The 70,606-nt window shown below is 48.7% G+C and overlaps 3 protein-coding genes and 1 long non-coding RNA gene across 6 annotated transcripts; 2 read left to right on the top strand and 2 right to left on the bottom strand.

Moving 5' to 3' along the window:
• Positions 1–4,165: 4,165 nt before the first annotated feature.
• Positions 4,166–19,716, top strand: LOC310659075 (uncharacterized protein). 2 transcript variants are annotated; one of them, XM_083402052.1, is made up of 2 exons: positions 4,166–4,321; positions 17,520–19,716. In XM_083402052.1, the coding sequence occupies exon 2, from the start codon at positions 17,762–17,764 to the stop codon at positions 19,709–19,711; it is 1,950 nt and encodes a 649-aa protein (XP_083258178.1). In that variant the 5' UTR covers positions 4,166–4,321; positions 17,520–17,761; the 3' UTR covers positions 19,712–19,716. The 2 variants fall into 2 exon arrangements, with proteins under 2 accessions (XP_083258178.1, XP_083258177.1); XM_083402051.1 differs by lacking the exon at positions 4,166–4,321 and adding an exon at positions 11,429–11,540.
• On the top strand, positions 7,710–43,251 carry LOC310659085 (uncharacterized protein). The gene is made up of 4 exons (XM_083402075.1): positions 7,710–8,304; positions 39,688–39,828; positions 40,340–42,003; positions 42,083–43,251. The coding sequence occupies exons 3-4, from the start codon at positions 40,491–40,493 to the stop codon at positions 42,448–42,450; spliced, it is 1,881 nt and encodes a 626-aa protein (XP_083258201.1). The 5' UTR covers positions 7,710–8,304; positions 39,688–39,828; positions 40,340–40,490; the 3' UTR covers positions 42,451–43,251.
• On the bottom strand, positions 19,814–42,937 carry LOC310659266. The gene is made up of 2 exons (XR_014502686.1): positions 42,900–42,937; positions 19,814–20,543 (listed from the first exon to the last, which is right to left on the bottom strand). It is a non-coding gene; the product is annotated as an uncharacterized lncRNA (long non-coding RNA).
• LOC310659084 (uncharacterized protein) lies at positions 25,611–34,383 on the bottom strand. 2 transcript variants are annotated; one of them, XM_083402073.1, is made up of 6 exons: positions 34,272–34,383; positions 30,571–31,075; positions 30,299–30,380; positions 29,968–30,050; positions 29,097–29,223; positions 25,611–28,027 (listed from the first exon to the last, which is right to left on the bottom strand). In XM_083402073.1, exons 2-6 carry the CDS (start codon positions 30,982–30,984, stop codon positions 26,853–26,855), a joined length of 1,881 nt encoding a protein of 626 aa, XP_083258199.1. In that variant the 5' UTR covers positions 30,985–31,075; positions 34,272–34,383; the 3' UTR covers positions 25,611–26,852. The 2 variants fall into 2 exon arrangements, with proteins under 2 accessions (XP_083258199.1, XP_083258200.1); XM_083402074.1 differs by lacking the exon at positions 29,968–30,050 and having other exon boundaries at positions 29,097–29,183.
• Positions 43,252–70,606: the final 27,355 nt, after the last annotated feature.

Below are 70,606 nucleotides of genomic sequence, written 5' to 3' on the forward strand. Positions count from 1 at the left end.
AAGGTTGCTGACCCCTGTGCTAGAGGAATAGGGGCAGTGACCCCTATACTCAAAGGCAACAGCCAGGAAGGAATTCCTCCCCACGCTTGCCACATGCAGCTGGGCTCACTTGCCAGAGCCACCTCGAGGGCCTGACTACATTTCCCATTTATGTATATGGGAAAGGGGGGCGGGTTCTCTGTTATGTTTGTGTGATTGTTATTAAGAAAATGTATGCTCCCCAAAGTGTAAAGCCTTGGCTCTAGCGTGGTCGTGTTGATACAAAATCGTACTGTGTAATGCTTTGAATGTGCTACTGAAATAGCTGGAACTAAGCGAAACTGTTGCTGTCATGGCAGACCCAATATAGACCATCCCACACTGCCATCCACTGGCTCCACAGTGAAAAACACACCCATTCATGACTAAGGAACATTTATTGAATAAGCCATTCTTCAAACAAAGTAACAACCATTCACAAATAAAGACTGACTTCTCCCGGTCCCAGTCGGATACAAAGCTGGGAACATCTTAGCACAACATTCTAATTATCGCTTCCAGTCCTGTTGCCTCCAGTGTGTCCATTCCTGCAACATCACAAAAGGGACAGCCATTAACAGAATGGGTTCAGCCCAGACACCGGCACCAGGTACTTTGCAAACACATGAATAACAAACATGTCACTATCACCCTCCACTTCAAAAAGGATCCTTAGCTGTAACCTCACGCTGTGGCACCTCCTCTCTGACGTCCTCCGTGACAGATCTACGAGGGTGGGAAAAGGTGGGGTGGACAACCTTTGTGACATTTATAAACGTATGGTCTTTCTTTTGTTCAGAGCTCCCCCCTTCCTCCCGTGAGAGTGGTTTCAGACGCTGCAGAAGGTCTATTAATAAAAGATCAGGGAGGACGCGGGTGGCACTGTGGTCTATGTGTGAAATTTCAGGGAGACAGGAGAGGATATATTGTTTAATAATATCCTATCTAACTTGCACTAGGAAGTTCTATAACTTAGCAGAGTTTTGCATTCCCATTTTAAACTCCCAGTCACCAGTCTAGCTGCCACATTCTGGATTAATTGCATTTTCTGGGTCACCTTCAAATATAGCCGCACGTAGAGCACATGGCAGTAGTCCAAGCGGGAGATAACCAGAGCATGCACCACTCTGGAGAGACAGTCTGCAGGCAGGGAGGGTCTCAGCCTGTGTACCAGATGGAGCTGGTAGACAGCCGCACTGGACACAGAATTGACCTACGCCTCCATGGACAGCAGTGAGTCCAAAATGACTCCCAGGCTGCGCACCTGGTCCTTCAGGGGCACAGTTACCCCATTCAGGACCAGGGAATCCGCCACACCATCCCGCCCCGGTCCCCCAAGAACAGTTCTTCTGTCTTGTCAGTATTGAACCTCAATCTGTTAGCTGTCATCCATCCTCCAACCACTTCCAGACACACACAGGACCTTCACCGCCGTCACTGGTTCTGATTTGAAAGAGAGGTAGAGCTGGGTATCATCCACATATTGATGAACACCCAGCCCAGATCCCCTGTTGATCTCTCTCAGCGGCTTCATGTAGATGTTAAAAAGCATGGGGAAGAGGACAGAACCCTGAGGCACCCCACAAGTGAGAGCCCAGGGGTCTGAACACTCATCCCCCAACACCACTTTCTGAACACGGCCCAGGAGGAAGAGTGGAACCACTGTATGACAGTGCCCCCAGCTCCCAGCCACTAGACGGTCCAGAAGGATGTTATGGTCGATGGTATCAAAAGCTGCTGAGAGATCCAGCAGAACTAGGAAACAGCTCTCACTTTGTCCCTAGACCTCCAGAGACTCCTTTTGCATTTAGAAGTGCTATTAAATGTTGCTTTCAGTGCACAAAATTTTATTCATTCAGCATAGGCATTTCTTGCCCTGCATCACTATCAAAAGCTATACTGGCCATCTCAAAATTCAAAAATTAAAAACTATACAAAATTTCAAAAAATCTCAAAATACAAAACAGATCTCCACTGCCTTAGGTCACTGTGAACTCTGAGGGACTGGGGGGAGGGTGCTTAATCCCCACTACACTGTGGAACAAAGGACCATGTGCTTACCAGGAAGTATGTTCAGAAAAATACTTTTTTGCTTAGGATCTCAATCTTTTGCAATCCTTCAAAAATACGCAATGCTGGGGCCAATAACCCTTTGTGGGAATGTTCAGAGAGGCAGGAGAGGATATCTTGTTTAATATACTTCCTAACTTGCGCTAGCAAGTTCTATAACTTAGCAGAGTTTTGCAATCCCCTTTTAAACACACTGTGGTTAGCTTGTTGCAAGCTTGTTTAAGCTTCTCAATATAAGATTCCTGGTAATTTCCCTTATATCCCTCTTAAAAAGAATAGACACAACATAATCTTGTGTAAAGTATATAAAAGAAGTTTACTCACACATTCAGTTCACAGATGGATCCCTGAAGGCAGACTTAGTTACAAAGTATATACACGTGGATCTACCCCTATATGAGGGGTTAATTCCAGTGACTGCAGACTGTCAGTCACTGCAGCTCACATGGCAAAAGCAAGATGGAGAAAGAGAGAGGGGGTGCTGCGTGCCCTGTGTTTTTGTTACCTGCACAGGTAAGGTCACGCCCACCTCCAGTCACATGCTAAAGGAAGTTTGTCTCAGTCAGGAGAAAACAGGAGAAATTGCCTCCATTTCTTCCCCTTCTGTTTGCCATGAGGTGATGGGCCCAGTGGCCATGATCTTCGTTTTTTTGATGTTGAGCTTCAGACCATATTTTGCGCTCTCCTCTTTCACCCTCATTAAAAGGTTCTTTAATTCCTCCTCACTTTCTACCATCAAGGTTGTGTCATCTGCATATCTGAGGTTGCTGATTTTTCTTCCGGCAATCTTAATTCCGGTTTGGGATTAATCCAGCCCAGCCTTTCACATGATGAATTCTGCATATAAGTTAAATAAGCAGGGAGACAATATACAGCCCAAAGAACCATAATAGTATTTACCCATCCCCCCCCCAGCTGCAAGGCTTTCATGGGCTTCTCCTTTGAAAGCATCAGGATTCAACCCACCATCTCGATGGATTTCTGTCTGGGGCATGTGCTGCCCTTGATCACCTCCTGACCAGTGGCGTAGTGTGGGTTGTCAGCACCCAGGGCAAGGCAAGTAATTTGCGCCCCCTAACCCGTGGATTTGCGCCCCCTAACCCTAACCCCCAGATGTTGCGGCCGGCCCCCCCTGCACACCCCACGCTACGCCACTGCTCCTGACTGCTAAGGGATTATGGAGTCAGGGGGAGCCCTGGATCCCCCAATTTCAGAGGAGTCATTAGGCATTGGAACCCAGGAAATCCGTCAAACCGGGGTGCTGTGGGGTTCCCGGGGAGAGAGTCGGGCCTTGAAAGGGTTACGGGCGCGAGGGGTGCCTGGACAGAGACCCCACCCCCGTCCCTCCCCATCTCGTCTTGGAGTGGCCCTCCGGATGGAAAGATGGGGCGCGCATGGCAAGGGTTGGGCCGGGCCCAGGGGGCCTCTGGGTGCAGGGGAGACTCCGGGAGAGAGGCAGGGGGTCAAGGAAGTGGGGGGGAGCCCGGGGGAGGAGGGAGCATCCCAGAATCATTGGGGGAGGGAGAGCTAGGAAGACCAGTCTTTGGAGGGGGGCGTCTCCATCGTGGCTTCCTTGAGGAATCTCCAGAGGGGCCGCCTTGGCTTCTCCCTCCCGCCCAGGAATGGGCTACCCCTTCAAGGCGACCAGAGAGGGATCCCTGCAAAGTGGGAGTCCAGTCCCCCCACCTCTTCCTTTCTGCAAGCTCCATCCTCTTCCCACCCCATAAGCCCCTGCCCTGTCCAGACACAGCAATTCTGTCCAGTCCAACCATTGGTCCCCCTGGAGAGGAGAGGAAATCCCGAGAGGAAGAGAGGAGGGGAGAGGCCTTCTCAGAAGCAGCTCTTGGTTTCCGCAATCCCCCCACCCAGGAAGCAGCCAGAAACCTTTTCTTCTCTCTCAGGCTTCCATCTTTATTGTCTTTTCCACTGCCTGGTTCATTGAGGATGAGGATAATGTACACCTGTCATCAGAAACAGGGGTGCAGAGTCCATGGAATGGCTCTCAGGGCTGATATAGAAGTTGCACCTCAAAAGCATTTCTATTCCTCTTATTCTTTAAGGCAGTGTCAGAGAGACTGACAAGCTGAGATACAATCGATCATCATTCGATGACAGCGACTGCATGAATCTTCACAGTCACAGGACCCATTTTCATGATATACAGTGTTTGTGGCTGGAGGCTCTATACACAGGGTGTGCCTATACAGGCCAAAGACTGCCAGTATTAGCACAGGTGAGGTGTGTGACCTTCCCAAATTTACAGACTGTATGTGAATGAGAGTTTGTGGGTGGGATCATCCGTGAGGGAGTCTTCCCAGACCCGCTGAAAGAGGCGGTTATTAAACCGCTTCTTAAAAAACCATCTTTAGATGCGGCCACGATGGCCAACTATCGCCCAGTCTCAAATCTTCCATTCTTGGGCAAGGTGATTGAGTGAGTGGTGGCTGAACAACTCCAGGCGCGCCTGGAAGAAGCGGACCATTTGGATCCCTTCCAGTCGGGATTCAGGCCTCATCATGGGACTGAAACTGCCTTGGTTGCACTGGTTGATGATCTCCGGCGGGCTAGGGACAAAGGTGAGAGCTGTTTCCCAGTTGTGCTGGATCTCTCAGCGGCGTTTGATACCATCGACCATAACATCCTTCTGGACCGTCTTGAGGGGCTGGGAGCTTGGGGTACTGTCATACAGTGGTTCCGCTCCTTCCTCCTGGGCCGTGTTCAGAAAGTTGTGGTGGGGGATGAGTGTTCAGACCCCTGGGCTCTCACTTGTGGGGTGCCTCAGGGTTCTGTCCTCTCCCCCATGCTTTTTAACATCTATATGCAGCCGCTGGGAGACATCATCAGGAGGTTTGGGCTGGGTGTTCATCAGTATGCGGATGATACCCAGCTCTACCTCTCTTTCAAATCAGAACCAGTGAAGGCGGTGACGGTCCTGTGTGAGTGTCTGGAGGCGGTTGGAGGATGGATGGTGGCAAACAGATTGAGATTGAATCCTGACAAGACAGAAGTACTGTTTCTGGGGGACAGGAGGCGGGCAGGTGTGGAGGATTCCCTGGTCCTGAATGGGGTAACTGTGCCCCTGAAGGACCAGGTGCGCAGCCTGGGAGTCATTTTGGACTCACAGCTGTCCATGGAGGCACAGGTTAAATCCGTGTCCAGGGCAGCTGTGTACCAGCTCCATCTGGTACGTAGGCTGAGACCCTATCTGCCCGCAGACTGCCTTGCCAGAGTGGTGCATGCTCTGGTTATCTCCCGCTTGGACTACTGCAATGCGCTCTACATGGGGCTACCTTTGAAGGTGAGCCGGAAACTAACAACTAATCCAGAATGCAGCGGCCAGACTGGTGACTGGGAGCAGCCGCCGAGACCATATAACACCGGTCTTGAAAGACCTACATTGGCTCCCAGTACGTTTCCGAGTACAATTCAAAGTGTTGGTGCTGACCTTTAAAGCCCTAAACGGCCTCGGTCCAGTATACCTGAAGGAGCGTCTCCACCCCCATCGCTGTACCCGGACACTGAGGTCCAGCACCGAGAGCCTTCTGGCGGTTCCCTCACTGCGAGAAGCCAAGTTACAGGGAACCAGGCAGAGGGCCTTCTCGGTAGTGGCGCCCTCCCTGTGGAACGCCCTCCCACCAGAACAACAACTACCAGACTTTTAGAAGACATCTGAAGGCAGCCCTGTTTAGGGAAGCTTTTAATGTTTGATGTATCACAGTATTTTAATATTCTTTTGGAAGCCGCCCAGAGTGGCTGGGGAAACCCAGCCAGATGGGCGGGGTATAAATAATAAATTATTATTATTATTATTATTATTATTATTATTATTATTATTATGACATTCTCCACCAAAGGAACTGCTGCTCCCCTAATACCCCATGACATCTAGATTCAGGTAGGTAGCCGTGTTGGTCTGACACACTTGAAATACAAGATAGTCCAGTAGCACCTTAGAGACCAGCTAAGATTGTTCTAGGTATAAGCTTTCCTGTGCATGCACACTTCTTCAGATACACTGAAACAGATGTCACCAGACCCTTGTATATCGTGGGAGGGTGGTGTGGGGTTTTCCTCAGAAGGGTACTCCTACTACCATCTCCTACTTTGCTTAGTCATTTAGTCGTGTCCGACTCTTCATGACCCCATGGACCAGAGCACGCTAGGGACTTCTGTCTTCCACTGCCTCCTGCAGTTCAGGCAAACTCATGCTGGTAGCTTCGAGAACACTGTCCAACCATCTCGTCCTCTGTCATCCCCTTCTCCTCGTGCCCTCCATCTTTCCCAACATCAGGCTCTTTTCCAGGGAGTCTTCTCTTCTCATGACCATCTCCTACTACCCTTCGCTATTTGAAGAAGTGTTCATGCACACGAAAGCTTATACCTAGAACATACTTAGTTGGTCCCTAAAGTGCTACTGGACTATTTTTTTACTTTTTTATTTTAACTGTGTCAGACCAACGCAGTTATCTACAATTAAATACAGTTATCTCCTTGCCTTGAATATCCTCCTTTTCAGAGCCAGATTAGGATAGTCCTCTATCAGAAGACAAGCAGGATCAGGAAGCACATCATTATTATAAAGAACAATTGGGTTGTTTAATTAGAAGAAGTTTAAGGAATATTTGGGAAAAAATTTTTAATATTTAAATCTTAGAATAGCTTTGGAAGTGGATATAGGCTGTAGGGTTAGAAGTAGAAGATAGTGTATTTTAAAATAGTATTATTTGTAAGTGATAAAATGTGAAGATATTTTAAGTGTGATTTTTAAAAAAAGATGGTTAGAAATGATTATATATGTAAACTGCTAAAGGTGAAGTAAAATGAAAACCAGATAGGTGGGACTTGGGGAAACCCACTTAACAATGTTTAGGAAAAGAAGGATATGACAAGAATTTGTTTGTATTTCTGTTTGTGTTTTGTATTTGTGTTATAAAATGAATATTTTTTTTTTTTTTTTGGAAAAAACCGATATGGCAACACACCACAGATAACAATGTGTGCTTCTGGGATGCCCATTTGCCTGGATATGCTGAGTTCTTGACTTCCCTCCCAGGCGACAGGCATCTGTAACCTGAAGCATCTGTAACCCGAGGTCAGATCTGGCTTGGTCAGCTGCCTCTGTGGAAGTCTATTGTCGCCCCTTGGTCACACCCTGGGTGGGACGTGTACGTGCTCTCATGCTCAGGGGATTATGGCAGGAGGCCCTGTTCTCACTGCCTATTTGACTATCCGCTTCCAGGGTCATGGAGGAGGGTGAAGCCTAAATTTACTTTTTCTTAAGAGTTAAAATGGCTTTGGAACAGGAAGAATCGGTTAAAGTATGGATTTTATATGAATTTACAAAGCTAGGTATCATTCCCTGAGCTGTCAAGCTTAAAGGGTACATTCAGATACAATCTGTGTAACATTCTAGCAACTTTAGGCAATCGAAACCAAAATGGCTACATTTAATATACTTTTATATGCCTGTTGTCTTTGTCCATGGAGTTTTCTTGGCAGGGATACTGAAGTGGCTTGCTGGTTCCTGCTCCAGGTGGATCTCAAGAGGAGACTCTTGAGAGTCCCATGGACTGCAAGAGCAAACCTCTCCATTCTTAAGAAAATCACTCGCAGCGGGTCCCTCCGGTCAGCAAAAGAAGGAGAATCCAGCCAAGTTAAAGAAGCAAACGGCGGTCACTTGACCTGATCTTTATTTGCTGCAACAAGGTTCAAACACACCAAGAGTAGGAACCCTGAGAAGATGGTTGCATCGATTTTTAAGACCTCTCCCCATTTCCCACAATACATTTTTCAACAGCATATTTGCTGCATCACAGATTTGTCACCAAGTAGGAGTCTTTGGCATTCAGAAACATGAGCCCGTCACCCACCCCTGTCAAGAACCCCAGTTTCCCACTCCTTTTAACTACCCTCTTCCCCTAAGAACCATAATAGTATTCAGACATCCCCCTAGCTGCAAGGCTTTCCTGGGCTTTGAAAGTATCAGGATCCTTCTCCTCCTCCAGTCCGGCTTCTGTTCCGGGAATAAGGGGTGTGAGCCCCCTCCCAAACTGCCTGCTTCTCCCGGAAGTGGCTCTTCTACGCCGGATTGCTGCTCTGCGCCGTAGCTCTAGGGGCGCGCCCTTTTGGAAAGGGGAGCAGGGGCGGCAGGGTACAACCCCCCCAAACATCGATGCTGCAGGAAAGGAAATGAGAATCGGGAGAGAGGACAAAGAGGTAAAGGTGTCGCGGGGGAGGGAAGAAAAGGACCCAGAGACCCCCGCCAGCTCCCCAAAGCGCCTTCCGTGGGCCCCACCGGCAGGGCCTGGATCCCTGAACGTGTGCTCCGAAGGGGGCTTTCCTCGGCAGGGGAGGACATGGGGCGCCAACCCACGGGGTCCCACGAGGAATCCCTGGCCCCGTTTCCCCCGCGCAGGCATCCCTGGGGCCCTGTGCGCTCCGCGCGGAGAGAGGCAGACCATGAAAGGGTTAACGGGCGGGAGAGACGCCTAGATAGAGACCCCCCTGTCCCTCCCCATCTCGTCTTGGGGGGCCCCTCCGGATGGAGAGATGGGTCGCTCTGGGTGCAGGGGAGACTCCGGGAGAGAGGGAGGAGGCTGACGGTGGGGGGAGCCCGGGGGAGGAGGGAGGGGAGCATCCCCGGGACAAGGAAGCGCAGCATGGGGGGGGGGGGGAGGAAGACCAGTCTTTGGGGAGAGGTCTCCATCTTGGCACCTACGAGGAATCTCCAGAGGGGCCGCATTGGCTTCTCCCTGCCGCCCAGGAATGGGCCACTCCTTCAAGGCCGACCAGAGAGGGGCAGTCCCCCCTCCCCTACCTTCCTGCAAACTCCATCCTCTTCCCACCCCACAAGCCCCTGCCCTGTCCAGACACAGCGCTTCTGCCCAGTCCAGCCATTGGTCCCCTGGAGAGGAGAGGAAATCCCGAGAGGAAGAGGGGAGGGGACAGGCCTTCTCAGAAGTGGCTCCGCAATCCCACCCAGGAAGCAGCCAGAAACCTTTTCCTCTCTCTCAGGCTTCCATCTTTAAGTGTCTTTTCCACCGCCTGCTTCATTGAGGATGAGGATAATGTACACCTATCATCAGAAACGGGTGCAGAGTCCATGAAATGGCTCTCTGGGCTGATATAGAAGTTGCACCTCAAAAGCATTTCTGTTCCTCTTATTCTTTGTAGGCAATGTCAGAGTGAATGACAAGCTGAGATACAATCCTTCAGCATCCGATGACAGTGACTGCATGAATCTTCACATTCAAAGGACCAATTTTCATGATAGACAGTGCCTGTGGCTGGAGGCTCTACATACCGGGTGTTCCTGTGCAGGCCAAAGACTCCCAGTATTAGCACTGGTGAGGTGTGTGACCCCTCCCCTCAATTTACAGACTGTGTGTGAATGAGAGTTTGTGGGTGGGATTATAGTTTACAACAACCTTTTTTTAAATCATTTTTTCAACACAAACAGCAACCACAAAAAACAGACAACAAAAACCACAATAACACTAATAACGCACTTTAACAATTCAGATTTGAGTACTGATTTACGTATAACTACACCTTTTTAACAATATTTCCCCACCTCTCCTCCCCCTACTTCACACCACTTTCCGCCTCATATCTTAAGTAATCCTTCCAGATTTCTTCATATTTATCCTTTCTTATGGACGCAGGTGGCACTGTGTGTTAAACCACAGAGCCTAGGACTGGCTTCTATGGAAACATTTTTGGGGTCCCCCCCAGCCTGGCTCCACTCTGCCAGGGCAGCTGCATTTTGTTTCGCTGCAGGTGAGCCGGCCCCGTGCAACGGGGGCTCTTAAAGGAACTTCGAGGGGGGGAGCAGAGGGCCTGCAGCTTCCTCGCACTTGCCAAAGACTGACAGTATTAGCACAGGTGAGCTGTGCAACCTTCCCAAATTTACAGACTGCATGTGAATGAGAGTTTGTGGGTGGGATTATAGTTTACACTGGGAGCCAGTGTGGTGTAGTGGTTAAGAGCCATAGACTTGTAATCTAGGGAACCAGGTTCGCTTCCCTGCTCCTCCACATGTAGCTGCTGGGTGACCATGGGCCAGTCACACTTCTCTGAAGTCTCTCAGCCCCACTCACCTCACAGAGTGTTGTGGGGGAGGAAGGGAAAGGAGAATGCTAGCCGCTTTGAGACTCCTTCGGGTAGTGATAAAGCAGAATATCAAATCCAAACTCCTCCTCCTCTTCTTCTTCTTCTTCTTCTTCTTCTTCTTCTTCTTCTTCTTCTTCTGTGATTTTCTCCACCCGTAACATTTCGTGACCTGATATTGCAGTACAAAATAACTACAAAAAATACAAGATAATAAGAATGATTGCAATATTTATACCCCACCCATCTGGTTGAGTTTCCCCAGCCGCTCTGGGCAGTTTAAAGTACATAAAAAAGACAGTAAAACATCAAACATTAAAAACATCCCAATGCAGCTGTCTTCTAAATGTCAGAGAGTTGCCCATTTCCTTGCCCTCTGAAGGGAGGGCATTCCATAGGGCGGGAGGCCCTCTGCCTGGTTCCCTGGAACTTCACTTCTGGCAGCAATGGAACCAGGAGAAGACTCTCGGAGGAGGACCTCCCTGTCCGGACTGAGCGATGGGGGTGGAGACGCTCCTTCAGGTTTACAGCGCTGAGGCTGTTTATGGCTTTAGATTGCAGATCTTGCTCCTCCATAACGATCTCCAGAGCAAGGTTGAGATAGAATTAGCAGAGTAGCAAAAAATGCTCAGAGGCAGCAAAAAAAAAAATTCAGCTGAGAAATCTATTACAGTTGTACCTCTGGTTGCGAACGGGATCCGTTCCGGAGGCCAGTTCGCAACATGAGCAGAACGCAACCCACTTCTGTGCATGCGTGGGTCGCGATTCGCTGCTTCTGCGAATGCGTGTGACGTCATTTTGCACAAAATGACGTCAAAACCTGGAAGTAACTGGGATGCCACGGGACACAACCTGAAAATGCACAACCTGAAGCAAATATAACATGAGGTATGACTGTACTGAAGACAAATAAGCATAACAGGATCCAAAAAATAGCAAAAATGTAACTCACAGTAAAACCCTGACTTAGCATGCCAAAACAGCACTCAAGTAAGAAACAGACAAACAGATTAGAGTAATAACAGGATATGAAGTGGGACCAGGCTCATTTCAATACTGTAATTTATATATAATTCAATGTCAGAGAAACTCTGGGACTAGATAACAAGCCTCCAGGTAGACGTGCCCCACCTGCCCTTCACTTTCCTCTGTAGCATAGGCAGAATCTGCCTTCTGGACTGTGGGATTCACGCTTGTTCTCCTCTTCTCCATCCACCAGGGCAGCAGAATTCCCCAGCCCCCAAGGATTTGAGACCCATCAGCTTTCCTCACCTGGTTTAGCCGGCCGGTTGAAGCCGTTGCTTGAACCCCTGTTGCATGCTGACAGCTTCTGGAAGCCACAGGTGAGAGTTGACTGCAGGGCCAATGGTAGATAGATTAGCCCGTAAGGTGCATGACATATTCTCCACCAAAGGAACTACTCCTCCCCTAATACCCCATGACATCTAGATTCAGGTAGGTAGCCGTGTTGGTCCGACACAGTTGAAATACAAAATTAAAAAATAGTCCAGTAGCATCTCAGAGACCAAGTAAGTTTGTTCTAGGTATAAGCTTTTGTGTGCATGCACACTTCTTCAGATACACTGACACAGATGTCACCAGACCTTTGTATATCGTGGGAGGGTGGGGTGGGGTTTTTCTCAGAAGGGTACTCCTACTACCATCTCCCACTACCCATCACTATATGAAGAAGCATGCAAGCACATGAAAGCTTATACCTAGAACAAACTTAGTTGGTCCCTAAGGTGCTACTGGACTATTTTTTAATTTTTTATTTCAGCTGCGTCAGACCAACACAGCTACCTACCATTAAATACAGTTATCTCCTTGCCTTGAATATTCTGCTTTTCAGTGCCAGATTAGGGTAGTCCTGTGTCAGAAGACAGGCACGAGATCAGGCAGAACATCATTATTATAAGGAGCAATGGGGGTGGGTGTTTCTGTCTGGGATTCCCATTTGCCATCTGCTTTCCTTGTGCTTCTCCTGCGCTCTCCATGCAATGTGAGGCATGTAGACAGAGGTCCATCTCCAAGAACAGGAGCTTCCCTGAGCACCCATTCAGCTGACCCCAAGCACCAAGCCTTGTCACTAGTTCTCAGACTGACCCAGACCACAGTCCCTGGACGAAATGTAGACCTGGGTCTCCCAAAATGGTCCACATGGACCCCCTGAGACCATTGGGACTGTGAAGGTGACTCATGAAGATCTAGAGGTGGAAACAGGGCTGGATGGAGGATTATGATGCAGAGGATGGGAATTGTCCAAAGGAATGATGAACCAGAGAAAGAGAAGGTCTTTTCATGGACAGAGAGTAGCTGCCTTTCCTGTGAGGAAAGAATTGATTTGAAAAGGCTATATTCCAAGATCATGCTGTGCTGTTAATGATGATTGAGGATTATGAAAGGTTTCTGCTGCATTACCTTCATTTGATGACATTGCTTTTTCATTTGCTGTGCGTAAAAGGGTGGGGTGGGTGTTTGGGTGCGGGAATTTGTTTAATTTAATTTAATTGTGGTGTGTTTGTAACATTCTCTTTTTTGTTTTTTTGTTTTGCTTGTTTTGTTTTTGTTTGTTTGTTTTTTGTATAGGTTTTAATTTGATTTTAAGAGGAGGGGTCAGGGCTGCCTGGGAGTGGGTCCCACCAAACAAAATGGCTGGGGCAGGTTCCACGGGGGGGATGTACTGGGACAACCAATCTCAGTGATCACGGGTAGGAGGAGGAGTTACGCTAAGACCAGACCACGTCATTACTGAGGAAGCGGGCTTAGTCATTGTTTGAGGACTATCCCTGCCTCCAGGTCTGGTCCTGACCGAACGGATACTGGAATCAGCAAGGGATACTCACACAACCTGAAGGTGCTGCTGTGCAATGCCAGGTCAATGATCCATAAAACCATTGTGATCCATGACTTGATCGTGGATGGAGGACTTGACCTGGCATGTGTAACAGAGACTTGGTTGGATAAAGCAGATGGGCCTGTCCTTGCTACTGCTTGTCCACCAGGTTTCTCTTACACACAGTAACCCAGGCCTTGTGGGCGGGGAGGGGGGTTTGCAGTGATTTTTAGGAAGTCATTAGTTTGCACCAGGCGCACCCAGTTTTCTAAGTGCATGTTCTGGAAGTTGGGCAATAGGGGAAGTACAGGATTCCTTTTGGTGTACTGACCTCCCCGCTGCACCAAGGATTCCCTGCCCAAGCTGCTTCAGGTCATGGCGGATGTTCTCCTGCAGACACCTAGTTTGGTTCTCCTAGCGGATTTTAACATCCATGCCGACACGACCTTACAAGGGGCCGCTCTGGACTTCGTGGAAAGCATGGCCTCCATGGGGCTGTCCTTGAATACGTCTGGCCCAACTCATAGCCACAGACATAGAATCATAGAATCATAGAGTTGGAAGAGACCACAAGGGCCATCGAGTCCAACCCCCTGCCAAGCAGGAAACACCATCAGAGCACTCCTGACATATGGTTGTCAAGGCTCTGCTTAAAGACCTCCAAAGAAGGAAACTCCACCACACTCCTTGGCAGCAAATTCCACTGTCGAACAGCTCTTACTGTCAGGAAGTTCTTCCTAATGTTTAGGTGGAATCTTCTTTCTTGTAGTTTGGATCCATTGCTCCGTGTCCGCTTCTCTGGAGCAGCAAAAAACAACCTTTCTCTCTCCTCCATGTGACATCCCTTCATATATTTGAACATGGCTATCATATCACCCCTTAACCTCCTCTTCTCCAGGCTAAACATGCCCAGCTCCCTTCGCCGTTCCTCATAAGGCATCGTTTCCAGGCCTTTGACCATTTTGGTTGCCCTCCTCTGGACACGTTCCAGTTTGTCAGTGTCCTTCTTGAACTGTGGTGCCCAGAACTGGACACAGTACTCCAGGTGAGGTCTGACCAGAGCAGAATACAGTGGCACTATTACTTCCCTTGATCTAGATGCTATACTCCTATTGATGCAGCCCAGAATTGCATTGGCTTTTTTAGCTGCCGCGTCACTCTGTTGGCTCATGTCAAGTTTGTGGTCAACCAAGACTCCTAGATCCTTTTCACATGTACTGCTCTCAAGCCAGGTGTCACCCATCTTGTATTTGTGCCTCTCATTTTTTTTGCCCAAGTGCAATACTTTACATTTCTCCCTGTTAAAATTCATCTTGTTTGTTTTGGCCCAGTTCTCTAATCTGTCAAGGTCGTTTTGAAGTGTGATCCTGTCCTCTGGGGTGTTAGCCACCCCTCCCAGTTTGGTGTCATCTGCAAATTTGATCAGGATGCCCTTGAGTCCATCCTCCAAGTCGTTGATAAAGATGTTGAATAAGACCGGGCCCAAGACAGAACCCTGTGGCACCCCACTAGTCACTCTTCTCGAGGATGAAGAGGAACCATTGATGAGCACCCTTTGGGTCCGGTCAGTCAGCCAGTTACAAATAGCATAGTCAAGACCGCATTTTACCAGCTTCTTTACAAGAATATCATGGGGCACCTTGTCAAATGCCTTGCTGAAATCAAGGTAGGCTACATCCACTGCGTTCCCTTCATCTACCAGGCTTGTAATTCTGTCATAAAACATACCTTGGACCTGGTGTTTACCTCTATGGATGTTGGTGATCTGATACTAAGTAAAACTGAAACCAAAGAAGTGCCATTGTCAGATCACTTCCTGGTGCAACTGGACTTCTCCGCGACCCTTCCCCTCTGCAGGGAGGTGGGACCGATTTGGATGGTCCGCTCCCACCACTTAATGGATCCAAATGGTTTCCAGAGAGTGGTAGGGGATGGTTTATCCCATGTTGATGGCCTTTCAGCTGATTCCCTGGTGGCCCGCTGTAATGTGGAGTTAACCAGGGCTATTGACGCGGGTGGCGCTGTGGGTAAAACCTCAGTGTATAGGACTTGCCGATCGAAAGGTCGGCGGTTCGAATCCATGCGGCGGGGTGCGCTCCCATTGCTCGGTCCCAGCGCTTGCCAACCTAGCAGTTCGAAAGCACCCCCGGGTGCAAGTAGATAAATAGGGACCGCTTACTGGCGGGAAGGTAAACGGCATTTCCGTGTGCTGCACTGGCTCGCCAGATGCGGCTTTGTCACGCTTGCCATGTGACCCGGGAGTGTCTCCGGACAGCGCTGGCCCCTGGCCTCTTAAGTGAGATGGGCGCACAACCCTAGAGTCGGACACGACTGGCCCGTATGGGTAGGGGTACCTTTACTTTTACCTTTTATTGACCGTTTGGCTCCGACGCACCCTCTTCGATTGCATGGAGCCCGAACAGCCCCGTGGTTTTCCATGTATCTGAGGGCAATGGAACAATCGTTGAGACGGCTAGAGCACTGGTGGCAAATGACCCATTCTGAAGCTGACCGGACACGCGTTAGAGCTGAATGTTGAGCCTACCAAGTGGCGGTAGCGACGGCGAAGGCTACTTTCTTCACCGCCTCTATTGCATCTGCAGAAAACAGCAGCAGGAGACTTTTTCAGGTGGTTCGCAATTTAGCAGAACCACCTGCTCCATCAGGGCTCAGTACGGGCCACATGATCTCCTGCAATGATTTTGCAAAGTTTTTGCAGATAAAGTCGCTCAGATTCGAGAAGAGGTAGACTCCACCATGGCATCAGGGCCAGGGCAGGAGAGTGCTAGAGTCCTGTCTAGTCAAGTTGTGTGGGATTAATTCCAACCTGTTATCCCCGAGGATGTGGACAGGCTGCTTGGACGAGTGAAACCAACCACTTGATCCTTGCCCATCCTGGCTTATAAAAGCTAGCTGGGAAGGGCTGGGCGATAGGCTTCGTGGGGTGGTGAACGCTTCCTTCCATGAGGGAGCCTTCCCAGACCCTCTGAAAGAGGCGGTTATTAAACCGCTTCTTAAAAAAACATTTTTAGATGCGGCCACGATGCCCAACTATCACCGAGGCTCAAATCTTCCATTCTTGGGCAAGGTGATTGAGCGAGTGGTTGCTGAACAACTCCAGGCATGCCTGGAAGAAGCGGACCATTTGGATCCCTTCCAGTTGGGATTCAGGCCTCATCATGGGACTGAAACTGCCTTGGTCAGGCTGGTCGATGATCTCTGGTGGGCTAGGGACAAAGGTGAGAGCTGTTTCCTAGTTCTGCTGGATCTCTCACCGGCGTTTGATACCATTGAGCATAACATCCTTCTGGACCGTCTTGAGGGGCTGGGAGCTGGGGGCACTGTCATACAGTGGTTCCGCTCCTTCCTCCTGGGCCGTGTTCAGAAAGTGGTGGAGGGGATGAGTGTTCAGACCCCTAGGCTCTCACTTGTGGGGTGCCTCAGGGTTCTGTCCTCTCCCCCATGCTTTTCAACATCTACATGAAGTCGCTGGGAGAGATCATCAGGGGGTTTGGGCTGGATGTTCATCCGTATGCGGATAATACACAGCTCTTTCAAATCAGAACCAGTGAAGGTCCTGCGTGAGTGTCTGGAGGCGGTTGGAGGATGGATGGCGGCTAACAGACTGAGGTTGAATCCTGACAAGATAGAAGTACTGCTTTTGGGGGACAGGAGACGGGTAGGTGTGGAGGATTCCCTAGTCCTGAATGGGGTAACTGTGCCCCTGAAGGACCAGGTGCCTGCAGACTGCCTTGCCAGAGTGGTGCATGCTCTGGTTATCTCCCACTTGGACTAGTGCAATGCGCTATACGTGGGACTACCTTTGAAGGTGACCGGGAAACTACAACTAATTCAGAATGCAGCAGCTAGACTGGGGACTGGGAGCGGCCGCCGAGACCACATAACACTGGTCCTGAAAGACCTACATTGGCTCCCAGTACGTTTCCGAGCACAATTCAAAGTGTTGGTGCTAACCTTTAAAGCCCTAAATGGCCTCTGTCCAGTATATCTGAAAGAGCATTTCCACCCCCATCGTTCTACCTGGACAATAAGGTCCAGCACCGAGGGCCTTCTGACGGTTCCCTCACTGCGAGAAGCCAAGTTACAGGGAACAAGGCAGAGGGCCTTCTTGGTGGTGGTGCCCTCCCTGTGGAATGCCCTCCCACCAGATGTCAAAGAGATAAACAACTACCAGACTTTTAGAAGACATCTGAAGGCAGCCCTGTTTAGGGAAGCTTTTAATGTCTGATATATTACAGTATTTTAATGTTTTTCTGGAAGCTGCCCAGAGTGGCTGTGGAAACCCAGTCAGATGGGCAGGGTATAAATAACAAATTACTATTATTATTATTATTATTATTATTTCCTAAAAATTGGGAATATGGGTAGGAAGCGGGGGAATGTAGGAGATGTTGAAATAAGAGAAGGGGCTAATGGTGTTTGATTTGTTCTTTTCCCTTTGTCCTCTTCCTTGGAATCCAAAAAGGACTTCCTCTCTGCCCACTCTGAAGAAGGTGATACAGAAGAACGTCAGAATTCCAGGGGACGGGGAACCTTTCATTTCATTAGGAATAGACACTGAAATGTGTGAAATGTGGAATATGCTTCACTGAATGAGCACACATAGCTCATATCAACAAAGTCACAGGAGAGAAACCTTTTAAAGATTTGAAGTGTGGAAAGGGTTTCACTGATAGTAAAAAACCTAGAACACATCAGCAGACCCCCATGGGTAAGAAAGGATTCAAATGCAGGGAGTGTGGGAAGAGCTTCAGACAGAATGGAAACCTTAAATTACACCAACGGACTCACACAGGGGAGAAACCATATGAATGTATGGACTGTGGGAATAAATTCAGTCAGAGGGCACACCTTAAGTTACATGCACAGACACACAAAGAGGAGAAACCTTTTAAATGTATGGAGTGTGGAAAGAGTTTCCGTCGAAGAGATACACTTAGAATACATCAACGGACTCACACAGGGGAGAAACTATTTACATGTACGGAATGTGGGATGGCCTTCAGTCAGATTGGAAACCTCAATAATCATCAACAGACACATTCAGGGGAGAAACCTTTTAAATGTATGGAGTGTGGAAAGAGTTTCCGTCGAAGAGATACACTTAGAATACATCAACAAACTCACACAGGGGAGAAACCTTTTAAATGTGTGGACTGTGGAAAGAGCTTCAGTTCGAATGCAGGCCTTAGATCACATCAACGGACTCACACAGGGGAGAAACCATATGAATGTATGGAGTGTGGAAAGAGCTTCAGTTACGATGCAGGCCTTAGATCACATCAACGGACTCACACAGGGGAGAAACCATATGAATGTATGGAGTGTGGAAAGACCTTCAGTCGGATTGGAAACCTTAGAATACATCAACGTACACATACAGGGGAGAAACCGTTTAAATGCATGGCTTGTGGAAAGAGCTTTAGTGATAGTGGAAGCCTTAGAATACATCAACGGACGCATACAGGGGAGAAACCATTTAAATGCATGGCTTGTGGAAAGAGCTTTAGTGATAGTGGAAGCCTTAGAAAACATCAACATATTCACACAGGAGAGAAACCATTTAAATGTATTGAGTGTGGAAAGAGCTTCAGTTTCAGTTCAAACCTTAGACAACATCAACTGACTCACACAGGGGAGAAACCATTTAAATGCATGGAGTGTGGAAAGAGCTTTAGTCAAAATGCGCACCTAACTTTACACCATCAAACTCACACAGGTGAAAAACCATTTAGATGTATGGAGTGTGGAAAGAGCTTCATTCAGAATGGAAACCTTAGAATACATCAACGGACTCATACAGGGGAGAAACCATATACATGTATGGAGTGTGGAAAGAGCTTCAGTCACGATGCAGGCCTTAGATCACATCAACGGACTCACACAGGGGAGAAACCATTTAAATGCATGGTGTGTGGAACAAGCTTTAGTTATGGTGGAAGCCTTAGATCACATCAACGGACTCACACAGGAGAGAAACCATTTAAATGTATGGAGTGTGGAAAGAGCTTTAGTTACGATGCAGGCCTTAGACAACATCAACGGACTCACACAGGAGAGAAACCATTTAAATGTATGGAGTGTGGAAAGAGCTTCAGTTTCAATTCAAACCTTAGACAGCATCAACTGACTCACACAGGGGAGAAACCATTTAAATGCATGGAGTGTGGAAAGAATTTTAGTGATAGTGGAAGCCTTAGAGCACATCAACGAACTCACACAGGTGAGAAACCATTTAGATGTATGGAGTGTGGAAAAAGCTTCATTCAGATTGGAAACCTTAGAATACACCAACGGACTCATACAGGGGAGAAACCATTTAAATGTATGGAGTGCGGAAAGAGCTTCATTCGGATTGGACACCTTAGAATACATCAACGGACTCATACAGGGGAGAAACCATATACATGTATGGAGTGTGGAAAGAACTTCAGTCAGAGTGCACACCTTAGACAACATCAACGGACTCACACTGGAGAGAAACCATTTAAATGTATGGAGTGTGGAGAGAGCTTCAGTTATAGTGGAAACCTGAGAGTACATCAACAGACTCACATCGGTAAGAAACGATTTAAATGTATGGAGTCCGGAAAGAGCTTTAGTGATAATAGAAATCTTAGCAAACATCAGCAGACACACAGGAGAGAAACCATTTAAAGGTATGGATTGTAGAAGCAGCTTCAGTCAGAGTGGAACCCTAGATTTATGTCAACAAACTTACACAAAAGACAAACCATATAAATGTCAGGGAAGTAGACAGAGGTTCAGTCCTAGTGGAAGTCCTACATCTACAGACTCATGGACAGGAAGAACTTTAACAGTTGACACCCTACAAACCCATCAACCCTCAAAGAGGAGAAGCTGTTTAAAGGAAAGGATTGCAGAAATGCTTTAGTTATAATGGATTGTTTAAGGAACATCTAAGAGCCAGTGTGGTGTAGTGGTTAAGAGTGCTAGACTCATAATCTGGGGAACCGTGTTTGCGTCTCCGCTCCTCCACATGCAGCTGCTGGGTGGCCTTGGGCCAGTCACACTTCTTTGAATTCTCTCAGCACCACTCACCCCACAGAGTGTTTGCTGTGGGGGAGGAAGGGAAAAGAGAATGTTAGCCGCTTTGAGACTCTTTTGGGTAGTGATAAAGCGGGATATCAAATCTAAACTCTTCTTCTCAGAGAGGAGAACCCATTTAGATGTATGGAGTGAGGAATGTGTTCCTTTCAGAGTTTACTCTTCTTCACAGCAATGAACTCAGCAGAAAATCCATCTTCAAAGCATGTCATATATTTGTTCTGGTGTTTATGTGTAAAACTGTATAGTAATGAAATAATGAAGGTAATGTCCCACAATAATGAGTATAATTTTAGATGTAAGGTACCTTTTGATAGTGAGGGGGAGAGGGTGAATCTGTATTTCTGGTGGTGAGTGAGGATTAGGGCTAGGCATATATTGATCTCATCCTATACCAGTTTCTAGACTACATTGTGATAACCTTTGGAAAACAATGGATATGGCAATACACCACGAATCACAGTGTGTGTTTCTGGGATGCACATTTGCCTCAAAGCAGCCGGCAGAAAGCTTTGCTTCATGAAGGGCTTCTGGTTGATCACTCGCCATCACAGTCGGAGATCTCTTTATCGGAGGAGACCTCTGTATATCAAAGGCAGGGGAAACTGCTCCAGCACAGCAGACCCCCAGGAAAAACCTCAAATCGAGCATTTTGAGGATGTGGAATCCGTCAGGTGTCAAAAGTGGGCTCCCCCCCCCCCCCCGGTAAGTTCTGTTTCTGAGCTCCGAGAGCGAGGGGGTTGGAGCTGCGACGCATCACACAAAACGCTTCCTTTGATTATACAAAGCTGTGAGACTGTGAGGCATTAGCGGTCAATTCTTCCAACATCAAAAGCATTTAAGGACTGGATTGTGAGTACCTTTTACGTTTGGATTATATATATGGCTAACTAAAGACCTGACCCCAAGAGTCACTAAATCTGAGATTTGCCCAAGGACTTGTTCCGATCATAATGCTGTGTTGACAGTTAAAATTGTCTCTACAGGGTACTTTTAGATGGCAGACGAATGATGCTTTACTGAGAAATGAATTGATTGTAAATAAAGCTCAAAAGACCCTAAAGGACTATTTTGAATTGAACCTGAATCAAGACAAGAAGTTGAAGAGCCAATTGCCCAAATGAAAATAGGCAAAGCACTGGGACCTGATGGTTTAACTTCCAAGTATTATAAAATATTTAAGGATTGGCTCACACAACCATTGATGGATGTTTGTAACAAAATATTAAAGGGGGACAAAGCACCCAAGTCCTGGAAAGAGGCCTTCATCACTCTGATACCCAAACCAGATACAGATAGAGCTCAAGTAAGGAATCAGCGACCAATTTCCTTGTTGAATGTGGATTATAAAATATTTGCAAATATTTTGGCTACAAGATTGAAGAAGGTTTTGAATAAGCACATATATAAAGATCAATCAGTTTTTTTACCTGAGAGGCATATGAAAGATAATATTAGGAATGTACTGGATAATATTAGGAATGTACTGGATAATATTAGGAATGTACTGGAAAGATTAGAGGCAAAAAAGAATCCTAAAGCAATGTTAATGTTTAGTGATGCAGAGAAAGCCTTTGATAATGTTTCTTGGAGTTTTATGAAACAGAACTTGTGTAATATGGGGATCGGTCAACAAAATTTAAAATGGCATTAATGCAATTTACTTTGAGCAGAAAGCAAAAATTATAATTAACAATGTGGTCTCAGAAGAAATTAGGATTGAGAAGGGAACCAGGCAAGGGTGCCCACTTCCCCCCCCCCCCTGCTTTCTATTTCTGTCCTAGAGGTGCTGTTTAATATGATAAGGAATGATGAGGAAGTTAAAGGCATAGTAGTGGGAACTAAACAATATAAGTTAAAAGCCTTTGCTGATGATTTGGTATTGACTTTACAGGACCCTGAGATCAGTGCAATCAAAGCACTGGAGATAATTCAACAGTTCGGACAAGTTGCAGGTTTCAAATTGAATAAGAATAAAACCAAAGTTTTAGGGGGGTAAATAACGATACATGAAAAACTTAACTTAGAGGAACCCACAGGGCTGAAGTTTGTGAAAAAGGTGAAATATCTGGGTGTAAATATGACTGCAAAAAAATTGCATTTGTACAAAGACAACTATGAAAAGTTATGGAAAGATATCAAAAGAGATTTGGATATTTGGACAAGGTTGAAACTATATTTGCTGGGCCGAATTTCTGCGATAAAGATGAATGTATTGCCTAAGTTGTTATTTTTGTTCCAAGTACTCCCGATCATTGATAAGTTGAATTGTTTTAAGGAATGGCAAAAGGTATTATGTAAATTTATCTGGCAGGGGAAAAAACCCAGAATTAAGTTTAAATCATTAACAGATGTAAAAGAGAGAGGGGGTTTCTCCCTGCCAGATTTAAGGATTTAGTTTGAAGCTGCAGCCTTTTGCTGGCTGAAACAATGGTTTTTATTGGAAGATACAGATGTTTTGGATTTAGAAGGTTTTGACAATGTATTTGGTTGGCATGCATATTTATGGTATGACAAGATAAAAGCTCACAAAGAAAATCTTTGTATGATGTTTGGATAAGATGCAGGGATTTGTTAGAAAGGAAAACACCCAGGGGGATATCTCCATTGGAAGCTAAAACTCAAAAATGTTGAATATGAAAGCTACGTGGTTGAAGTATAATGATATTTTGATGGAAGTAGGGGACCAATTTATATTAAAATCTTATGATCCATTGAAAGAAAAATTAGATGATTGGTTCCAGTACATCCAAATAAATGAAATATTTAAAATGGATAAGAAAATCAGTTTTCAAACAGAGAAATCCAAACTGGAAACGGAATTATTAGATACAAAAACAAAAAACCTATCTAAGATGTATAATTTATTGCTGGAATGGCACACGAAAAATGAGCAAGTGAAATCTGTAATGATTGAATGGGCCAGGGATGTGGGGCACAATATCATGATGGTGGATTGGGAGAAATTGTGGGGAAAAGAATTGGAAGAAACAAGATTTACCAACTGTCTAAGAAGGGTAGATGAAGATGCTGGAATATATGGAACTTGCCGAACTGACTGGGAGACTCCGAGACGAGAGAGAAGAGACGGTGGAAGAAGATTGGAAGAAGCTTAAGGAATATTTGAAAAAATATGTTAATATTTAAATCTTAGAATAGCTTTGGAAGTGGATATAGGCTGTAGGGTTAGAAGTAGAAGATAGTGTATTTTAAAATAATATTATTTGTAAGCGATAAAATGTGAAGTTAATTTAAGTGTGATTTTAAAAAAAAGATGGTTAGAAACGATGATATATGTAAACTGCTAAAGATGAAGTAAAATGAAAATCAGATAGGTGGGACTTGGGGAAGCCCATTTAACAATGTTTAGAAAAATAAGGATAAGAGAATAATCTGTTTGTGTTGTTTGTTTTTCTGTTTGTGTTCTTTATTTGTGTTATAAAATGAATAAAGTTTTTTGAAAAAAAGAAGAAAGCTTTGCTTCGTGAAGCCCCTGCAGATGTTGAGTTGTTGACTTCCCTCCCAGACAACAGGAAGCGAAAGACACACCTCCATTGCTCTGCGTCGTTCCAGCCTCTTTCCTCCCTTGCTCCCTTCTGCCGGTGTGTGTGCCTGACTTAGATAGCCTGTGTGCTGTATTTTTCTACGGCTGAAACTGGATTTGCTCTCAGGAGCTAAGTTTTGTGCCTCACTTGGGACTCAGGGCGAACTGTATGCTCTGAAAGCTCAGTAAACTATTACTGAAGAAGTCCTGCTGCCTCTGTGTGTGTTTTTGACCTCAGCGTGGGACTTGCTCTACACATGGCCCCTACCCTGCTGCTACTTGGCTGGAGTTGCTCTACTCAAGCATGCAAGACGGTTTTTGCACCAAACTCTGTCACCCCCATCACCTCATGACCTCCAAGCACTGCTTCTTCCCCAGAATTTCATCCCTGCCTCCTAAGCATTCTGAAAAAAACTTGAAATGCTGTAATTTAATGTAAGAGTTTGCCCCAAGCCTAATTGCAAGAGGGGGGAGGAGGGGCTACAGGTACCAGGGAAGTCTCCTGGGGGGCCCATCTTCACTCTTGAACCCCATGGGGCAACCCCAGAGCTCCTGCTTATTCTGGGGTTTGGGGAAGATAGCACTTTTCCATAGTTTTTATTCAGTCATGCTGGTAGGGAGTTTTCCTACCAGAGGACCACAGTTCATATTACTATCATACTGATTGCACTGTTGTTTCTGCTTTTGCTGTCATAGAGTGGGTGGGTGCGGGGGGGGAGGCACCAGCTGGGAGACCCCCATGGGAAGAAGGCTCAGAGCCTGGGGGCTGGTGGTGGGATGGCGATGAGCAGAAAGAGGGAGAAAAGGGAGCAGAAAGGGAGGGGAGGTGTGGCAAGCTGAGGAGGAAACAGGCTTTGGTGAGCAGGAAGAGTCTGGGGCAGAGAGCAGTTCAGCCTCAGAGGGAGGAGAGGAGGGGGCCAGGAGACCCAGAGGAGGCCGGCTGCTGAAGCATCCAGGGAGACTCCCCCTCCTGCTGTGAACAGCTCCGTTCTCCCCTGGTCTCTTAGAGCACACAGAGAAACCTGGTTCAGACCCCATGAGCCTGTACATGATATTAACAGGTGTGTTTTTTTTGTCCCAACATGCATCACTTTAATCTCATTGACAATGAACTGTATTTTCTGCCCATTCACCCACTTTGAAGAAGTCCTTTTGGAGCTCCTTGCAATCTCTCTTTCTTGGAAAAACCCTGGACAATTTACTGCCATCAGCAAACTTTGCTACCTCCTAAGTCTATATCATTTATGAACAGGTTGAAAAGCCACAGGTCCCAATACTGATCTTGAGGGGACTCTGCTTTCTGCTCCTACCCATTCAGAGAACTGTCCGTTTACTCTCTTGGTGTTTCAGAAGGAGGGCTGCCTCCAACAGAGGGGCACATTTATTCTAGGGACACGTTTCCGGGGTCCCCACGGTGCCCCCCAGCCTGGCTCATTTCGGCCAGGGCAGCTGTGTTTTGTTTTGCTGCAGATGAGCCTGCCCCCTGCAACTTGGGGTCTTAAAGGAACTTTGATGGGGGCAGAGGGGTAGCAGCTTCCCCACACTTGTGAAGGAGCCATGGGGGGGGGGGGAGGCAGGTGTAATGGGGGGGAGAGTAGTGTGGAGGAATGAGCGAGACAGAGCTTCTGGAGCCTGTACTGCCCCCCCCTGCCTGCTCCCTGAAACTTTCCTGAGCCTCTCCCCTTTTCATTTCAATGACTGGGGGTCCCGCACAGCCCTCAGGGCACCTCAGTATCTTGGGGGGAGGGAGTTTTTTGTCTGCTGAGGGCAGGGACACAATCCTGTCTCATTGCGGGGTCTAAGGCTTTTAGGTAAGAGGCTCAGGTGGAAAAGCACTGAGAAGGAAAAAATCCTGGGGTGCTGATTTCCTCCGCTGCCCAGCTCCCCAGGGGGCCACACCCCACGGTCCCTCCGGGGTCAGCAAAGAAGGAGAATCCAGGCAAGTTAAAGGAGCAAAACAGGGGTCAGAAGACCTGATCTTTATTTGCTGCAACAAGGTTCATCCACACAAAGAGTAGGAACCCCGAGAATATGGTTGTATTTATATTTTAGATCTTCTTGTGATTCATGTGGAAATTGTTCAATTTTTCAATCCCAGCATTCCAAACTAACCCTATCACCGTCTAGCATTTCCTAAAATTTGCTCTTCTACTGTAATTACCATTAATATATTAATGTCATTGATACATGTGTACACAACTTTAAATACAAACACCAAGACATTGCACTGAAACTTTCAGTAAATGCGCAAGCATGCACTTTCCAAGAGTCTCATTCGAGTAGAGTGCTTAAGACTTTTGGACTAGGACCTGGGAGACCTGGGTTCAAATCTCCACTCAGTCATGAAGCTCACTGGGTGATGGCTTCACAGCCCAACCTACCTCACAGGGTTGTTGTCAGGATGAAACGATGAGGGGGAGAACGACTTAACACCTCACTGAGCTTCTTGAAGAAACAGGTGGTATATAAAGGCATCCAATAATTTCACTAAGAAGAAAGGTAAGATTCTGTACTTAGGGAAGAAGAATTTGCTGCACAAATATAAGATGGGGGATACCAGTAGTACATGTGGAAAAGCCAGTAGTACATGTGGAAAGGGGGTCTTAGACTAACATGAGTCAACAGTATGATGCAGCAGCAAAAAAAGGCTGTTATTCTAGGTTGCGTCCAAAGAAGTCAAGTGTCCAGATCAAGAGAAGTAACAGCCCCAATTTCTTCTGCCTTGTTCAGACCACACCTGGAGTCCTGTGTCCAGTTCTGGGTGCCCCAATTTAAGAAGGATTTTGACAAGCTGGAAGGTGTGCAGAGGGGGGTGACCAAGACAATTAAGAGTTGGGAAACCAAGCCTTCTGAGGAACAGGAAGGACTGTCACATGGAAGATTGAACAAGCTTGTTTTCACCAGCTCTGGAGGCTGGGACCCAAACCAATGGCTTCAAATGAGAGATGCCCTTGGAAGGTTGTGGACTCTCCTTCCTTGGAGGTTTGTAAGGAGTTGTTTGAAGGCAATATGTCCTGGATGCTTTAGTTGAGACGACCTGCAGATCTAAAATTCTATGATTCTCCCCTGTATGAATTCTTTGATGGGCCATGAGCTTGGTCCTTTTACTGAAGCTCTTTTCACATTCCAAGCACTGATACGGTTTCTCACCACTGTGAATTATTTGATGGGAAGGGAGACCAGAGCTCACAGTGAAGCTCTTCCCACGTTGGGAGCACTGATATGGTTTCTCACCACTGTGAATTCTTGGGTGTGCCACGAGATTGGCACGGTGACTAAAGGTCTTTCCACATTCCAAGCACTGATATGGTTTTCCGCCTGTGTGAATTCTTTGGTGGGAAGTGAGATCGGCTCTCTGGAGGAAACTCTTTCCACAATCCAATCATTGATAGGGTTTCTCCCCCGTATGAATGCTTTGATGGGTAGCGAGATGGGCGCTTTTACAGAAGCTCTTTCCACGTTCCAAGCACTGTGAATTCTTTGGTGGGAAGTGAGATTGGCTCTATGGCAGTAACTCTTTCCACATTCTGAGCACTGAAAGGGTTTCTCACCACTGTGAATTCTTTGATGGGAAGTGAGATTTTGCTTCCGACTGAAGCTCTTCCCACATTCCAAGCACTGATAGGGTTTCTCACCACTGTGAATTCTTTGATGGGAAATGAGACTTGCCTTCTGACTGAAGCTGTTTCCACAGCTCATGCATTGATAGGGTTTCTCCCCAGTATGTATTCTTTGGTGGGAAGTGAGACCGGAGCTCACAGTGAAACTCTTCCCACATTCTGAGCACTGATAGGGTTTCTCACCACTGTGAATTCTTTGATGGGCCGTGAGATTCGCCCTGTGATTGAAGCTCCGCCCACATTCCAAGCACTGATAGGGTTTCTCACCTGTATGAATTATTTGATGGGCTGTGAGATGGGTGCTTTGACTGAAGCTCTTTCCACACTCTCGGCATTGAAATGGCTTCTCCCCCCTGTGAATTCTCTGGTGTTTACGGAAGGTTGTGCTTGTATGAAAGCTTTCCCTACAATCCAAACCCTGATAGGGTTTCTCCCTGCTGTGAGTTATTTGCTGAGAAATGAGATGTGCACTTGTACTGAAGCTCTTTCCACATTCTAAGTATTTCAGTGGGTCCTCCCCTGTGTGAATTATTTCCTGTGAAGTGAGGCTTTCATTCCAACACAAAGTTCCCCCCCATTCAGAGAACTGAGAGGGTTTCTTCTCAATAGCATTTCTTTGGTGGGTAGTCGAATGGGAGCTGTGACTGAAGCTCTCTCCACACTCCAAGAGTGGCAATGGCTTCTCCACTGTGTGGATTCTGTTATGGGCATCCTCGCTCTCAATTTCCAAATCATCACCACCTGCAATGAAGAAAGAAATGGATTAGAGATGCAGGAAGAAATGGAGTGCCACTGTACTGAATATTGATCACCAACCCTTGTGATAGAGGAAGAATTCCATGCATCAACACTGCTGACCACACACTAGAGGTGGTCAGTGTTAGAAACAGAGATAGGACAGCTAGAACATAAAGAGGACCTTAAACTTAGGTTATGGGCTCAAAAATGGAATGTCCATATGCACTCTCTTATGACAAAAATACACAGCTGAAAAGGAATGAACAGCAGCTAAAATAATATGTTCATTTTTCACATGGTCTAAACCTTCCCCTGCCCACCCCTTTGAGTTTTTAAGAAGGTCTGTCCTTCAGTCTTCAGAGAGTAGCTGGAAGTGGGGAGGCAGAAAAAGGTCCTTCTTTCCTTCCACTCTGAAGTTTTAATCCGAAATCTTAGGTTCTGCACGCAGAGCTCAGAAACTGCTCGTGTCTATGACATTCCCTGTTGCAAAATGCGCCTAGAACCATGTGAGTTTCAGACACTGGAGGTGGTGGATGATTGTGTCTACCTAAGAAACCAGCAACCTCTTCATTGATGCTGACCTGGACAAGTGTACTGGCGAGGCAGTTACGGCAATGGCTCACCTCTCCAAAAGAGTATGGGAGAATGGGATGCTAACCGTTCAATACCAAGATGAAGATCTATCAGGATTGTGTGTTGAGCAAGCTGCTTTGTGAAGTGAGTACTGGACAATTACAACCATCAGGAACAACCCCTCAATGCCTTCCACAAGCTCCGTGTCAGGAAGATTTTCGGCAATACAAGGCAGGACAGTGTCAAACAAAGATGTGCTTTCGTGACCTCAAATTCCCAGCATGTTCCCATTCCATTCTCAGTAAGGTCTATGCTGGCTTCATCATGTCCAAGGTCAAAACATGCTGATAGCCCTCCATTTAAGGTGAGTTTAGGGGGTATTAGAATCCCAGGTGCTGCAAGTGGCCCTGTAGAGCTCCCTCAAAACCAGGGAGGCTTATCACAGAGAGAGATGCATGGAATTTCCAAAGAGAGATTAGGATCCACAAGGGAGCCTTACTGAGAGAGGCCACGATCCCACAATTCTCCTCCATGACTTCCTTATGCAGAGCTCTCTGGTCAGGATCCAGCAACACCCATTCCTCGTCTGTGAAACGAACAGCGACATCTTCAAAGCACACTGGACCCTAAGAGAGAAAGGAAAAGGTCCTCTTTAGAGAGCAGAAAGATTATCTGCTACACATTGCTGTTTCTTTCTGTGCATTAAATCGTGTTTCGTTTCAATGGGATCGTCCTGCTGCACATTATAATTTGGGTGCTCCTTTTAATGTCTTAATGGAATTCTTTTCTTGTGTGATTTAGTGATGGACATTAATCTTTGTGTAAATGGGTGGAACTCTTCATTGTGTTCTTAAAATCCTTCTGTCTGTGCCAGATGGAAGGATCTCCTATCTGCTCCCCATGTGCTGTTCTTGGGGGGGGGGGGAGACCCTTCTGATGCCCTAAAGACAACTTCAAGAAGTGCAATGGGGGGAAAGGGGGGAGGAGGTGGGGGGGAAGCCCCATTGTGCAACTGATGTGACAGGATAGGTGAATCCTGGGAACTGTTTTTTAGGCTTGATGAACTGCTTAGAAGTCTATTTTAGCATTCAATGATAACTCTAGAAATAAAACGACAATGACTTATGAATGATCTTATTGACCTTCAGAAGGTGAGTTAAGGCAAGGTGGCTGTTCCTTATTCTCAGCCCATTAAGCTTCTCGAACGGCATTCCCAGCTTCTTGGCTTCTGTCCAAGCTGCCCTTGACAAAGATGCCTTCAGAGAAGCTTGGACAGAAGCCAAGAGGAGGAGAGAGATTCCTTGGGGGCCAGAGGCACCCTGGCTGCCCCACCCCTCAGCCCCCTTCCCCACAGGGCTCCCTCCCTCTACCTGAGCTGCTTCCACAGCCGTTGCTTCTCCTTCCCCACCAGGAATAGATGGAAGAGGAGGTCTTGCTGGCATCATCTGGTCGCCTGCAAGAGACAGAGGTAAGTGGGAAGCCAGGAGTGCAGCTGCTCTCCAAAAAGTTTCACCTTCTGAGTCCATCTGGACATTTGGACCCATTTCATAATTTAGTTGGGTTAAAAAATACATCTCCCTCCTTGGTGCTCTTGGCCCCAAGTGTCTCCCCCCCCCCCCAAAAAAAAAGATGACAAGAACCCATGGATTTGTTTTGATATCCACAGAAAGGGACCAAATGGAGAACGGACTCCTTCCTTACCCAGCAGCCTCTCTCTGGTGTCCAACGGAGTCCTTTCGGTCTCAGAGGAATCTGGGACCATTTCTGCAAACAGACCCTGTCTCTGAAATAGCAACAAAGATTCAAAACAGAGAATATGAAGAAGAGTTAGAAAAGGAATGACAGAGGCAAAAACTGAAGGGCAATCTGATAGCATTCAATGGCTGCTTTCCAAAAAAAGGATGGAGAATTTGCAGATACTCTCACTCACGTTCGGAGCCCCTTGGGAGTATCCAGAGGAAAGTCTCTCTCACCTGCTGCTCTGCCTGCTTCCTCTCCTCTGCCTGACTCAGGAGGAAACCTTCGGCCAGGGCCACTGCCTGGGAACTGGTCTCCGCTCCGCATTCCCTCACCCAGCTCTCCATCTCCGGTGGAAGGACAGCCAGGAACTGCTCCAAGATCACGAGGTCTAGCATCTCAGCTTTCGTGTGCCTTTCTGGCTTCAGCCATTGATGGTAAAGGTTGTAGAGTCGGCTGCAAACCTCTCGAGGTCCTTTGGCCTCCTGGAAGCAGAACTGGCTGAACTGCTGGCTCTGAGTCTCTGAGTGGAGAGTGTCCTCCTCACTCAGGATCTTCTGCACAGTTTTCCCCCAGAATCCCCCACTGCTCCCAGCTCTGATGGCATGGTTTCTTCCTGCTTCAGGGCCAGCTGAGTTTTTCTCATCCATCTGTGCTCTCAGGAAGACTCCAAGAGAGATGAAGGAATCCCTTGATCTTCTGCCAAGTTCTGTCTGTCTGAATTAGAGATCCTTGCAAATTCTACAAAGCAAATACATCGTTCTGTTACAAAACTGACATATTGCCTGGAAGAGAAAAATGTTCCATGAGGAAGTATGTATGAGTCTTGGAAGAGCCAGCTCTGAACTGCACCACAACCCAGACTCTTGAGGTTTCTTTAGAAAGGAGAAGCAAAACGTATTTTTCGCTCCATAAGATGCACCTGACTATAAGGCACACCTAGTTTTTAGAAGGGGAATGCAAGAAGAAAAAATATTTTAAAGGGAGCGCTTGTAGGGATCAGATGGGATTACCATGTGGAATTATAAAATATACATCAAGCCATTGTGTCCACGATGAATGCATTGTGTTGACTGGGATTGATATATTGATGATAATTTCTGATTAAATCCCATAAGATTCTGCATTCATGCCCTTTTTCCTCTACTGCCCATTTCTCTCTCTTCACAAGTCACGTACACACTCAGACAGGCAGGCATCCTGGGTCCTCAAAGACAATGGGCAGTTTCGTCGATGTAGCTTTCCTGACATGTTAATCTTAGGGCCAGGAAACAGGTTTCACATTAGGGGGATAATGGTCACTGTCCTCCTGGCCATCCTTCTTATCATGTGTACTGATTGTTTATGACCTCCGGGGTTGCTGAATGTGCTCCTTTGTAGTTTTCATTCATTTACTCCAAAGTATGCATGCCTAACTAGTGTTGTAGTGTAACTGTTTCCCCACGTGGGGTTTGATGAAATGTTCAGAGGAAATATGATTGGTTCATACGAGCACTGTGTAAAAGATTCTTTTGCTAATAAAATGGCCTGGCGAGGGGTGTGGTGGACGCACTTTCTCCGAGAGCCTTGCCGGTCAAAGCCTCGTGTCTTATTTTAATCAGGGTCCAGTCCTTTCCTTTGGCCTCAGAAAGCAACAGTGCTGAGCAGAGCCTGTATGCATCCCAGGCTCTGCTCAGCACTCCCTTTCAAGAGCCGCGTGGAGCATGTATGCGGTGCTTACAGGCTTTTCCCTAGGAGGGAGAAGCCCCCAAGAGCCGCACACATGCTCTATGCGGCTAGTGAAAGGGAGTGTGACTCTTGGGGGCTTTTCCGGGAGGTAGGGGAAGGGACTGAGGGGCTGCCCTCTGTCCCTTCCCCCACCTCCCACAAAAGCCAGCAAGAGCCGCACCCTCTTTAAAGGGTGCACGGCTCCTGCAGGCTTTTCTACGAGGAGGGAGAAGGGACTGACGGGCCGTGTCACTCCCTCCTCGGGGAAGAGCCCGCAAGAGCCGCGGAGCGTGTGTGCGACTCTTGGGGGCGTTTCCCGCCTGCATTCGCTCCATAAGACGCACACACATTTCCCTTTTTAGGAGGGAAAAAGTGCATCTTATGGAGAGAAAAATACAGTAAGTCTCCAGCCCTCCTAGAGGGAAAGTGACCATGCAAAATGTGCAGGGAACTGCTGGTCTTTCTGAGAGATGAATCAGCCTGGTTGCTCCTGCCTTCCAGAGTTTTCAATCAAGGAATGAAGTCAGAACTGTGATTGACAAGTGACTCATTTGTACTGAGTGTTATCTGAGCATTGGGTTATAGTGGGGGTCCTAACCCAGGACTCCTCAAGAGTTGCTCTCCTGCCCAAACCCACTTCAGGGCCCATTTATTCCCTTATCTGGCTAACTCCTGAGGGTCAAATGACATGTGGGTGGGGTCAAAGGACAGCACTCAAAAACAAATAAAGTGGGACTCGCCTTTCTATGCCTGCAATGCATTTACAACTGTTCTTATTGCTGTTTTTTTAAATTTTGTAATCTGCTCTAGGAGATTCGGATTACAGACAGGGAACTAACAGTAATGAGGATGATGTTACATTGCTTAACATGCCCCCTCCCCAGTCATGAATACTTGAGGGCACTCCTGGGTCCATCATGGTCGCTTGAGGCCCATGTCCAGCTCAGGCTAGTTCCCCACCCCACAGACCTTTCGGGACAGAGAGGACATGGCCCTGGTCCTCCCTGCTCTGCACCAGATGGGATGGTTGCGACGTTCTCTGTGTGGAACTGCCTTGAAGGCGACTCGGGAACTGGCCCAAAATGCAGCAGCCAGATGATTGGCTGGGCTGCCTCTCTTTATGAAGGGCATTTCTCTCCCACCTCTTTGCCCAAGGAGATCAAGGTGGCATCCAGGAGTCTACCCCTCCCCACTGAGTCCCCCCACAACAAACACGTTGGATTCCTGTTTTAAAACAGTTGCGCTGGTTGTTTCCTTTCCAGCAGGACCTCTCCTGCTCTCAATGCCTTGGCTTGTGAGACCTCCTGTGGTGCTTTCATGGAACTATGGAGGTGGATGGCACCCCAAGGATCATCTAGCTCAACCCCAGGCAATCTCAGAGGGCACACTTGCATCTGGAGGAACTAAGTGTTAGAATATTTCCGTTCCACCTTAAGGGACAGGCATGACTGTTGTGTGTCACATGCCTTTGTCCTGATGTGTGCTGAATAAACTGCTTGTAAATCTGCTCACATATGCCTCTCCAGCCACTTCTGTTGTGCATTTAATCTGCTGAGTGTGCGTGCCCAGCTACTGAAGGCTGTTGAAACTCGGGTCGCAGTTTCATTCTGATCCAAGGACTGGAGATCGCCCAGCACAGCTGGGGGCCTACCATTTGCCCCCAATTCCTTGGCTGCATCCCAACACTAAGCACTGGAGGAGAAAATGAGCCCTGCAGGATCAGGCCAGAGGGCTGCCTCCTATGTGGGAGACAGGGCAGAGGATTCCCCCATCGCCCTCTCCTCCTCCTCCTCCTCCACGGATTGGCCTCCTCCTCTTTTAACACCACCTTGATTGGTGGCCTCCCTGGCTCTTGTGGGAAGCAGTTCCACAGGTTTTACTCTGCCGTGCAAGAGGAAGCGCTTTCTCTTCTCTGCCTTCCTTCCTTCCTTCCTTCCTTCTGCTTGCACAGGTGAGGTTTTAGGGACCAGGGTATATTTCGTGTCCGGATGTTTCCATCCGCGGCCAACCTCTGTTATACAAGGGGACTGATCCATACATCTGAATGGGGTTTATTTGCATGCATTTCCCCGCTCCACGATCCAAGGGGCCAGCAGCGCATCCATGCAAAGGAAGAGCAGAGCTGCCGCCCTCCTGCGACCCTCCGCGCCCTGACTTGCCCCCCTCTCGCCATGCAGCGCTGGGACCCCGCTCTCCCCATGGGCCCTATCCTGGAAGAGAGGAGACTCACCGGATCCCAGCAGGCGCCCCCAGGCAGCCTCTGCAGAGCCGAACCAACGGGACCCCCACACGCCCCACTTCTTGCAGGAAAGGGAGGGGTTGGGCTTTCGCTCTGGAGCACCCTGCCCCCCCCCCCCCACGGTCTTACTTTCCTGTCTAGGAATCTAGCTCGTTTCCGTTTAACCCTTGGCAAGCCGAGCGCACCCAACTCACGCCTCTCCCTCTTTCGAGAACCGGAGCATCGCGCACCAATGGCATCCCGAGAAGGCGGAGGAGGAGAGGCTTATGGATTACTTCCGGCAAGGGATACATTCAGTTTTGGACAGCAGCTGAACGGCCCCCTAACAGCTGGCCCCTGAACACGGGTCCTAAGAAATCCTCACTGGCTCTAGATCCGTTTCTGATCACCATTCAAAGTGTCGGGGCTGACCTTGAAAGCCCTAAATGGTCTCAGCCCGAGGATAACATTTCCGCAAAAAGATCAAAGCATGTAGCCGCAGGTGATACAATAGGAGCCTTTCTGCAAATGGCCTTTGCAACACAACTCACTGGATGGTAACAAAGTATACACATTTGCCTCTTTGAAACGTAGCTCCGTTTCCTCAATGAATCCACCCATTTCTGGATGAAATGTAACTTCTGCCAGTAAAGCTGAGCTGAAAAAGTACGGAGAGCAAAACAGCAGCCCTGTCTGACCCCAGTCAGCCTCCAGCCCCCCCAGTCACGTGGCAGGAGATTCTTCCTGAGCCCCCTCCTCCCGTGAGAAAGGCATGACATCATGGATGATCCAGTGGTGATCCATATGATCCATTGATGATCCACATGATCCAAGCAGACTGGGCCAAAGAGCAGATCTCTAGGCCTGAATGAAACGGGTCTGCGATGATGGATTCTGGAGTCAAGAAATCCGCCCTTTCCAGTGATCTCTCAGGCTGGCCAGGAAAAGGCGGTGAGCAGGAATCCTCAGGCATCCCGGTTGACAGACAGACTTGTCATGTTGCCAAAACACGAAATCGGAGTCTGATCTTATTTCCAGGTAAAACTCATTTTGTGACGCAACCAGGGATGTTTTTGGGGTGCTCTCTCTGTGACGGGGGGGGGGGGCTACTATCTGAGGGTGTACAAATTGCAACGCGCTTTAGTTCTGGGCTGCTTCACTCCTCGCGTGGGGGGGGGGGGGGCTCTGCGGGCAAACAGAACAACAGATGCCTTGCTTTCTTCCTGGCCGCATTGTGTTACCTCTGAGGGAGACACAAGGGAGGAATTGTGTCGGGTCTCTCTCTCTCTCTCTCTCTCTCTCTCTCTGTGTGTGTGTGTGTGTGTGTGTGCAAAAGCCTAAGCCCCATTTTCCCCGTTACACAGGAGTCACAGAATCCAACCCGCTGCTCAATGTGCACCAATACCTAAAACATGGAATTATAGGGGGGGGGCCGCACTTTGCAAATGGATTGCCGGGATCAGCCCCTCCCCCGCTCTTCTCATCCCCTGAACGAAGAAGGGAGGGGGGAACCTTCCTCTTCTTCGCCCCCCTCAATTCCTCCCTTCCCGGTACCTCCTCCTCTCACCCCGCCCCCACAACCCCAAACCCCTCCACCATGCGCTGCACCTCTTCTTCTTCCTCCTCCTCCTCCTCCCCGCAATCCGGCTTCTGTTTCCGGAATGACCGGAGAGAGCCCCCCTCCCAAACTGCCTGCTTCACCCGGAAGTGGAGCTTCTGCGCCAGATTGCTGCTCTTCGACGTGGCTCTAGGGGAGCGCGCTTTGGAAAGGAAAGGAGGGAACCCCCGCCCGGTGGATGTTGCAGGAAAGGAAATGAGACTCGGGAGCGAGGACAAAGAGGTAAAGGGGTAGCGGGGGGCGGAGGGGGGAGAAAGGACCCAGAGATCCCGCCAGCTCCCCAAAGCGCCTTTCGTGGGCCCCGTCGGCAGGGCCTGGATCCCTGCACGTGTGCTGCGAAGGGGGCTTTCCTTGGCCCCTTAGGCGCCTTGGCAGCGCCGGACATGGGGAACCTACGCAGGGGGTCCCCACGAGGGCCTCCTTCCCTGTTTCCCCCGAGTAGGCATCCCTGGGGCCCTGTGGGTTTCACACGAATAAAGGTGGGTGAACGGGCGTGAGGGTCGCCTGGATAGAGACCCCCCTGTCCCTCCTCTGCTAGTCTTGGGGTGGCCCCCCAGGATGGAAAGATGGGGGATGAGGGCTGAGCCGCGTCAAGGGAGGCCTCTGGGTGCAGGAGACACTCTGGGACAGAGGGAGGGAGTCGAGGAAGTGGGGAGGGGAGCATCCCTGGGGCAGGAAAGGGCAGCATTGGGGGGGGGAGATAGGAAATCAGTCTTTGGGGAGACTTCTCAATGTTGGCGCTTGCTGGGATTCTCTGGAGGGGCCGCCTTGACTTCTCCTTCCCACCCAGGAATCGGCCACCCCTTCAAGGCGACCAGAGACAGATCCCTGGAAAGTGGGGGGTCCAGTCCCCCCCTTCCTTCCTGCAAGCTCCATCCTCTTCCCACCCCATAAGCTCCTGCCCTGTCCAGACGCACTGGTTCTGCCAAGTCCAACCATTGGTCCCCTGGAGAGGAGAGGAAAGAGGAAGAGGAAGAGGGGAGGGGAGAGGGCTTCTCAGAAGCAGCTCTTCGTTTCCGCAATCCCACCCAGGAAGCAGCCAGGAACCTTTTCCTCTCTCTCGGGCTTCCATCTTTAAGTTTCTCTTCCACTTCCTGGTTCCAGTACAAAGAAAAGACAGTAAAACATCAGACATTAAAAACCTCCTGATAGAGGGTTGCCTTCAGCTGTCTTCTAAATGTCAGAATGTTGCCCACTTCCTCGCCCTCTGCCTGGTTCCCTGTAACTTCGCATCTCGCAGGGGGGGAATCAGCAGAAGACCTTTGAAGGACCACCTCCCTGTCCAGACTGAGCGATGTTGGTGGAGATGCTCCTTCAGGTCTACAGGGCCGAGGCTGTTGAGGGCTTTAGGTTGCAGATCTTGCTGCTCCAAAGCGATCTCATTCAGCAAATAAATTTATTACTGAAGGCAAAGAAGCATAACAGGATCCAAAAAAATAGCAAATACTTAACTGACATAAAACCCTAACTTAGCATACCAAGACAGCAATCAACTGAGAATCACACAAACAGAGTAGAGAAATAGCAGACTAGGTGCATTTCGGCCTTGTAATTTATATTCTATTAAATGTCAGAGTAACCTTGGGACTGGATAACAAGCCTGGCTCACTCCAGTTTAAACCAGCTTCATCTGGTTCCCCAAAACAAGAAAGGTTCTTCATAACCTCATAGCAACTTATCCCACCACCAGCTCTCAGCAGAAAGGAAACTGCTGAGTTTCAGGACGCCTGCATTAGATCAATACTTTTCTAAGCCTGGAAAATGCAGCCATGCCACTTAAAGGTCAGTACCAACAGTTTGAATCATGCTTGGAAATCTGGTGGGAGCCAGGTAAGGTCCTTTAAGGGCAGTGATATGTGGTCTCGGTGGCTGCTCCCATTCAGTTGCACTTTCTGGGTCACCTTCAAAGGTAGCCCCATGTAGACCACATAGCAGTAGTCCAAGCGGGAGATAACCAGAGCATGCACCTCTCTGGCGAGACAGTCTGAGGGGAAGGAAGGTCTCAGCCTGCATTCCAGATGGAGCTGGTAGACAGCTGCACTGGACATAGAATTGAGCTGTGCCTCCATGGTCAGCTGTGAGTCCAAAATGACCCCTAGGCTGCGCACCTGGTTATTTAGGTGCACAGTTACCCCATCAGGACCAGGGGGTCCCCCACACCATCCCACCCCCTGTTCCCCAGGGACAGTACTTCTGTCTTGTCAGGATTCAAGCTCATTCTGTTAGCCACCATCCATCTTCAAACCACCTCCAGGCACCAACACAGGGCATTCATCACCTTCATTGATTCCGATTTAAACGAGAAGAAGATCTGGGTATCACCCACATACTGGTGAACACCCAGCCCAAAACCCCTGCTGATCTCTCCCAGCAGCTTCATATAGATATTAAAAAGCATGGCTGATAGGACGGAGCCCTGAGGCACCCCACAAGTGAGAGCCCAGGGTTCAGAACACTCATCCCCCAACACCACTTTCTGGACATGGCCCAGGAGGAAGGAGGGGAACCACTGCATAACCATTTCCCCAGCTCTCCTCGAGGGTCCAGTAGGATACCACGGCCAAAGGTCTCCAAAGTCACTGAGAAATCTCGCAAAACCAGGAAACAGCTTTCCCCTTAGAATCTAGCGCATTGGAGATCATTAACCAGCGCAACCAGGGCAGTTTCTGTTGCATGATGAGGCCTGAATCCCAATTGGAATGGTAGCAGATTTCCTGGCCTGCACCTCAAAAAGCTCCAGTCACAAGACTTTCATTAGCTTTGAAGGGGCCACCGGATACTTGGTGATCTTCTCTTGAAAAGAGAAATATTCTGAATACTTTTTAATTGATGTATGGGCTGCCTGGACAACAAGACCACCTTCTCAGCCTGGCTTATATGGACCCAAGGAAAGCAGAGCAGTACGTTAGGCACCAGCTTGGCTGCAGGAGTGGCTGGAAGGAGCTGTGCAGGGCACCATGCAACTTTGTTAGAGACTCCACTCTGGATTTGCGTAGGTTTTCCTCCATAGCCTTTTCTTCTCCTGAAGATAACTCACGAGGCAGCAAAGTATTACGACCAGAGTTTTCCTTCTCGATGGGTCTCCAAAGCCACTGAGAGATCTAGGAGAACCAGGAAACAGCTTTCCCTTCAGACTCTAGCGCATTGGAGATAATCAGCCAGAGCAACGAGGGCAGTTTCTGTCACATGATGAGGCCTGAATCCCAGTTGGAAGGATCATGGTGGCAGAAGCTTTCCTGGTCCTGCACCCCCAAAAGCTCCAGGCACAAGTCTTTCATTAGCTTTGAAGGGGCCATCCGATACTTGGTGGTCTTTTCTTCAAAAGACAAATATTTTGAATACTTTTACAGTGACATATGATGTAAATAGCACATCCACATTGGAGAGATTTTGATACACAGGTCTGAGCTCATCTCTCCGCCTGAAACTGCTGTGTTAGCAGCACTGCCTGGGCAGTGTGTTTGGGGGTCCTGGGCTGCCTAGACAACAAGACCCCTTTCTCAGCCTGGCTAATATGGTCCCAAGGAAAACAGAGCAGTATGTTTGGCACCAGCTTGGCTGCAGGAGTGGCTGGAAGGAGGTGTGCAGGACACCATGCAACTATCTTAGAGACTCCACTCTGGATTTGTATAGCCTTTTCTTTTCCTGAAGATAACTCACCAGGCAGCGAAGGTTTAGTTTTCCTTCTCGAGGACCTCCCTTCCCAGATTGCTGAGCCCCATCTGCCCTCCACTTTCCCCAGCAGCATGGGCAGAATCTGCCTTCTGGGCTGTGGGATTCACTGTTGTTCTCATCCTCTCCATCCACCAGGGCCTGCCTTCACCTGCAGCAGAATTCCCCAACCCACCAAGGATTTGAGACCATCTATTCTCACCTGGTTTAGCCGGCCGGTTGAAGCCGTTCCTGGGCTTGTGATCCCTATTCTATCCTGACAGCTTCTGGAAGCCACAGGTGGGAACTGAGTGTAGGGTGGGGACCATTGATGGATAAATTACCCCATAACGTGCATGACATGACCCCCACCAGAGGGACTAATTCTCTCCTAACACCCCAAGACATCGTATAATTATGATATTTAAGACAGAACCGGAATAAATTTGTCTCTAGAAATAACACAACTTCAGGCAATAAGTAAATTAATACTACTTATTCAAGCTACTACATATTCCACAAAGTACAGTTTATCTATTTGCCTTGAATATCCGCTTTTCAGTGTCATTTTAGGATAGTCCTGCGTCGAAGATGGGCATGAGATCAGACAGCACATCATTCTTTTAAAAATCAAGCTGCTTTATTAACATTGATTGAGGATTATGAAAGTTGCTCATGAATTACTATCATTTGTTAACATTACAACTTCATTTCCAAAAAATTGGGAACATGGGAAGGCTGTGGGGGAATATAGGAGATGTTGATATAGGAGAAGGTGCTAATGGAGCTTGATTTATTTTCTTTCCCTTAGTTCTCTTCCTTGAAACCCAAACAGGATTTCCTTTCCTCTCAATCTGAAGAAGGAGATGGAGAAGACAGTCAGAACTCCAGGGGATGGGGCACCTTTCGTTTCATTAGGAATGGAAATTAGAATGTGTGAAATGCAGAATATGCTTCATTGAATGAGCACACATAGTTCACATCAACGACCTCCAACAGGGGAGAAACCATTTAAAGGTATGGAGTGTGGGAAAAGATTCACTGATAGTCGAAAACTTAGAACACATCAGCGGAGTCACATGGACAAGAAAGGATTCCAATGCAGGGAGTGTGGGAAGAACTATAGTCAGAGTGGACTCCTCAATATACACCAGCGGACTCACACAGGGGGGAAAGCATTTAACTGTCTGGATTGTGGAAAGAGCTTCAGTCGGAGTGATGCACTTAGCACTCATCAACGGACTCACACAGGGGAGAAACCATTTAAATGTATGGAGTGTGGAAAGAGCTTCAGTCAGAGTGGACACTTAAGTTTTCATCAGCAGACTCACACAGGGGAGAAACCATTTAAATGTTTGGAGTGTGGAAAGAGCTTTAGTGATAATGGATACCTTTATTTACACCAGCGGATTCACACAGGGGAGAAACCATATAAATGTATGGAGTGCGGAAAGAGCTTCAGTTTCAATGCAGCCCTTAGAACACATCAAAGGACTCACACAGGGGAGAAACCACATAAATGTATGGAGTGTGGAAAGAGCTTCAGTGAGAGTGGACACTTAAGTTTACATCATCGGACACACACAGGAGAGAAACCATTTAAATGTATGGAGTGTGGAAAGAGCTTTAGAGATAATGGACACCTTAGAATACATCAACGGACTCACACAGGGGAGAAACCATTTAAATGTATGGAGTGCGGAATGAGCTTTAGTGATAATGGAAGTCTTAAAAAACATCAGCGGACTCACACAGGGGAGAAACCATTTAAATGTATGGAGTGCGGAAAGAGCTTTAGTGATAATGGAAGTCTTAAAAAACATCAGCGGACTCACACAGGGGAGAAACCATTTAAATGTATGGAGTGTGGAAAGAGCTTCAGTCAGAGTGGACACTTAAGTTTACATCAGCAGACTCACACAGGGGAGAAACCATTTAAATGTATGAAGTGTGGAAAGAGCTTCAGTCAGAGTGGGCACCTCAATATACATCAACGCACTCACACAGGGGAGAAACCATTTAAATGTATGGAGTGTGGAAAGAGCTTCAGTGATAATGGACAACTTAGAAAACATCAACGGACTCACACAGGCGAGAAACCATATAAATGTATGGAGTGTGGAAAGAGCTTCAGTCAGAATGGAAACCTTAGAACACATCAACGAACTCACACAGGAGAGAAACCCTTTAAATGTTTGGAGTGTGGAAAGAGCTTCAGTCAGAATGGAGACCTTAAATTACACGAGAGGATTCACACAGGGCAGAAACCATATGAATGTATGGAGTGTGGAAAGAGCTTCCGTTTCAATGGAAAACTTAGAATACATCAACGGACTCACACAGGCGAGAAACCATATAAATGCATGGAATGCGGAAAGAGCTTCCGTTTTAATGGAAACCTTAGAACACATCAACGGACTCACACAGGGGAGAAACCATATAAATGTATGAAGTGTGGAAAGAGCTTCAGCCAGAGTGGACACCTCTATATACACCAACTTACTCACACAGGAGAGAAACCATTTAAATGTATGGAGTGTGGAAAGAGCTTTAGTGATAATGGACAACTTAGAGAACATCAACGGACTCACACAGGCGAGAAACCATATAAATGCATGGAGTGCGGAAAGAGCTTCCGTTTTAATGGAAACCTTAGAACACATCAACGGACTCACACTGGGGAGAAACCATTTAAATGCATGGAGTGCGGAAAGAGCTTCAGTCAGAATGGAAATCTTAGAAAACATCAGCAGACACACAGGGCAGAAACTGTTTAAATGTATGGACTGTGGAAGGAGCTGCAATCAGAGTGGAACCCTTGATTTATGTCAACAAATTCACACAAAACACAAACCTTATCAATATGAGGAAAGTAGAAAGAGGTTCAGTCCTAGTGGAAGTTCTAAATCAACAAACTCATGAACAGGAAGAACTTTAGGATTTGAAACCCTACAAACCATCAACAAACTCAGAGAGGAGAAGCAGTTTAAATGAAAAGATTGCAAAAAGCGCTTTATTTACAATGGAGTGTTTAAGGAAAATCCAGAGACTCTCACATGGAAGAACCCATTTAGATGTATGGAGTGTTGGATGTCTTCCTCTCAGAGTCCACTCTTTTCTTCACAGAAATGAACTCAGCAGGAAATCAGTCTTTAATACATGTTGTGTATGTGAAGTTCTGGTATTTATGTGTAAAACTGCATAGTAATGAAATATTGAAGGCAATGTCAAACAATGTGATTATAATCTAAGATGTAAAGTACCTTTCAATAGAGAAGGGGAGAGGGTTTATTTGGATTGCTGGTGGTCAGTGAGGATTAAGGCTGGGCGATATATTGTCCAAACTGGTTTCTAGACCACATCGTGATAACCTTCCAAAAACAATTGATATGGCAACACACCAAGAATCAAAGTGTATGTTTTGGGATGCCCATTTGCCTGCAAGCAGCGCCAGAATGCTTTTCTTCGTGAAGCCCCTGCAGATGCCGAGTTGCTGACTTCCCTCCCAGACGACAGGAAGCGAAAGACACACCTCCATTGCCTTGTGTCCTTCCAGCCTCTTTCCTCCCTTGCTCCCTTGTGTGCCTGACTTGGATATCCTGTGTGCTGTATTTTTTTACTGTTGAAACTGGATTTGCTCTCAGGAGCTAAGTTTTGTGCCTCACTGGGGACCCAGTGAGAACTGTATGCTTTGAAAGCTCAGTAAACTATTACTGAAGAAGTCCTGCTGCCTCTGTGGGTGTTTTTGACCTCAGCGTGGGACTTGCTCTACATGTGGCCCCTACCCTGCTGCTACTTGGCTCATGCCCTGGAGTTGCTTGCATGCAAGATGGGTGCATCTGTGTGTGACTGGTTTTTGCACCAAACTCTCTCACCCCCCCACACACCGCATGAGATCCACACACTGCTACTTCACTAGAACTTCTCCCTGCGTCCTACGTGTTCTGAAGAAAACTTAATATACTCTAATTTAATGGGAGATTTCCCCCAAGGCTTATTGCAAGAGGGGGAAGGAGGGGCTGCAGGTACCAGGGAAGTCTCCTGGGGGGCCCATCTTCACTCACGAACCCCATGGGGCAACCCCAGAGCTCCTGCTTATTCTGGGGGTTGGGGAAGATAGTACTTTTCCATAGTCCCAGAAGTTATTATTCTTCCTGCCAGAAGACCAGTGTGCATATTATTATCATCGTACTGAATTTACTGTTGCTGCTGTTGCTGTCATGGACTGGCTGGGTGAAAAGGGGGGGGGGAGGCAGCAGCTGGGGAACCCCCAAGGGAAGAAGGCTCGGAGTCTGGGTCTTGTATGCCCCCTAAGGCTATCAAAACTCCTAGTCTGGTCAGTTAAAGGCTGATATGGGAGCCATTGGGGGGCCAAGTCAGTTATTTCTTTTTCTCCTCTCCTCTGGAAAAGTGCTCTTCTGGGGTTTCATTACTTTTGCCTCCTTCAGTGCCCACTGCATCCTCAGCGAGGTACAATACTGTCCTTTCAACTTATGTAGGGCTCTCTCTCAGGACTGCTACCCAGGAGTCTGCGTAAGCAAACTCCTCCCAATATCCAGGGTGTTTTGTCACGCTTCAAAAGACCTGGTTGGTTTGCTCCAGGTCCCACGAGCCGGGGGGGGGGGGCAGCAGAGAGTTCTTAGTCGTTTGAGGTTCATTGCTCCACCATATTTGTGCTTGAATTTGCCAAAATTATTCACCATGCCTTGTAATGGAGTCCATTCCTCCTGTGAGTGTGACCCCCCCCCCATTATGCCCTCCTGCTTAAGTTGTTACACAGGGGGGACTCCCTGCCCTTCCGACATGTTGCAGATAAAATAAAAGGTGGGGGGAAAGCCTTTTGAAAAGAGACTGGTGGCCAGCAAGGCCGACAGTGAGAAAGCCTATAGAAAGAAAAGACTCATTAATAAATGCCCCCCCCCCCAGCTGCACAGCCCACCAGTCCTGGGCAGAGAACTCGCAGTTGTGCCAAGAGGAGAGAGAGCCTGATCTCTGCAGCCCCAGCCCTCAGCCGGACAGGAGCCTTCAAGCAAAACACAAAGTGAGAAAACTCCCCCCCCCTCCTCACAACCCTCTTGGCCCAGCTTCAAACAATACATAGACATTCACGGAGCTGGGAGCCTGCTGTTGCCTGGTTGAGGCACCCACAGCTGGCAGGCCACTGCTGCTGGGGGGGGGGGGTCCAAAAACACACACACAGAGAGAGAGAGAGAGAGAGCTGGCCCTCCAGCCCTGGCTGAGCTGGAGACAAAAGTGTTAATGCAAAACACACAAAAAGAAAGCTCTCCCCCCCCCCCAAATGTGCAATTTAACTGCGAGCAAAACACACAGAGCAGCCCCCTTGCCTGAGACACACAGAGAGCTGGGGGGGGGGCACTGCTCCCTCATTTGAGGCACCCACAGCTGGGTGGGTTCAAAGAAAGCCTCCATTTATCTGAGTCACAGCACCAAATGTATACACTGGTACCTTGGGTTACATACGCTTCAGGTTACAGACTCTGCTAACCCAGAAATAGTACCTCAGGTTAATAACTTCAGGATGAGAACAGAAATCGTGCTCCGGTGGTGCAGCGGCAGCAGGAGGCCCCATTAGCTAAAGTGGTTGTCAGAGCTGGCTCCAGGTCCCAGCTCACAGAGGACCAACGCTAGCCGGTAGTAATGTACAAAAGTCTTTATTGAAGTACAGTTTCCATTTTCAGGCCGGAGCGCCCCAGCTCTACGTCTAGGGTTTAGATCGGCGAAGCTCCATCTGAATCTCCGCCCCCTGTACACCAGTTTAAGATTCTAGCCTTACTCCACCTCTTCCGTCTCTCCTTTCTCCTCTGGGTCCTGCTACCCCCCGGGGTCCCTTCCTTCCTGGATTCCTCTGACGCTGATGCTGACCCCCCTGACTCCTCCCGCTCTTTTCGGCGGGCTTTGGGACCCGGCTCCCTATCCGGGCTGCCAACTGCGCCGCCCTCCTGTACATTTGAACTTGGCGCGCGCACCCAGCCTTCAACCTTCCTCTCGACCGTTTCCTCGCTCCCCGATGGAGGCGTGGCCAATCCTGACTCATGTCCTCCCGCTGGCAGTGCACCGCCTGATCCCTATGCCTGGGACTCCTCCCCCCTACTGCACTCTGGTGTGGACGCTGGTACTGATTCCCTACGGCTGCTCTCTGAGTCCCCTCTGGCCCCTTCTTCCTGGGGTGCCCCCCTAGGCACCCCCCTTGCTCTGACCATGGGAGCCCCTTTCTGTGAATCTTCCGATTCGCTGGAAAGACTCAGAGACCTCGGACCGCTGTCATCGCTAACATTTCCTTCGGACTCCTCCCCCTCACTCTCCATTTCCTCCCTTTCTTGTGCCTCTGCTCCTGAACCCCTGACATCGGTGCTTCAGGTGAAGAACAGTTTCAGGTTAAGAACGGACCTCCGGAACGAATTAAGTTATTAACCTGAGGTACCACTGTACCTCCAAAGGCTATTAAAACTCCTATTAAAGGTAAAGGCACCCCTGACCATTAGGTCCAGTTGCAGTCGACTCTGGGGTTCCGGCGCTCATCTTGCTTCATTGGCTGAGGGAGCCGGCGTGCAGCTTCCGGGTCATGTGGCCAGCATGACTAAGCCGCTTCTGGTGAACCAGAGCAGCACACGGAAACACCGTTCACCTTCCCGCCGGAGTGGTACCTATTTATCTACTTGCACTTTGACGTGCTTTCGAACTGCTAGGTTGGCAGGAGCAGGGACCGAGCAACAGGAGCTATGGTAGCTCACCCCATCGCGGGGCTTCGAACCGCCAACCTTCTGATCGGCAAGTCCTAGGCTCAGTGGTTTAACCCACAGCGCCACCCGCGTCCCTTAGGACTCCTAAGGGACTCCTAGGTCTGGCCAATAATACTCTGGAGCCAGGAGGAGATAAGGCAGTGGAAGACAGATGTGCCTGGCGTGCTCTGTTCCAGGGGGTCACGAAGAGTCGGACACGACTAAACGACTAAACAACAACCATACAGCTGAATGGGGTTTCTCTGCATGCATTTCCCCGCTCCTGGACCCAAGGGGCCAGCAGTGCATCCATGCAAAGGAAGAGCAGAGCTGCCGCCCTCCTGCGCCCCTCCGCGCCCTGACTTGCCCCCCTCTCGCCATGCAGCGCTGGGACCCCCGCTCTCCCCATGGCCCCTATCCTGGGAGAGAGGAGACTCACCGGATCCCAGCAGGCGCCCCCAGGCAGCCTCTGCAGAGCCGAACCAACGGGACCCCCACACGCCCCACTTCTTGCAGGAAAGGGAGGGGTTGGGCTTTCGCTCTGGAGGACCCTGCCCCCCCCTTCTTACTTTCCTGTCTAGGAATCTAGCTCGTTTCCGTTTAACCCTTGGCAAGCCGAGCGCACCCAACTCACGCCTCTCCCTCTTTCGAGAACCGGAGCATCGCGCACCAATGGCATCCCGAGAAGGCGGAGCAGGAGAGGTTTATGGATTACTTCCGGCAAGGGATACATTCAGTTTTGGACAGCAGCTGAACGGCCCCCTAACAGCTGGCCCCTGAACACGGGTCCTAAGAAATCTTCACTGGCTCCCGGTCCGCTGACCTTGAAAGCCCCAAATGGTCTCAGCCCAGTAGAAGGGGAGGAGCGTCTCCACGTCCATCGCTCTGCCCGGACACTGAGGTCCAGCTCCGAGGGTCTTCTGGCAGGTCCCTCATTGCGAGAAGTGAGGTTACTTCTCGGTTGTCGTGACTGCCCTGTGGAACGCCCTCCCACCAGATGTCAAGGAGATAAACCATCATACGACCTCCCTAGACGCCTGAAACGCCTTCCCCTTCCCGTGGATGTTGCAGGAAAGTAAATGAAAATCCCGATGGAGGACAAAGAGGTAAAGGGGTCGCGGGGGGGGGGGAGGAGAGGGGAGAAAAGTACCCAGAGACCCCTGACAGCTCCCCAAAGCGCCTTCCATGGGCCCCGTCGGCAGTGATGCGAAGGGGGCTTTTCTCGGCCCCTTAGGCGCCTTGGCAGGGGCGGGCATGGGGCCCTCGCTCAGGGGGTCCCCATGAGGACCCCATCGCCCCGTGTCCCCCGCGCAGGCATCTCCGGAGCGCTAGGGGCTCCATGCAGAGAGAGGTGGGCCACGAAAGGGTTAACGGGCAGGAGGAATAGAGACACCCCTGCCTCTCCCCTGCTTCTCTTGGGGGGGGGCGCCTCTGGCTGGAGAGGTGGGGGCGCAGGGTGTGGGATTAGCGGAGCCAAGGGAGCCTCTGGATGCAGGGGAGACTCTGGAGAGAGGGAGGGGGTCAAGGAAGTGGGGGAGAGGAAGGGGAGCACCCCTGGGGCAGGGAAGGGCAGCATTGGTGGGGGGGGGGGGAGAGATAGGAAGGACAGTCTGGGGGGGGGGGCGTCTCCATCGTGGCAGCCGCGGGGGATCTCTGGTAGGACAGCCTTGGCTTCTCCCTCCCGCCCAGGAATGGGCCACCCCTTCAAGGCAACCAGAGGGATCCCTGGAAAGTGGGGGGTCCTGTCCCCCCACCCTTCCTTCCTGCAAGCTCCATCCTCTTCCCACCCCATAATCCCCTTCCCTGTCCAGACACAGCCATTCTGCCCAGTCCAACCATTGGTCCCCTGGAGAGGAGAGGAAATCCAAGAGGAAGAGAGGAGGGGGGAGTTCTTCTCAGAAGCGGCTCTTTATTTCCGCAATCCCACCCAGGAATCAGCCAGAAACCTTTTCCTCTCTCTCAGGCTTCCATCTTTATTGTCTTTTCCACTGCCTGGTTCATTGAGGATGAGGATAATGTACACCTGTCATCAGAAACGGGTGCAGAGTCCATGGAATGGCTCTCAGGGTTGATTTAGAAGTTGCACCTCAAAAGCATTCTGTTCCTCTTATTCTTTGTAGGCAGTGTCAGAGTGACTGACGAACTGAGATACAATCCTTCAGCATCCAATGAAAGTGACTGCATGAATCTTCCTAGTCAAAGGACCCATTTTCATGATAGACAGTGCTTGTGGCTGGAGGATCTACACACAGGGTTTGCCTGTGCAGGCCAGAGACTGCCAGTATTAGCACAGGTGAGGTCTGTGACCTTCCCAAATTTACAGAATGTATATGAATGAGATTTCCTGGGTGGGATTATAGTTTATGGCAACCCTGTGATTTTCTCCACCCATAACATTTTATGAGCTGATATATCAGTACGAATTCCAAAATAACTTTAAAAAACCCCACAATATCATCATCATCATCATCATCATCATCGTATTTATACCCCCGGGCCTTAGTTTGCCTCCCCATGATCTAGAGAAAACACCAGCTTTGAATCATACAGAGTAAAACTACCAGAACCTTCTTGAACCAATAGGCTCTGGATCCATTCCAGTCTGGCTTCCGCGCTGGTCATGGGACCGAGACGGCTCTGGTCGCCCTAACAGATGATCTCCGCAGGCAGCTGGATCGAGGCGGGTCGGGGCTGCTGATTCTTCTAGACCTGTCAGCAGCCTTCGACATGGTCGATCACGAACTCCTGGACCAACGCCTTGCCGACGTGGGGATCCAGGGCACAGTCCTTCAATGGCTGCCCTCGTTTCTCTCTGGTCGGGGACAGAGGGTGGCACTTGGGGGGGAATTGTCATCCCGCCACTCCTTGGTATGTGGAGTGCCTCAGGGTGTGATACTCTCCCCGATGCCTTTTAACATCTTTATGCGCCCCCTCGCCCAGCTTGTCCGGAGTTTTGGGCTGGGCTGCCATCAGTATGCTGATGACACCCAACTCTATCTGTTGAAGGATGGCCATCCTGACTCGGCCCCAGACACACTGATCAGATGCTTGGAAGCTGTGGCTGGATCGTTACATGGAAGCCGGTTGAAGTTAAATCCTTCGAAGACAGAGGTCCTCTGGCTGGGATGGGATGATATGGGATTGAGGGGGCAACTCCCATCTCTTGCGGGGGTGCAATCAGTGCCAGCACCGTCCGTTAAGAGTTTGGGTGTAATCTTCGATACCTCCCTCTCCATGGAGGCGCAGATTGCAGCTATAACAAAGGCGGCATTTTTTCATCTCCGCCAAGCTAAGCAGTTGGCTCCTTACCTCTCTCGCCCTGACCTAGCCACTGTGATCCACGCGACGGTCACCTCCAGACTGGATTATTGTAACTCGCTCTACGTGGGATTGCCCTTGAGACTGACCCAGAAACTCCAGCGGGTGCAGAATGCCGCGGAGAGACTCCTTATGGGGTCTTCGCTGCGAGATCACATTCATCCGGTGCTATACCAGCTGCACGGGCTCCCGGTGGAGTACAGGATCAGGTTTAAGGTGCTGGTTTTAACCTTTAAAGCCCTATACGGCCTAGGACCCTCGTACCTACGGGACCGCCTCTCCTGGTATGCCCCACAGAGGAACTTACGGTCTTCAAATAAAAACATCTTGAAGGTCCCAGGCCACAGAGAGGTTAGGCTGGCCTCAACTAGAGCCAGGGCTTTTCGGCTGCGGCTCCAACCTGGTGGAATGCTCTGTCACAAGAGACAAGGGCCATGCAGGACTTGACATCTTTCAGCAGGGCCTGCAAGACAGAGCTGTTCCACCAGGCCTTTGGTCAGGGTGCAGCCTGACTCCCTCCTTTGGCAATCTTTACAAAACTTTAGTTTATGGTTGGCATCAATTTTGAATTTGATTTTAATTAATTTTTTATAATGTTTTTATAATGTTGCACTATTTTAGTGTTGTTAGCCGCCCTGAGCCCGGCTTCGGCTGGGGAGGGCGGGATATAAATAAAATATTATTATTATTATTATTATTATTATTATTATTATTGGTTAGGCATTGTCTCTACACATTACATCCGTACTTTTCTATGCCTGAAAAATGCAACCATGACACTGTGGGAATATTCAGGAATGCAGGAGAGGAAATATTGTTTGATTATATCCTTTCCAACTTGTGTTAACAAGTTGTACAATTTACCAGAGTAACATTCCCCTTTTTAAACTTACAGCGGATGCGTTTGCTCAGGCTCACTAAAGCCTCTAAAATAAGTTTCCTTGGTAATTTCCACTTTAGTCCGTCATCAAAAGATACACACGACACAGTCTTCTATAAAAGTATAAAAATAGTTTACTCACACATTCTGTTCACAAATGGATCCCAGAAGGCGGACTTAGGTTACAAAAGTTACATACACCTAGAAACTATCCCATAAGGAGACAGTCCAAGAGAGCATCTTAGGCTAAGCAGATGTTGCTTCTTTGACGAATGTAGTCAGAGAGAGAGAGATGGCTGACCAGTCCTGCTCTTTTGTTATCTGGACAGGTGAGGTCGCGCCCACCTCTAGTCACAGAAGAAGTCTGTCCCAGCCTTGGAGAAACTGGAAGTTCTGACTGGCTGGTCAGGACATCCCCTTTTATGTCCACTCTAGGGGTGTTGTACTTGACTGTTCTTGTGTTTCACATTCCACAGACACTTTAAAAGTCAGCACCAACCGTTTGAATTGTGTTCGGAAATGCACTGGGAGCCAGGGAAGATACTTGAGATATAGTGTCATGTGGTCTTAGTGGCTGCTCCCAGTAACTAGACTAGCTCCCCCAGTCTGGATTAGTTGCAGTTTCAGAGTCACCTTCAAAGGTAGCCCCATGTAGAGCAGATGGCAGTAGACCAAGCAGGAGATAACCAGAGCATGTGCCACTCTGGTGAGATAGTCTGAAGGCTGGTAAGTTCTCAGCCAGATGGAACTGGTAGACAGCTGCCCTGGACACAGAATTGACCTGCGCCTCCATGCACAGCTGGGAGTCCAAAATGACCCCCAGGCTGCACACCTGGTCCTTCAGGGGCACATCAGGACCAGGAAGGCCCCACCCTCCCCCAGGGGCAGTACTTCTGTCTTGTCAGGATTGAACCTCAATGTGTTGGCCGCCATCCATCCTCCAACCACCTCCAGACAGCCACACAGGGCATTCACCATCTTCACTAGCTCCAATTTAAAAGTTTCAAAGTTTCTGTTTCCCTTGTTCTACATCGGCGAGACTTTGATACACAGGTCTGAGCTCATCTCTCTGCCTGAAACTGCTGGGTTAGCAGCACTGCAAGCCTGGGCAGTGTGTTTGGGGGTCCTGGGCTGCCTAGACAAGAAGACCCCTTTCTCAGCCTGGCTGATATGGTCCCAAGGAACACAGAGCAGTAGGTTTGGCACCAGCTTGGCTGCAGGAGTTGAATGAAGAAGGTGTGCAGGACACCATCCAATCATCTTAGAGACTCCACTCTGGATTTGTGTAGGTTTTCCTCCACAGCCTTTTCTTCTCCTGAACATAACTCCTGAGGCCGTGAAGGTTTAGGACCAGAGTTTTCCTTCTCGATGGGCTCCCTTCCCCGGTTGATGAGCCCCATCTGCCCTTCAGTTTCCTCTGCAGAAAGGGCAGAATCTGCCTTCTTGACTGTGGGATTCACTGTTGGTCTCATAATCTCCATCCACCAGGTCCTTTCTTCACCTGCAACAGAATTCCCCAACCCACCAAGGATTTGAGACCCATCAGCTATCCTCACCTGGTTTTGCCAGCCGGTTGAAGCCATTCCTGGGATTGTGGCCCCTGTTGCATCCTGACAGCTTCTGGAAGCCTCAGGTGAGAGCTGAGTCCAGGGTGGGGACGACCAAAGGTACTACCGCTCCCATAACACCCCATGACATAAGATAATTATGATATTTGAGACAGAAGAGGAATAAATTCATGTCTCTAGAAATAACACAACTTCAGGCCATCAATAAATGAACACTACATATTCAAGGTTGAAGTTTTCACTAGTACAGTTATCCATTTGCCTTTAATATGCAGCTTTTTCAGTGTCACATTAGGATAGTCAGAAGACGGGCGTGAGATCAGGCAGCACATCATTATTATAAGGAACAATGGGAGGGGGTGTTTCCCATTTGCCATCTGCTTTCCTTCTGCTTCTCCTGCTCTCTCCATGCAATGTGAGGCATGTAGACAGAGGTCCATCTCCAAGAACTGGAGCTTTCCTGAGCACCTATTCAGCTGACCCCAAGCACCAAGCCTTGTCACTAGTTGTCTGACTGATCCAGACCACATTCCCCAGAAAAGACGTAGACCTGGGCCTCACATAATGGTCCACATGGACCTCCTGAGGCCAATGGGACTGTGCAGGTGATTCATGAAGATCTAGAGGTGGATGGGGAATTATGATGCAGAGGATGGGGAATGTCCAAAGGAACGATGGATCGGAGAAAGAGAGGGCCTCTTCATGGACAGAGAGCAGCTGCCTTTCCTGTGAGGAAACAATTGATTTGAAAAGGATGTATTCCAAGATCATGCTGCTTTATTAACAATGATTGAGGATTATGAAAGGTTTCTGCTGCATTACTAACATTTGATGACATTGCATCTTAATTTCCTAAAAGTTGGGAATATGGATAGGAGGCGGGGGAATGTAGGAGATGTTGAAATATAAGGCAGTGCTAATGGCATCTCTTTCCCTTTGTTCTCTTCCTTGAAACCCAAACAGGATTTCCTTTCCTCCCATTCTGAAGAAGGTGATGGAGAAGACATTCAGAATTCCAGGGGATTGGGCACCTTTCGTTTCATTAGGAATAGAAATTAAAATGTGTGAAATATGGAATATGCTTCATTGAATTAGCAAACATAGCTCACATCGACTCCAAGAGAGGAGAAACCATTGAAAGGTATGGAGAGTGGGAAAAGTTTCACTGACAGTGGAAAACTTAGAACACATCAGCGGAGTCACATGGACAAGAAAGGATTCCAATGCAGGGAGTGTGGGAAGAACTTCAGTCAGAGAGGACTCCTCAATAAACACCAGCGGACTCACACAGGGGAAAAACCTTTTAAATGCATGGAGTGTGGAAAAAGCTTCAGTCAGAGTGGACACTTAAGTTCACATCAATGGACTCACACGGGTGAAAAACCATACAAGTGTATGGAGTGTGGAAAGAGCTACAGTAAGAGTGGACACCTCAATAAACATCACCAGACTCACACAGGGGAGAAACCATATGAATGCAGGGAGTGTGGGAAGAGCTTCAGTCAGAAAGGAAATCTGAAATCACACCAACGAACTCACTCGGGTGAAAAACCATATAAATGTATGGAGTGTGGAAAGAGCTTCAGTCAGAGTGGACACTGCAATATGCACCAACGGATTCACACAGGGGAGACACCATTTAAATGTATGGCGTGCGGAAAGAGCTTCAGTCAGCTTGGAAACCTTAGAAGACATCAACGGACTCACACAGGGGGGAAACCATTTAAATGTATGGAGTGTGAAAAGAGCTTTAGTGATAGTGGAAGCCTTAGAAGACATCAACGGACTCACACAGGGGAGAAACCATATAAATGTATGGAATGTGGAAAGAGCTTCAGTTTCGATGCAGGCCTTAGATCACATCAACAGACTCACACAGGGGAGAAACCATATGGATGTATAGAGTGTGGAAAGAGCTTCCATCAGATTGGAACACTTAGAATACATCAACGGACTCACACAGGGGAAAAACCATTTAAATGCATTGAGTGTGGAAAGAGCTTCAGTCGAAATGGATACCTTAAAACACATCAACAGACTCACATAGGGGAGAAACCATATAAATGTATGGAATGCGGAAAGAGCTTCAGTTTCGATGCAAGCCTTAGATCACATCAACGGACTCACACAGGGGAGAAACCATATAAATGTATGGAATGTGGAAAGAGCTTCAGTAAGAGTGGAAACCTCAATATACATCAACGGACTCATACACGAGAGAAACCATTTAAATGTTTGGAGTGCGGAAAGGGCTTTAGTCACAATGGAAACCTTAGAATACATCAACGGACTCACACAGGGGAGAAACCTTTTAAATGCATTCAGTGTGGAAAGAGCTTCAGTCAGAATGGAAACCTTAGAAAACATCAGCAGACACACAGGGCAGAAACTGTTGAACTGTATGGACTGTGGAAGGAGCTTCAGTCAGAGTGGAACCCTTGATTTATGTCAACAAACTCACACAAAAGGCAAACCTTATAAATATCAGGAAAGTAGATAGATGTTCAGTCCTAGTGGAAGTTCTAAATCAACAGACTTATGGACAGGAAGAACTTTAGGAGTTGAAACCCTACAAACCATCAACAAACTCAGAGAGGAGAAGCAGTTTAAATGAAAAGATTGCAAAAAGTGCTTTATTTATAAAGGAGTGTTTATCTGGATTGCTGGTGGTCAGTGTGGATTAGGGCCGGGCGATATATTGTCCCAAACTGGTTTCTAGACCACATCGTGATAACCTATCAAAAACAATTGATATGGCAACATACTAAGAATCACAGTGTTTGTTTCTGTGATGCCCATTTGCCTGGAAGCAGCCGGCAGAAAGCTTTTATTCATGAAGCCCCTGAATATGCTGAGTTGCTGACTTCCCTCCCAGACGACAGGAAGCGAAAGACACACCTCCATTGCCCTGTGTCGTTCCATTCTCTTTCCTCCCTTGCTCCCTTCTGCCGGTGTGTGTGCCTGACTTGGATATCCTGTGTTCTGTATTTTTTTATTGCTGAAGCTGGATTTGCTCTCAGGAGCTAAGTTTTGTGCCTCACTGGGGACCCAATGAGAACTGTATGCTTTGAAAGCTCAGTAAAGTATTACTGAAGACGTCCTGCTGCCTCTGTGTGTGTTTTTGACCTAAGCATGGGACTTGCTCTACATGTGGCCCCTACCCTGCCGATACTTGGCTCATGCCCTGGAGTTGCTCTACTCAAGCATGCAAGACGGTTTTTGCACCAAACTCTGTCCCTCCCCCCACCGCATGATCTCCAAGCACGGCTTCTTCACCCGAACCTCATCCCTGCCTCCTAAGCATTTTGAAGAAAACTGATAATACTGTAAGTTAATGGGTGATTTCTCCCCAAGCCTAATTGCAAGAGGGGAACGGAGGGGCTGCAGGGACCAGGGAAGTCTCCTGATGGGCCCATCTTCATTCTTGAAGCCCATGGGGCAACCCCAGAGCTCCTGCTTATTCTGGGGTTTGGGGAAGATAGTACTTTTCCATAGTCCCAGAAGTTTTTATTCAGTCATGCTGCTAGGGATTTTTCCTACCAGAGGACCACAGTGCTGTGGCTGCTGTTGTTGTCATGGACTGGCTGGTGAGGGGGTGGCACAAGCTGGGGGACCCACAAGGGAAGAAGGCTCAGAGCCTGGGAACTGGTGGTGGGATGGAGATGAGCAGATAGAGGGAGAAAGGGGAGAAGAACTGGAGGGAGAGGAGGCATTGCAAGCTGAGGAGGAAACAGGGTTTGGTGAGTGGGAAGAGGCTGGGGCAGAGAGCAGTTCAGGCTCGGAGGGAGGAGAGGAGGGGGCCAGGAGACCCGGAGGAGGCCGGTTGCTGAAGCATCCAGGGAGACTCCCCCTCCTGCTGCGACCAGCTCCCCTCTCCCCTGGTCTCCTAGAGCACACAGGGAAATCCAATTCAGACCCCGTGATCCTGTATATGATATTCAGAGGTGTTGTTTTTTTGTCCCTGCATGCATCACTTTAATCTCATTGACAATCAACTGTGTTTTCTGCCCATTCACCCCATTTGGATAACTTTTTGGAGCTCCTTGCAAATTCTCTTTCTTTGAACAGCCCTGGACAAATTACTGCCATCAGCAAACTTTGCCCCCTCCCTGCTCCCTCCTAAGTCTAGATCATTTATGAACAAGTTGAAAAGCCACAGGTCCCAATACTGATCTTGAGGGCACTCCGCTTTCTGCTCCTCTCCTGTCCGTTTACTCTCTTGGTGTTTCAGAAGGAGGGCTGCCTCCTGTTGGATTCCAAGCCATTATCAGCAGAAACTGGCAACTCTCCCAGGCACCCGGCTTGGAGTCCTGTTGACCTCCCGGTCTGCTCTCCCGGCAGGGACCTGGCAGAGGTCGCGATAGACGATCCTTCTCAGCGTGAGAAGAACACACCACTCTTTCCTGCCCCCCAGCAGGGGAAAGAGATAAGACAGAAACGTATTTACATGGCTTTATTCCTGTCTTTGCAGTGTTACAGAAAACATGTCTGCTCTCATCAACCTCCAGCAGACGACTCCACCAAGCACTTCCTGTGCAGCTCATATTACACTCTGAGCTAATTCCGGTGCTGTCTGTTTCCCACAGACACTCCCAACATCATGTGACTTTTCCAACCAATGAGCTTGCAGCATCATTGCTTCAATATCGTAACATCCTCCCCCATTTGATTCAATGTGTGCTGCGAGCAAAGCAGAGAAGAAAACAAACAGTTGTTATACATATAACACTCCTCTGTTGTTTCAGTTCCACCCTTGGAACTACCCGCCACTGGTTTCCCCAGTGTACCTCTCTGGTTGTCTGACTTCCAAGGAATGAGTGCATCTGCATTTCCTTGGCTAGGGAATATAGTGTTACGCTTAGCAACTCCCTGTTGTGTCTCTGTCTCTGACTTAGACACAGCTTTAATCTGTCTTGAGTTGTCAACAATAGTAACACATGCTACAGCTGAGTTAGCAAACTCAGGACTCTTTGGAGAACCAGTTCCAATAGTAAACAGTGGTTCATCCTTCACCTGTGAAGGTCTAGCCATTGTGTGAGATTTCCTCTCAATGACTGTGTCAACTGAGCTCTTCGAGCTATCACTATCACTCTCAGTACCACTGTAATCAGTAAAATCATCATCATCATCTGAACTGTCCTCAGTGGGAAATGTGTGAACAATTACTCTCTCCTGTTCAGGAGCACTCTCTAGAAATTTTGTGAGAATCACCTGACCAGATTCAGACAAAATTACTCTGTAGAGACCCTTTTCATAACCCACAAAAATGCCTCTGGCATTCTTCACCCCATCTGGAGTTTCTGTCCTGATTTGAGATCCAAAAACCTTAAAATGTGCGACAGAAGGTTTTCTGTGGAACAGCTTTTCAAAAGGAGAACATTCCATACCTTTGGAAACCTTTCTCATCCAACAGTAACAAAAACATGATAGAGATTCAGCCCAAAACTCATGTGGCAAATGTGAACTCAGCAATTGCGCCTTCATCCCATTTTGCAATTCTTTGTTCACTTGCACACAGACACTTCTGTTCCATGCATCTGCTGAAACAGCAATCTTGTGCCTTATTCCTTTCTTATGCAGGAAATCCTGAAAATCCTGTAAAAGAAAAACTGGCTTTTCATCTGTGAAAAGACAATCAAAGTTAGCATCATGAATACTCTTAACCTTGCCACAAAACTCTTTAAACCTTTCTAAGGCTTCTTGTGGTTTGTTCAACATGAATAACCACACGTAATGAGAGAAATGATCCACACACACAAGATAAAATCTTGTATTGCCTCTAGACGGTGCTAGAGGACCAATCACATCCGCATACACTCGCTGAAAAGCTTTGGTTTCTCTCTTCTTCTCCTGGACGTTTTTCGTCATACCTGTAAGAGAAGTCATGTTAGACTCGGAAGCATTACATTTTATGCAATCACTTTCATCAAAAGTCAACAGATACAGTCCATCTTTCTCTCTGGCAGAAAGATACAGTTCTCCATCTTTGAAGATTTTGCAGCTTTCTTCATCATAGGACAATTTCAGTCCTTTCTTTGTGATCTGCGACACACTCAGCAGATTGTACTTTAAATCAGGAACCAAGTACACATTGTTTATAGTCAAGTTCAGACTTTTAAGATACACAGTCCCAAACCCGATCGCTTCCAGCTCCTGGCCATTGGCCAGTTTCACAGTGAAGCTTTGCTTCTTAAACGTTGAAAACAGTCCTCGGCGCGACGTCATGTGTTGCGTGCAACCCGTGTCAATAACAAAAGCGTTCTCCATTGAAATTTCGGCTTTTGTTGACAGCAATGCTTTTCCAGGTTTCATCTGGGACTTGGTACGACTTTTGCCTGACGCCTCAGGCTTTGCAGAGCTCCCCTTAGCTCCTTTCTGTTGACGTGGCTTCTTACAGTTCCGCTGAAGATGCCCAGTCTGTCCACAATTAAAACAACGGACAACGTTTAAAGCAACAGCCTGTTCTTCACTTGCAATAGCAGTGGGGGTGTCAGGATTCCGAGCTTCTCTCCCCCTGTCTTTGACATCTATTGCGGCAAGTCTGTCCCTTTCATTCAGAACGACTGAACAGATTCTTTCCACCGTTAAATCGGCCGCTGGTAGCGAACCAAGCTGACTTGCAACGGTTTTATAAGTCCGATTAAGGCTGTTAATAATCATGAAGCAGAATATCTCTTCCTGTAGAGGGAAATTGCGTTGCGCCATCTGCTGGCGTAAGAATTTCATCTCTGTCAAATGCGCTTGCACATCTCCATCAGGCGCTAGCCTTAGATTGGTTAGCTTCTCAAAATGCAGCAACGCTGAAGAACCAGCATCTCTTTGATGTATTCTACGCAGCGTTTCCCAAATCTCACGTGCATATTCCAAATCCTGAACATGCACGAGTTGATCATCTGAGATACACAGAATTATGGCCGTCCTGGCTCTGACATTCTGTGAATTCCAACCTGGCGTCGGTGCAGGAGGGATGGGGTTCTCAATCACCCTAAAAATCCTCTGATTCTGTAGCAGGGCTTTCATCTTTATAGACCATGAGGCATAATTGTCATTAGTCAGTGGAGGTGGGTAAGGTAAGCCTCCCCCCTTCTTGATATCCATTTTGAATCCAAGCCTCAGCTCTCTCTATCGAGCCTTGTAAAATCCAAGAGTCTATTGGCACCTGGCAGCTCTGGAAAGTCCCTCCAAGAGCAGTTAGCCAAAGACAAAACAAACGCTGGAATGTTTACCCAGTGTTTTTCCAGCCTCTTCACAGTCCCAGCCTCTTCCGGTTGGCTAGTGAATTTCCACTTCCTTTTCAAGCTAACTATCTCCGAAGTAGCTGAAAAGAGTGACGTCTCGTTGCTTAGCAACTGGACATTCCAAGCTTGAACAACAAGCCTCTTATCTATGCCCTGGTATGCGAAGTATGTGGCTCTCTCTCAGTGCCGTTTCTAATCCAAGAAAACAGCTCTTGTGAACCAGAGAATCTTCAATCTGCGTTCACCCTTTTAGCCCATAAAAGCATCATACCTTGGGGGTTCCGTTGCTCGTTAGCTTATCAGCAAAACTGACTGCTCCGGTGCTTTGCCGGTCTTGCAGTTTCCATCCGCCCGCTACCATATCTTCCCTTATCTTCTAGCATGTGGGGAGGCACATTTCTTCTAGGGACACATTTCCAGGGTCCTCAAGGTGCCCCCCCAGCCTGGCTCCACTCAGCCAGGGCAGCTGCATTTTGTTTCGCTGCAGGTGAACCTTTCCTCTGAAACATGGGGTCTTAAAGGAACTTCATGGGGGGGGGGGATCAGTGAGAAGGAGCTTCTGGAGCCTGTGCTGCCCCTCCCCACCTGAAACTTTCCTGAGCCCCTCCCCTTTTCATTTCTATGACTGGGGGTCCCGCACAGCCCTCAGGGCACCTCAGTATCTTGGGGTGGGGGTGGGGGAAAGCTATTTTGTCTACTGAGGGCAGGGACACAATCCTGTCTCATTGCGGGGTCTAAGGCTTTTAGGTAAGAGGCTCAGGTGGAAAAGCACTGAGAAGGAAAAAATCCTGGGGTGATGATTTCCTCCGCTGCCCAGCTCCCCAGGGGGCCAATGTTAGGATATAGTTCCGTTCCACCTTAAAAGGAAACAGACTGTTGTGTGTCACATGCCTGTTTACTTCCAGCTTCTGCTGGGAACTTCCGTTTTGTATATAGCTTTTGTATTCTGGCTGTTTTCCTGGACACGGAGGCAAGCAGTCATGTTTTTCCTTTGTTCTGAACTACGTTGAATAAAGCTGTGAATATGCTCTCCTGTCTGCATCTTTCCTTGTGGAGACTCTGCTGAAAGGGTGGGCATGGGGCTTGGAATGTCTCTGAGGCTCCTGTCGCTAATTGACTGATGCTATTCCACGGGAGACCGGTGATCGTCCAGAGACAACTGGGGGCTGCCTGATGTCTCCGTCTCCCTGGCAGTATCCCAACAGCCACACCCCGCGGTCCCTCGGGGGTCAGCAAAGAAGGAGAATCCAGGCAAGTTAAGGGAGCAAAACAGCCGTCAGGAGACTGGAGCTTTATTTGTAGCAACAAGGTTCATCCTCACAAAGAGTAGGAACCCCGAGAAGATGGTTGTACGAACTTTTTTTCAGGGGTTGTTGCTGTTGGCGTTTTGTATTTATATTTTAGATCTTGTTGAGATTCATGTGGAAATTGTTCAATCCCAGCATTCCAAACTAACCCCATCGCCGTCTAGAAATACCTAAAATTTGCTCTTCTACTGTGATTACCATTAATATATTAATGTCATTGATACATGTGTACACAACTTTAAATACAAACACCAAGACATTGCACTGAAACTTTCATTAAATGCGCATGCATGCACTTTCCAAGAGTCTCATTCGAGTAGAGTGCTTAAGAGTTTTGGACTAGGACCTGGGAGATCTGGGTTCAAATCTCCACTCAGCCATGAAGCTCACTGGGTGATGGCTTCACAGCCCAACCTACCTCACAGGGCTGTTGTCAGGATTAAACGATGAGGGGGAGAACCACTTTACACCACAGCTTCTTGAAGAAACAGGTGGTATATAAAGGCATCCAATAAATTTCAGTAAGAAGAAAGGTAAGATTTTGCTCTTAGGAAGAAGAATCAGCTGCACAAATATAAGATGGGGGATACCAGGCTTGCCAGTAGTACATGTGGAAAAGACCTGGGGTCTTAGACTAACATGAGTCAACAGTATGATGCAGCAGCAAAAAAGGCTGTTATTCTAGGCTGCGTCCAAAGAACTCAAATGTCCAGATCAAGAGAAGTAACAGCCCCACTTTCTTCTGCCTTGTTCAGACCACACATGGAGTCCTGTGTCCAGTTTAGGGTGCCCCAATTTAAGAAGGATTTTGACACACTGGAAGGTGTGCAGAGGGGGTTGACCAAGACAATTAAGCGTTGGGAAACCAAGCCTTCTGAGGAACAGGAACTGCTGCCCTGCAAGCTCTGATAAGCTCTGAAGAACCGCTGCCCTGCAAGCTCTGATAAGCTCCTCCCACAGCTAATCACCTGCCTCAACAGAAACCCTGCCCCCTCTGACCTTTGCACAGGGATAGCAGCTAATCGGCCTTCTTCTTACGATTGGAATGTAATAATGGAGGGATACAATCTATTTCAGAGAAACAGACCAGACAAGAAAGGAGGAGGAGTGGCATTATATGTCAGGGATGTGTATACCTGTGAAGAGATCCAAGATTTAGAACCTCAAAGCCAAAGTGAGAGCATTTGGGTCAAAATTAAGGGAGAGAAGAATAACAGTGACCTCATTGTGGGAGTTTACTATAGATCCCCAAGCCAAACGGAGGACATAGATGATGCCTTCCTGGAACAGATGGCCAAGCATGCAAAAGGAAGGGAGATAGTAGTAATGGGGGACTTCAATTACCCGGATATTTGTTGGATGTCAAACTCAGCCAAGAGCATAAGGTCAAACAGATTCCTCACTGGCCTTGCAGACAACTTCATTGTCCAAAAAGTGGGAGAAGCAACAAGAGGAACAGCCATTTTAGATCTGGTCCTAACCAATGTTGATGACCTGGTTAGTGGGGTAGAAGTGGAAGGATCATTAGGCGCGAGTGATCATGCTCTTCTGAAGTTTACTATACAGTGGAAAGGAGCAGCTAAGCATACTAGGACTCAATTTCTTGACTTGAAGAAAGCCGACTTCATAAAACTTAGGGAAGTGCTGGGTGAGATCCCATGGACAGTAATACTAGAAGGAAAGGGAGTTCATGATGGCTGGGAGTTTGTTAAGAGGGAGATAGTAAAAGCACAACTTCAGGCAATACCAATGAGACGGAAACATGGAAGGTGCCTAAAGAAGCCAGGGTGGCTATCTAAAGAACTTTTAACTGAGTTAAGATTAAAAAAGGATGTGTACAAAAAATGGAAAAGGGGGGAAACCACCAAAGAGGAATTGAAACAAATAGCCAGCACGTGTAGACACAAAGTCAGAAAAGCTAAAGCACAGAATGAACTCAGGCTTGCTAGAGAGGTTAAAAGCAACAAAAAAGGCTTTTTATGGGTATGTTCGTAGCAAAAGGAAGAACAAAGAAACAGTGGGGTCACCCAGAGGAGAAGATGGTGAAATACAAACAGGGGACACAGAAAGGGCTGAACTCCTCAATGCCTTCTTTGCCTCAGTCTTTTCCGATGAAGAAAACAATGCCCGACCTGAAGAATTTGGAGCAAATGATTCAGCAGAGGAAACACAGCCCAGAATAACTAAGGAGATAGTACAAGAATACTTGGCTGCCCTCTGTCCCTTCCCCCACCTCCCACAAAAGCCAGCAAGAGCTGCACCCTCTTTAAAGGGTGCACGGCTCCTGAAGGCTTTTCTACGAGGAGGGAGAAGGAATTGACGGCCGGGTCAGTTCCTCCTCCCTCCTCTGGGAAAAGCTTGCAAGAGCCACGCGGAGCATGTGTGCGACTCTTGGGGGCGTCTCCCGCCTGCCTCCTGCCTGCATCCGCTCCATAAGATGCACACACATTTCCCCTTTTTAGGAGGGAAAAAATGTGTCTCATGGTGAGAGAAATACAGTAAGTCTCCAGCCCTCCTAGATGGAAAGTTACCATGTAAAATATGCAGGGAACTGCTGGTCTTTCGGAGAGATGAATCAGCCTGGTTGCTCCTTCCTTTCAGAGTTTTCAATCAAGGAATGAAGTCAGAACTGTGATTGACAAGTGAGTCATTTGTACTGAGTGTTACCTGAGCATTGGGTTATAGTGGGGTCCTAACCTAGGGCTCCTCAAGAGTTGCTCTCCTGCCCAACCCCACTTCAGGGCCCATTTATTCCCTTATCTGGCTAACTCCTGAGGGCCAAGTGGGTGAGGCCAAATGACATGTGGGTGGGGTCAAAGGACAGCACTCAAAAACAAATAAAGTGGGACAAGCCTTTCTATGCCTGTAATGCATTTACAACTGTTCTTATTGCTGTTTTTTAAATTTTGTAATCTGCTCTTGGAGATTCGGATTACAGTAACGATGATAATGATGTTACATTGCTTAACATGCCCTCTCCCCAGTCATACTTGAGGGCACTCCTGGGTCCATCATGGTCGCTTGAGGCCCATGTCCAGCTCAGGCTAGTTCCCCACCCCACAGACCTTTTGGGACAGAGAGGACATGGCCCTGGTCCTCCCTGCTCTGCACCAGATGGGACGGTTGCAACGCTCTCTGTGTGGAACTGCCTTGAAGGCGACTTGGGAACTGGGCCAAAATGCGGCAGCCAGATGATTGGCTGGGCTGCCTCTCTTTATGAAGGGCATTTCTCTCCCACCTCTTTGCCCAAGGAGATCAAGGTGGCATCCAGGAGTCTACCCCTCCCCACTGAGTCCCCCCACAACAAACACGTTGGATTCCTGTTTTAAAACAGTTGCACTGGTTGTTTCCTTTCCAGCAGGACCTCTCCTGCTCTCGATGCCTTGGCTTGTGAGACCTCCAGTGGTGCTTTCATGGAACTATGGAGGTGGATGGCACCCCAAGGATCATCTAGCTCAACCCCAGGCAATCTCAGAGGGCACACTTGCATCTGGAGGAACTAAGTGTTAGAATATTTCCGTTCCACCTTAAGGGACAGGCATGACTGTTGTGTGTCACATGCCTGTTTACACTCCAGCACAGCTTGCTGGGAACTTCTGTTTGTGTACAGTGGTACCTCCGGTTACAGACGCTTCAGGTTACAGACACCGCTAACCCAGAAATATTACCTCGGGTTAAGAACTTTGCTTCTGGATGAGAACAGAAATCGTGCTCTGGCGGCGTGGCAGCAGCAGGAGGCCTCATTAGCTAAAGTGGTGCCTCAGGTCAGGAACAGTTTCAGGTTAAGTGCAGACCTCCAGAACAAATTAAGTACTTAACCCGAGGTACCACTGTATAGATTTTGCTTATGCTGTCTTGCTTTGGACTTGAAGGAGAAGAGAAATGATTCCTTTGTCCTGATGTGTGCTGAATAAACTGCTTGTAAATCTGCTCACACATGCCTCTCCAGCCACTTCTGTTGTGCATTTAATCTGCTGAGTGTGCGTGCCCAGCTACTGAAGGCTGTTGAAGCTCGGGTCGCAGTTTCATGCTGATCCAAGGACTGGAGATCGCCCAGCACAGCTGGGGGCCTACCATTTGCCCCCAATTCCTTGGCTGCATCCCAACACTAAGCACTGGAGGAGAAAATGAGCCCTGCAGGATCAGGCCAGAGGGCTGCTTCCTATGTGGGAGACAGGGCAGAGGATTCCCCCATCGCCCTCTCCTCCTCCTCCTCCTCCACGGATTGGCCTCCTCCTCTTTTAACGCCACCTTGATTGGTGGCCTCCCTGGCTCTTGTGGGAGGCAGTGCCACAGGTTTTACTCTGCCCTGCAAAAGGAAGCACTTTCTCTTCTCTGCCTTCCTTCCTTTTCCTTCCTTCCTTCCTTCCTTCCTTCCTTCCTTCCTTCCTTCCTTCCTTCTCCTTGCACAGGTGAGGTTTCAGGGACCAGGGTATATTTCATGTCCGGATGTTTCCATCCGCGGTCAACCTCTGTTATACAAGGGGACTGATCTATACATCTGAATGGGGTTTCTCTGCATGCATTTCCCCGCTCCACGATCCAAGGGGCCTGCAGCGCATCCATGCAAAGGAAGAGCAGAGCTGCCGCCCTCCTGCGACCCTCCGCGCCCTGACTTGCCCCCCTCTCGCCATGCAGCGCTGGGACCCCCGCTCTCCCCATGGGCCCTATCCTGGAAGAGAGGAGACTCACCGGATCCCAGCAGGCGCCCCCAGGCAGCCTCTGCAGAGCTGAACCAACGGGACCCCCACACGCCCGACTTCTTCAGGAAAGGGAGGGGTTGGACTTTCGGTCTGGAGGACCCTCTCCCCCCCCCCCCCGTCTTACTTCCCTGTCTAGGAATCTAGCTCGTTTCCGTTTAACCCTTGGCAAGCCGAGCGCACCCAACTCACGCCTCTCCCTCTTTCGAGAACCGGAGCATCGCGCACCAATGGCATCCCGAGAAGGCGGAGCAGGAGAGGTTTATGGATTACTTCCGGCAAGGGATACATTCAGTTTTGGACAGCAGCTGAACGGCCCCCTAACAGCTGGCCCCTGAACACGGGTCCTAAGAAATCCTCACTGGCTCTAGATCCGTTTCTGATCACCATTCAAAGTGTCGGGGCTGACCTTGAAAGCCCTAAATGGTCTCAGCCCGAGGATAACATTTCCGCAAAAAGATCAAAGCATGTAGCCGCAGGTGATACAATAGGAGCCTTTCTGCAAATGGCCTTTGCAACACAACTCACTGGATGGTAACAAAGTACACACATTTGCCTCTTTGAAACGTAGCTCCGTTTCCTCAATGAATCCTCCCATTTCTGGATGAAATGTAACTTCTGCCAGTAAAGCTGAGCTGAAAAAGTACGGAGAGCAAAACAGCAGCCCTGTCTGACCCCAGTCAGCCTCCAGACTCCCCCAGTCACGTGGCAGGAGATTCTTCCTGAGCCCCCTCCTCCCGTGAGAAAGGCATGACATCATGGATGATCCATTGATGATCCACATGATCCAAGCAGACTGGGCCAAAGAGCAGATCTCTAGGCCTGAATGAAACGGGTCTGCGATGATGGATTCTGGAGTCAAGAAATCCGCCCTTTCCAATGATCTCTCAGGCTGGCCAGGAAAAGGCAGCGAGCAGGAATCCTCAGGCATCCCAGACTTGTCATGTTGCCAAAACAGGATCTCGGAGTCTGATCTGATTTCCACGTACAACTCATTTTGTGACGCAACCAGGGATGTTTTTGGGGTGCTCTCTCTGTGAGGGGGGGGCCTACTATCTGAGGGTGTACAAATTGCAACGCGCTTTAGTTCTGGGCTGCTTCACTCCTCGCATGGGGGGGGGGGGCTCTGTGGGCAAACAGAACAACAGCTGCCTTGCTTTCTTCCTGGCCGCATTGTGTTACCTCTGACGGAGACACAAGGGAGGAATTGTGTCGGGTCTCTCTCTCTCTCTCTCTCTCTCTCTCTCTCTGTGTGTGTGTGTGTGTGTGCGCGCGCGCAAAAGCCCAAGCCCCATTTTCCCCGTTACACAGGAGTCACAGAGCCCAACCCGCTGCTCAATGTGCACCAATACCTAAAACATGGAATGGATCTAAGATCAGGGGGTGGGGGGGTGGGAGGGAAGGATTTTGCAATGCAAACATTATAGGGGGGCGCACTTTGCAAATGGATTGCCGGGATCAGCCCCTCCCCCGCTCTCCTCATCCCCTGAACGAAGAAGGGAGGGGGGAACCTTCCTCTTCTTCGCCCCCCTCAATTCCTCCCTTCCCGGTACATCCTCCTCTCACCCCGCCCCCACAACCCCAAATCACTTCATCATGCGCTACACCATCTTCCTCCTCCTCTTCCTCCTCCTCGCCATCCGGCTTCTGTTTCCGGAATGAGCGGAGAGAGCCCCCCTCCCAAACTGCCTGCTTCGCCCGCAAGTGGAGCTTCTGCGCCGGATTGCTGCTCTGCGACGTGGCTCTAGGGGCGCGCGCTTTGGAAAGGAAAGGCGGAGCGGCAGGGAAGGGAACCCCCGCCCGGTGGATGTTGCAGGAAAGAAATGAGACTCGGGAGCGAGGACAAAGAGGTAAAGGGGTCGCGGGGGGGGGGCGGAGAGGGGAGAAAAGGACCCAGAGACCCCCGCCAGCTCCCCAAAGCGCCTTTCGTGGGCCCCGTCGGCAGGGCCTGGATCCCTGCACGTGTGCTGCGAAGGGGGCTTTCCTTGGCCCCTTAGGCGCCTTGGCAGCGGCGGACATGGGACGCCTACGCAGGGGGTCCCCACGAGGGCCCCCTTCCCTGTTTCCCCCGAGTAGGCATCCCTGGGGCCCTGTGGGTTTCACACGAATAAAGGTGGGTTAACGGGCGTGAGGGTCGCCTGGATAGAGACCCCCCTGTCCCTAATCTGTGCGTCTTGGGGTGGCCCCCCAGGATGGAAAGATGGGGGATGAGGGCTGAGCCGCGCCAAGGGAGGCCTCTGGGTGCAGGGGAGACTCTGGGACAGAGGGAGGGAGTCGAGGAAGTGGGGAGGGGGAGCATCCTTGGGGCAGGAAAGGGCAGCAATGGGGGGGGCGAGATAGGAAGACCAGTCTTTGGGGAGACTTCTCCATGGTGGCGCCTGCTGGGATTCTCTGGAGGGGCCGCCTTGACTTCTCCTTCCCAGCCAGGAATCGGCCACTCCTTCAAGGGGACCAGAGACAGATCCCTGGAAAGTGGGGGGTCCAGTCCCCCCACCCCTTCCTTCCTGCAAGCTCCATCCTCTTCCCACCCCATAAGCTCCTGCCCTGTCCAGACGCAGTGGTTCTGCCCAGTCCAACCATTGGTCCCCCTGGAGAGGAGAGGGAAGAGGAAGAGGAAGAGGAAGAGGGGAGGGGAGAGGCCTTCTCAGAAGCAGCTCTTCGTTTCTGCAATCCCACCCAGGAAGCAGCCAGGAACCTTTTCCTCTCTCTCGGGCTTCCATCTTTAAGTTTCTCTTCCACTTCCTGGTTCCAGTACAAATAAAAAACAGTAAAATATCAGACATTAAAAACCTCCCAATACAGGGTTGCGTTCAGCTGTCTTCTAAATGTCAGAATGTTGCCCACTTCCTCGCCCTCTGCCTGGTTCCCTGTTACTTCGCATCTCTCAGGGGGGGAATCAGCAGAAGACCTTTGAAGGACCACCTCCCTGTCCAGACTGAGCGATGTTGGTGGAGATGCTCCTTCAGGTCTACAGGGCCGAGGCTGTTGAGGGCTTTAGGTTGCAGATCTTGCTGCTCCATAGCGATCTCATTCAGCAAATAAATTTATTACTGAAGGCAAAGAAGCATAACAGGACCCCAAAAATAGCAAATACTTAACTTACATAAAACCCTAACTTAGCATACCAAGACAGCAATCAACTGAGAATCACACAAGCAGAGTAGAGAAATAGCAGAATAGGAAGTGGGATCAGACGCCTTTCGGCCTTGTAATTTATATTCTATTAAATGTCAGAGTAACCTTGGGACTGGATAACAAGCCTGGCTCACTCCAGTTTAAACCAGCTTCATCTGGTTCCCCAAAACAAGAAAGGTTCTTCATAACCTCATAGCAACTTATCCCACCACCAGCTCTCAGCAGAAAGGAAACTGCCAGGTTTCAGGAAGCCTGCATTAGATCAATACTTTTCTATGCCTGGAAAATGCAGCCATGCCACTTAAAGGTCCGTACCAACAGTTTGAATTGTGCTTGGAAATCTGGTGGGAGCCAGGTAAGGTCCTTTAAGGGCAGTGATATGTGGTCTCGGTGGCTGCTCCCATTTAGTTACAGTTTCTGGGTCACCTTCAAAGGTAGTCCCATGTAGACCACATAGCAGTAGTCCAAGCCGGAAATACCCAGAGCATGCACCACTCTGGCGAGAAAGACCACGGGGAAGGAGGGTGTCAGCCTGCGTTCCAGATGGAGCTGGTAGACAGCTGCACTGGACACAAAATTGAGCTGTGCCTCCATGGTCAGCTGTGAGTCCAAAATGACCCCTAGGCTGCGCACCTGGTTATTTAGGGGCACAGTTACCCCATCAGGACCAGGGGGTCCCCCACACCATCCCACCCCCTGTTCCCCAGGGACAGTACTTCTGTCTTGTCAGGATTCAAGCTCAATCTGTTAGCCACCATCCATCTTCAAACCACCTCCAGGCACCAACACAGGGCATTCATCACCTTCATTGGTTCCGATTTAAACGAGAAGAAGGGCTGGGTATCACCCACATACTGGTGAACACCCAGCCGAAAACCCCTGATGATCTCTCCCAGCAGCTTCATATAGATATTAAAAAGCATGGGGAAGAGGACAGAGCCCTGAGGCACCCCACAAGTGAGAGCCCAGGGGTCTGAACACTCATCCCCCAACACCACTTTCTGGACATGGCCCAGGAGGAAGGAGGGGAACCACTGCATAACCATTTCCCCAGCTCTCCCAGAGGGTCCAGAAGGGCAACATGGCCAAAGGTCTCCAAAGCCACTGAGAGATCTAGGAGAACCAGGAAACAGCTTTCCCTTCAGACTCTAGCGCATTGGAGATCATCAACCAGAGCAACGAGGACAGTTTCTGTCACATGATGAGGCCTGAATCCCAGTTGGAAGGATCATGGTGGCAGAAGCTTTCCTGGTCCTGCACCCCCAAAAGCTCCAGGCACAAGTCTTTCATTAGCTTTGAAGGGGCCATCCGATACTTGGTGGTCTTTTCTTCAAAAGACAAATATTTTGAATACTTTTACAGTGACATATGATGTAAATAGCACATCCACATTGGAGAAATTTTGATACACAGGTCTGAGCTCATTTATCTGCCTGAAACTGCTGTGTTAGCAGCACTGCCTGGGCAGTGTGTTTGGGGGTCCTGGGCTGCCTAGACAACAAGACCCTTTTCTCAGCCTGGCTAATATGGTCCCAAGGAAAGCAGAGCAGTATGTTTGGCACCAGCTTGGCTGCAGGTGTGGCTGGAAGGAGGTGTGCAGGACACCATGCAACTATCTTAGAGACTCCACTCTGGATTTGTATAGCCTTTTCTTTTCCTGAAGATAACTCACCAGGCAGCGAAGGTTTAGTTTTCCTTCTTGAGGACCTGCCTTCCCAGATTGCCGAGCCCCATCTGCCCTTCACTTTCCTCTGCAGCATGGGCAGAATATGCCTTCTTGACTGTGGGATTCACTGTTCTCATCCCCTCCATCCACCAGGGCCTGCCTTCACCTGCAGCAGAATTCCCCAACACACCAAGGATTTGAGACCATCTACTCTCACCTGGTTTAGCCGGCCGGTTGAAGCCGTTCCTGGGCTTGTGACCCCTATTCTATCCTGACAGCTTCTGGAAGCCACAGGTGGGAACTGAGTGTAGGGTGGGGACCATTGATGGATAAATTACCCCATAACGTGCATGACATGACCCCCACCAAAGGAACTAATGCTCTCCTAACACCCCAAGACATCGTATAATTATGATATTTGAGACAGAACCGGAATAAATTCGTCTCTAGAAAAAATACAACTTCAGGCAATAAGTAAATTAATACTACTTATTCAAGGTACTACATATTCCACGAAGTACAGTTT

The sequence above is a fragment of the Podarcis tiliguerta genome (assembly GCF_965153285.1).
Source record: "Podarcis tiliguerta genome assembly, chromosome: 10".
NCBI lineage: Eukaryota > Metazoa > Chordata > Lepidosauria > Squamata > Lacertidae > Podarcis > Podarcis tiliguerta.

Excerpts from the sequence above, each read along its gene's own strand:
- LOC310659075 (XM_083402052.1), top strand. The coding sequence starts at position 17,762 with ATGGGTAAGAAAGGATTCAAATGCAGGGAGTGTGGGAAGAGCTTCAGA.
- LOC310659084 (XM_083402073.1), bottom strand. The coding sequence starts at position 30,984 with ATGGATGAGAAAAACTCAGCTGGCCCTGAAGCAGGAAGAAACCATGCC. Across the intron at positions 30,381-30,570 it reads GGAAGCAGGCAGAGCAGCAG|AGACAGGGTCTGTTTGCAGA; the intron begins GTGAGAGAGACT and ends TTGCTATTTCAG. Across the intron at positions 30,051-30,298 it reads CACCAGAGAGAGGCTGCTGG|GCGACCAGATGATGCCAGCA; the intron begins GTAAGGAAGGAG and ends TGTCTCTTGCAG.
- LOC310659085 (XM_083402075.1), top strand. The coding sequence starts at position 40,491 with ATGAGCACACATAGTTCACATCAACGACCTCCAACAGGGGAGAAACCA. Across the intron at positions 42,004-42,082 it reads TGGAAAGAGCTTCAGCCAGA|TGATAATGGACAACTTAGAG; the intron begins GTGGACACCTCT and ends AAAGAGCTTTAG.